Raw genomic sequence first — 72,089 nt, 5'->3', positions numbered from 1 at the left:
GAGAGATTGGCTATTCTTCTTGAAAAAATGCCTGTTTTTCAGCTAAAGCCAAGGGCACCCACAACATGAAACTAGATAACCTCATCTTGCAACCACCCATACACAATATTTCTCACCTAATTATATCATTGATCTTTTGCAACATGATGCACTGCGGATAGACACCTATATGGGTAGCATGGCGAGGTATGGAGTTAACATTTTTGTGCTCCAAAATAAAGGCCTTACAATTTTTGGTGGAATTAAGAGAGATGTTTTCTTTGTAGGTGGATCTTAGCATGGATATGACTTTTGGGATAGCTTGTTGAAGCTTCATGTAAAGCAAGAGTAAGCAAGTGATAGTAGAGCTTTATTCTGGATGTGGAGATTGTGCTATGGTAGCACAAGAATTAGGAATGAACATTATTTGTATTCATACCAAGGAGGATGTAGTGGAGGGTGTCTTGATAAAGATTTCATTATAGAGCAGTAAACATATTTATTTATGAATACTCAAGTGACTGGGTTTAGCAAGTGTTTATGATTGTGTCATGATCTTATTTTTCATCATTCCCCTCTACAACGATGTTTATGTATAACATGTCATACAAACCAATAAATAATTGACATTTTCAATATTGTGTGGATGAATAAGGTAGTGAAGCGTTTGTAGACTCGAGGATCTGTATGCAAAACATGAGTTAAGTATGCTGTGTTGAGAAATGAGAAGGAAATATAAAGAGAGTGAGCAAAGAGAGAAGGACAAAAACAATGAGTGAGGGGACTGAAAGAGTGTGTGTGTGTGTGTGTGTGAGAGAGAGAGAGAGAGAGAGAGAGAGAGAGAGAGAGAGAGAGAGAGCAAGAGCAAAGAGACGGGTAGAGAGGGAGGAAAGAGAGAGCGAGCAAAGAAAAGGATTGAGAGAGAGAGAGAGAGAGAGCAAGAGCAAAGAGACGGGTAGAGAGGGAGGAAAGAGAGAGCGAGCAAAGAAAAGGATTGAGAGAGAGAGAGAGAGAGAGAGAGAGAGAGAGAGAGAGAGAGAGAGAGAGAGCAAAGAGAAGGGTAGAGACATAGAGAGAGAGACGGAGGTAAGAGTGAGAAAAGAGAAGGATAGAGAGAGAGAGAGAGAGAGAGAGAGAGAGAGAGAGAGAGAGGGGGGGGAGGATAGAGAGAGAGGGAGTAAAGAGAAGGATAGAGAGACTGAGCAAAGAGATGGATAGAGAGAGAGAGAGAGAAGGATATAGAGAGTGAGAGAGGAAAGGAGGATATGAGGTAAGAGAAGGATAGAGAGGGAGATGAGGATATAGAGAGCGAGAGAGGGTAGGAGAATAGGAGATAATATAAGGATAGAGAGAGAGAGAGAGAGACAAGGATAGAGACAGCTAGAAAAGATAAAGAGAGAGAGAGAGAGAGAGAGAGAGAGAGAGAGAGAGAGAGAGTAAAGAGAAGGATAGAGAGAGTGAGCAAAGAGATGGATAGAGAGAGAGGATGATATAGAGAGCGAGAGATGAAAGGGGGTTAAGAGGTAAGAGAAGGATAGAGAGGGAGAGGCGGATATAGAGAGCAAAAGAGGGAATGAGGTAGGAGGATAGGAGGTGCAAGAAGGGGAGGGAGAGAGAGAGAGAGAGAGAGAGAGAGAGGAGCGTGGGAGAGTGAAAGGGAGGGAGGGAAGGAGGGAGAGGGAAATGAAGGAGAGAGTGAGAGGGGAGGATAGAGAGAGTAAAGGGAAGGATAGAGAGTGAGAGAGGTGTGGGATAGAGAGAGTGAGTAAAGAGAAGGATAGAGAGAGTGAGAGGGGGAGAGAGAAAGAGAGGGAGATGAAGGATAGTGAGAGAGGGGGAGGGAAGAGGGTGTGAGACAAAGAGAGATGGAGGGTGGGAGAGTGAAAGGGAGGGAGAGAAAGGGATGGTGGTAATAGAAGAGAGAGAGTGTGTTAGGAAAGAGAGGCAAGGATAGAGAGAGTGAGAAAGGGAGAGTGAAAGGGAGGGAAGAGAGATAGAGGGGGAGGGAAAAGTGTGGGAGAAGAAGAGAGAGGGTGGTGTGGCCTGGGCTAGGTGGCCTGGGCTAGGCTAGGCTAGGGCAGAGACATGCCCCTCATGACATCAACCATGTATCTCGATCAAGGTAGTAACATATGATCCTGATTGTTTAGGTACCTTGATCGAGATATAAAAATGTGATCTGTATTGTCCACATGTCTCAAACAAGATATGGAAATGTGATCAGTGTCGTCTCTAGATATTTCCATCAATATGATCTCAGTCGTCCATGTATCTTAATCAAGATATGTACGTGTAATCTCAGCTGCATTTATTTATCTCGATTAGGATATTACCAATAAATTAGAACCATTCACGTATTTTAATACTAAAGGCTACACGTAAATCTGACGTTTATTTTGCTAATCTTAAAACTTGTGACATGAGATCTCAATTGAGATTATAAAAGGTATAATTTTTTTTCCCTCATTGTCTTCCATCTTTTTTACTTTTTCACTTGAATCTAATATTGGTGGTGCTTTAGAGCTTTACTAGTACCAAATTAGTGTTTTTGAAGCCTAATCATTGAACCTTTCACATTGGTCTTTTACATATTTGCCTACTCTTTTCTGTTAGCCTCTTAGGGGCTAGTATGGAGTCACACGAGGGGCGCCACGAGTTTATTGTGAACCTCATTGTGGAGATAGAACATGAATTATCGGCTATTCGTAGGAGTCCTATAGACACACCATTTACTTTACATATATCATATTGGACTTAGAGGCGTGATGCTCTCATCCCTTTATAGTCTTCATGATGTTGTTTATGTAGATGACTGGATAGTACATCATCATATTTATCCAGTATCACGTGGCTTGACATATCGCTAGGTGTGTGAGCTTGGTCCCATTATAGATCATACTTGGGACCTTTTTCTTGATAGGCATGGGATACGGCCCATAGTAGGGAATCCCCTTACTATTTCAAGGTGTTTGCATCCTGGTATGGTGGCACATATCTATAGTCAATATGTTGCTACATATGGAAGGATGTCAAACAACCGCCATTTATACGTAGAGTTTATCTTAGGAGAGTTGGTGGACTTTACCAACATGAGTCTAGCGGTGGTACTGGTTGAGGTCGTTTTTATGATGACTAAGGGAGTGAGCCTTCACCAGCCCTATTGGAGTTGCTTCTCTAGGCCCACCATTCGTACCCCCTGTCTAGTGTTGAGGCACTAAATTCTTAAGTGAGAATCAACATTCGTAGTACCACTAAGAGCATCTAGCATGTGGTGCACCTATTTTCACCAAATGTAGACGTATTTATACACATTTATTGCTTCTAAAGGTTTTTCATAGTTGTCTATGTGTAATCATCTCCTATTTCAGAATGCAAGAAAACATTGTTCTCCCTTTGTTTTGGTCTAGAGAGAGAAAAACTTCTAAAGAGAGGTAATATAATTTTGAGATATTTTTGGAAACAAAGTTTCTCATAATATATAAGATGAATTCCCCTAAAACATCAGTTTAAAAAGAATTTTCCAATGTGCATTAGAAATTAATTGAATATGTGTATTAAAGACCTTAGCCTAAGGGTCCACATTTTCAAATTTTTTTGACTAAGGTCCAAATAAGATTCTAAAGGGCCAATAAGATTAATCCAAGTGTTGGGATGACAAAAATACAAAGAATAAAAGAAAATACCCCAAAAATGAGTAAATGCTTAAGATGAAGAGTTGACCAAGTACTAGGTTTATTAGTTAAAAATTAAGGTTTATTAGTAAAAAAATCAATTTTTGACACCTTAGTAAGGAGGGAGAGGGATCATGAAGGAGGTTCCTTTTTCATCATTACCTTGCATTTTTAATTCAAAAAAATGAGATATTTTTATCTCTCCTCTCTCCTCTTGCAAACTGGATCAAAAAGTGAGCTAAACTAGTCGTCCAAATCTTGTCCAAATTGGGTCAAACTGGAAGCCTCTAGAACCCAGTTGGACCTTGTTAGTGGCCTCCCTCACCTATAAATATATTAAAAGACTAAGGTCATGTAAAAGGGTAGGAGAAGGGTGTGTGTGTGTGAATGGACTTATGGTCCACTAGCTCACCTATTTAAAGGTGGAGCTAGAAGGCAATTTGTATTAAGCAAGGCCAAGTTGTACTCATAAACAACTTAATAAACAAGATATTTTCTTATATTCTTTGAGCGAATCTCCTCCACATATCTTGCTCCACCATGTTTTTCTCAACATGGTATCTTGAGCTAGGTTGTGTGGTGGAAGTTCTCCATTTTTTGAACTTTTTCTTCTCAATCTCCATAGCCTCTTTGCACCAGCCATCAGTGGAGGATGTGGGGAGGACTGTAGAATGTGTTTTAGCGTCTGCTTTCTTCTGGAGAAATCATCCTCAGCTCAAGGCACTTCAGCCCAGCTATTCACAGTGGCGATACGCGCGTGGTACAGCTCGACATTGCGTTTCTTGCAGACAGGCACGTTTTTCAACAGCGTTGAATGTCGTACACGAATTTGCCTTGTGTGGTGCCCTTCAAGCTACATTAGCTTAGGGCTTTTGAAGCCCTAAACCTCACAGGTCCACAGCTCAAATCTTAGCTGAAATGAAGGCGTAGAACGCTCGTGGGAAGGAAAAAACCAAGCGCCTACTGCTGGATTTTCCATGGAAGCTTGCTCAAGCTTTTGTTAAAAGTGTTCATAAACACTAATAAGTGTTTATTCACACTAATCATGCTATTAATCTAGAAAAGGAGAGCCTCTTAAGAGTGTTTTTAAACACTAAGTGTGTTCGTGAACACTAATGGTGAATCTAATCACCAACACAAGTATCATTAGATACTAATAATGTACTTAATGTGCTTTTAAGCACTAATAGTGTTGCTAAACACTAATGGTGATTTTAATCACCAAAGAAAGTGTTCCTTAACACTAATTAAGCTCTTTCAATCAGTATTCATGGTTGGGCACAAATCCAACCATTAGCTTAACCATCTTAATCTCCTTTTTTAAGCAACATCCTTGACTTGATTAAGGGTTGTTGCACTCTCATAAGCCTTTCTCTTTCTACTTAAGCCCAAATATCATAAATTTTTGGTTTTTTACCTCTTCATATATCAGCCCATTACTCTCTAGTAACCTCCTTCAATACCCAATGTCAAAGGAAAACACCCAAATCAAGAAGTTCTCGAGAGAGGGCTTCCACACTTAGCAAGTCCTTTGTCAAGTACAAGATGATGTCCAAAGGTTTTTGGCCATTCATCTCCGGCACTAAGGTTATTGATCGAACTAAGGCTGAAGATATTGAAGATGATGAGAGGGCACAAGCCATCATCATGATTCATCTTGATGAGGCTCTCATTCACCATGTGGACCAGCTTCTGACTGTAAAGGAGAAATGGGATGAGCTTAATAAGCTCTATGGAGCTCTTCATGATTCATCTTGATGAGGCTCTCATTCACCATGTGGACCAGCTTTCGACTGCAAAGGAGAAATGGGATGAGCTTGATAAGCTCTAAGGAGCTCGTGGTAAGAATTCCAAGATCTCACTCAAAATTGAATTTTTCAGCTTGGAACTCAAAGAGGGAGACGGCATTGGAGCCTTCATCTCTCACTTGAAGGGCCTTATGGCTCAACTTGCATCAATGAATGCGAGAATGGATGAAGATGATGCAGTGGTTGTTTTGCTAAAAGCAGTCAAGAAGGTGTACCCCATCTTAGTCACCACCCTGAAGAACATACCTAATCCCACCCTTGAAGGAGTCATTCTGTTATATGTACATTATGTGTGCTATGTTATATACACATTATGTGTGCATATACTAGAAGGCTAACCCACATTAGGCTTGTGAGCATGGGAGCATGGGAAGAAGCTCTAGTGGAGCATGGGTTAGGACTAACCTTAAGGATTAAGGTTAGGGTCAGGCATCCAAGGGTTACACATGGAGAATGGAAAGTTAAGAGTCACTTGAGGGCCCTCCTATATAATAGGGGCATGGGGCACACTCAAGGGGGCTTGGGGGCTTGGAGGCTTATGCTATGGTCTCTTGTGTAGAGGTCCATATCTACTCATCTACCATTTCACACTATAGCTACATGCTATTGGATTGGAGTTATACCTCTTGATGGTATGGGACATCAAGGTAGAGGTATGATGTATTTCATTTATAATTCATGTGTGCATCCCTTGGGCTGGTTGGGTGGTTGAGTTTATGCCTGATTTATGCATGTTTATGCATAACAATTATCTAGAGAGATCTTAGGGTTTTAACAGTGGTATGAGAGCAATCTCTATTTAATTGTTTATGATTTTTTTTAGTAAGTTACTTCAATTCAATGGATGAATCGACGTTGCAGGGGAATTTCGTGAGTTTAATGCTAAATTTTTCCTATTTTTTGTGGTTTAAAATAAGCATTAATGGAATTTTTTACAAAAATACCACATATTTTATGGTGGATATTTTTGGTAGAATGGATTCCCTAAATTTCTAAAATTTTTAGGAATTTTTTCCTAATTTTTTAGGAATTTGATTAAAAATATATTTTTTATACATTTTTGCGAGTTTTTTCCGCGGGTATGTGATCAAATTTCTATCTAGTTTTTGCTCAAATGCAGTAGGGGACATCATGTTGATGCATGAAATGCTCTCCTGTGTGCGTGGGGTCCTCTCCGCCTCTCAATATTTTTCCTTCTTTTTTTCGTGAAATTTCTCTTAAAAAGGAATTTTTTAAATTAAACATTAATCATAATTAATGTTAATTATGATTTGGGATTTAATTAAAAACCTTAATGTGAAAGATTAATGTTAACCTCTCTGTTAACAGAGAGGGAAGGAAAGAGAATGGAAGGAAGAAGAAGGAGAGGAAAGAGGGGAGAAGAAGGAGAGGAGGGAGTTTTCTTACTCCCTCTCTCAGTATTCTGCGCACAGGTGGGGGGAACGCCCCTTCCTTTAAAAAATCAAATACCATAATAAGCTAAAAGCTTATTAATTTTTTTTATTTTTTTAAAAATAATAAGTTTTTTTATTATTTAAAATAACTTTTGATAATATTTCCAAAAATGCTTGAAAAAAGCCTGAAAAATAGTGAGAAATTATGGGATTTGAGGAAAAAATCTCTGAAAATTTTCTGAAAATTTCTTCTTGAAACTTTTTGGCTTTTCATCTTCCAGAAAACCTTTGGCTTTCCTTTTCCCCAAACCTTTTGGCTTTCCGAATTCCGGAAAAACTTTCGAAATTTTTTGACCGTTCGTATTCTAAATGCGTTCGGGGTAATTTAAAATTTTTTAAAAATTCTTGAAAATTAGTGGAAAATTAGACAAAGGTTATTTTAAATTTTGGAAAAATGTGGGGTTGGTGTTTGGCATGTGGTGTGTCCATTCGGGCGCCCGCGACCATTCAAGTTCCTTTAAAAATATATTTTTGACCTAGAAAATTAAAAAATCCATTAAAATTGTAAATTTTCATTGGATTTGAGAATTGTCGAACGGAATTGGAAATTTCGTGAACGATGGGATTCTCAGTAAAAATTAGAAAATTTCTAGAAATTATTTTTAAAAATCCTAAAAATTGGTATTTTTTAAATATCAATCGTATTTTGGCAAAATTAATTGCTAAAATTTTTGGAAAAATGTAGGTTTGGAATGCCATGAGATAGGTTTGATGGAATTCAAAATTATTATATTTTGAGGCCCTAGAAAATTAAGAAAAATTAAGAAAAAATCATGATAATTTTTTTTCTCGAGAATTTAATATTTTTGAGGGTTATTTAATGTTGAAGTACGTTTTCTCGTGCTGACATTAGATAGATGCGGGTAATTCGCATATTATTGATACGATTATACCTTATATTAATGGATATTTATGCTTGGATTAATTCTAAACAATGTATTCATGATTTTTTTACCATTGTTTAGCCATTCTTTTTGGACATGTTCCTTAATTTCTTTTGTTGGCTATAATTTGCATTCAAAGTGTGTAAATTCTATCATGGGTTAGTTGATCTGTTTGTTTTGGTGGATTTTATTGAATGTTTTTCAAGTTTTATATAGACTCATCAGGTTTTGCCTAGATCACTTGTGTCTAGGGTTTCCTTATTGAGTGCTACACACATGTGTTTCACTTGCTTACTTTGGAGTTTTGCTTGAACGACACCACATTCATATACTCCGGATTGATGAGTTGGCTACCAATTTTAATGCTTCTTTTGGCATGATTAATGCCCATTAGATGGTATGCATTGATTTTTATGATCAACTATGGTTTTCATGGATTCGAGGAACTTCTATGCTTTTATCCATGGTTTCATAAGGATCTTTTGATCTTTTGGATAATTTCATGTGCCTTGAAGGTAGCATTTGCCTTCGTTTTTTGCACATAATTTTGGAGTGTATATGCTTTGTGCATATGTCTCTAGAAAATCATCATATTGGAAAACAGATCTTTCAATGATGGAATTTGCCTATAACAGTTTTAAATATACGGCTATTGGTTTTAGTCCGTGCATACTTATGTATGGGTATCAACTTAGGGAACCTATTGATGTTGGTCTTAATAAGGACATCGAGCTTGATGCATCGAGGGATTTCTTGCGTGATATGTAGGAAATGCTGACCGAAAGCTCGGGATTCCATCACGAGGAGTGCTCAAGATAGGGCACGATTTTATGCTGATAGGGGACACTCGTCTCGGTCTTTTGAACCGGAGTGTTGGTTTATTTTAATTTTCTTAAAGATTCTCAGATTTTGTCAATAGAAAAATGCTTGAATTTATCTCCTAGATATTGTGGTCCATTTTCGAGTTATACATCGGATTGGCACGGGTGCGTTTGAACTTAAAACTACCTTCACATGTTAGAGTTCATCCAGTCTTTTATATCAATAGATTGAAAGGGAAACTAGGAGGTGAGGATAACACAATTACTCCTCAAGAACTCGTTGAAGTCGATTATTTATCCTATGTTCCACATGAACCTGATAAGGCACTTGAATTCAAGGAAAGAAAACTTTGTAGTTGACTAATCCTTGAGGTTAAAATTAGGTGGAAAGATAGGGAAATAGAGGATTCGACTTGGGAGTCGGTTGAGATTGTTCAACACAGTTCTCCTTCTTTTCATTGCACGAGTGCAATGTTTTGAGAGAGGGGAAGTATGTTATATGTACATTATGTGTGCTATGTTATATACACATTATGTGTGCATATACTAGGAGGCTAACCCACATTAGGCTTGTGAGCATGGGAGCATGGGAGCATGGGAACAAGCTCTAGTGGAGCATGGGTTAGGACTAACCTAAAGGATTAAGATTAGGGTCAGGCATCCAAGGGTCACACATGGAGAATGGAAATTCAAGAGTCACTTGAGGGCCCTCCTATATAATAGGGGCATGGGGGGGGGCTTGGAGGCTTATGCTATGGTCCTTGTGTAGAGGTCAATCTACTCATCTACCATTTCTCACTATAGCTACATGCTATTGGATTGGAGTTATATCTCTGATGGTATGGGACATCAAGGTAGAGGTATGATGTATTTCATTTATAATTCATGTGTGCATCCCTTGGGCTCGGGGGTGGTTAGTTGGTTGAGTTTATGCATGTTTATGCATAACAATTATCTAGAGAGATCTTAGGATTTTAACACATTCAATCTTGTCTTTGATGAAGAAAAGAGGCCAAGGGAGGAGCTAAATCTTCAAATGCAACCACTTCATCGAATATCAAACAAGCTTTGTCACATCAAGTGGTCAAAGTAAGATGTGCCCATTGCAAAAAGGTGGGTCATTTGGCAAATAGTTGTTGGATCAAATATCCCAACAAAATGAAATGTAACAAGTATAAACAAACGGGACATATCACTTCTAAATGTCATATAACAAAGAATCAGAGGCTAACTTTGTATCAATCTCTAACTCCTCTGAGCACCTGTTTTAAAATGTAACAGCACCTATATTCCTAAACCTTGTACGCCTAATGTTAGAAAGGCAACCTATGTCCAATACCACCTATTCCAATTCTTTCATGGTTGGTATTGAGGGAGGGTATTAAAAGACTAAGGTCATGTAAAAGGGTAGGAGAAGGGTGATTATGGCTAAACGTCCATGCAAAGATGACAATGTAAACAAAACAATTCTACACACTATTTTAGTCTATCTTGGAGAATTCACAAAATCATTCAAAATGTCTTCTACTATTCACTCTCTCTCTCTATATCTATCTCTCTCTCTATTTTCCTTCTCTTATCTCTGTCTTGACTAGGTGATTATGATTAGATTTCCATGTATAGATCACAATGAATATAAAACAATCATATACATTGTTTTGCATTATCTTTAAGAATTTATAAAACCATTTAAAATGTCATCTTTAAAATTTTTTAAAATTATTTAAAATGCCATAAAGGGATTATAAACATTGTTTTGCACTGTTTTTAAGAATTTATGAAATCATTTAGGAAACTATCTTTAAACATTGCTGAAATTATTCAAAATGCCATGTAATATAATCTCTCTTTCCATCTATTTCTCTCCTCCTTCCACTGTCTTGACTTAGGTGATTTTGGCTAGACAGTGAATATAAAACAATTTTAATCTCTCTCTCTCTCTCTCTCTCTCTCTCTCTCTCTCTCTCTCTCATGCGCGCGCACTCTATCTCTCCCTCGATTCACGTGATTATGGCTAGAAGGATATGTATATATGACAATGAATATTTAGCTTGACTGTTCAGTGCCTTTCCTCTCTATCTGTGTCTTGATACTCTCTCTCTCTCTCTCATATATTTCTCTTGATCTACTTGATTGGTGGTAGCAGTTTAGTGAATGTGCAACAATGGATGCTTCTTTTGTTTGATCAATGATAATTAATGTGACACACTTGTTACGGTTGTTTTACTTGTTTTAGTGTAAAGCGTAAATGGATAACATGTTGACGTATTGCTTGATGTTGTTTTCAATACTATTGTTTGATATTCTATTTTTATTCTGTATCTAAAGATATTTGCTAGATTTGCGACGATGGCCACCATGCTCTCCACCAAAGAGCGAAAGATCATCCTCCGAGCCATTCGCACAGAGACAGTTATCATAGTGTCACAATGTTCAGAAGAAGCTGTCAGAAAGACTAATGAGTCAGATATCCTCATGAGAGACCTCATCGTGGAAGTACTTTAATAGGACTTTTCTTTGTCGACTGGAGAATGGTACACGCCAATGCTTTTCAACCACCGAATGCTCTAATTTCTCAGGACACTTCAAACTCCGCTAGACAGTCCACCATTTCATCCATACTTTTCCAAGATTAGGCGCTCTTTGATCAAGATTTCGTATTGCATACATAACAGGCATCATTAAGTGGTACGCATCCATTACACTGTTCCACCAGGTTTTCTTTGTGAGCGTCGTCTTTAAGACTTTGATTTTCTCTTTCACTCTTTCAGTCTGAGTGCTCTCCCAATCATGAAATGCCAAACATGTAAATGTTTCACAAACTGCATCTTTGTTTCGAAGAAGAGACTTGAAAGTATAGAAGTGAGTGCAAAACTTGGTCTCCCCAGGAAACTTGAGTTCAAACATGATGCAAGGGTGGGCTGTGCATCATTGTAAGATTCCTCCCCAGCCTCTCAAAATGTCCAGCATATTTCCCTGTAAATCAATTTCCTCTTCAGAAATATAAGAGATCTTGTCTCTGCCTGTTTTGGCATAGAGAGAGAAAATATTCTAGAGAGAGAATATTCAGATTTTGAATATTTTTGGATAGAAAAATATCTCATCTTATTAAAATGAATTCCCCTGAAATAGAAATTCAGAAAGAATTTTCCAATGTGCAATTGGAATTAATTGGAAATGGGTATAAAGGACCTTAGACTAAGGGTCTAGATTTTCAAAAATTTTAGATTATGGTCCAATTAAGGTTCCTTTGGGCCAATAAGATCAATCCATGTGTAGGGAGGAGATAAATCCAATTTGTAAAAGAAGATACCCAAAAATGAGTAAATGCTCACATAAGATGAAGAGTTGACTATGTACAAGGTTTATTAGTAAGAAACTATGAGTAATATCAAAAATATGAGATATTTTGGGTATCCAAAAATGAGTAAATGCTCACATAGGATGAAGAGTTGAAAATGTACAAGGTTTATTAGTAAAAAACTATGAGCAATATTAAAAATATGAGATATTTTGGGTATAATAATTCCATTTTGACACATATGTAAGGAAGGGGAGTCCATTAAAGGAGGTGCATATTTCACATGCTTGAATGAGTTTTAAACTCAAAAATAATGTGATATTTTTATCTCTCCTCTCTCTTGAATCAAACCAAATCAAAATAGAACCAAACCGAATCAAAAAGTAACCAAACTAGGTCCAAATCTAGTCCAAATTCAACCAAACTGAATCTGGAAAATTCTAGAATTCAGTTAGCTTTGGTTAGAGCTTCCCTCTCCTATAAATAGAACATGAGTCCTTTGAAAAAAATAGAAGAATTTTACTATACTAGAGTTATGCTGAAATAATGCTAATTTCTACTATTCTCTAAAATTCTCTCCAAATTGAAGAAATTGGAGCTTCTCTCTTTCTTCAGTCCCCATTGGTGGCTCCATCAACATACTAAACCAATTGATTGGTTGGGGCCCTCTACCGTGAACAAAGAATCAAGCAATTTGTAAGGTAAATGGTGAATTTTGGTCTTTTCTATAATTTCTCAATGCTTCTCTCTTTTCAATCCCTCTCAAGCTTGAGAAGCTTAATTGGAATGGTTTTTGAATGCTATTGAAGTTAATTGATGAATGGTAGTGAAGAGTTACATAATTTGATGAATGCTACTGAAGTTAATTGATTAATGATAGTTAAGAATTACATAAATTTTGATTTATACTTAATTCTAATGGTTTTATGTAATTTCTCTCTCTCACTCAAGAAATGGTCATACTCATGACCCATTCTCAATCCAAATGAAGCTTTTCATAAAGCTTTTCCTTAATCCAAGATTAATCTATGCTTAAGGCTAAATTAATGGCTTTTTTCTATGCTTTTAGTTTATGTATTTCATGAATATTGATGATTCAATCCATTATTGGGTTAATGATCCAATTAGGGATCATTCTAATCATTTTCTTAATGATAAGCTTTATCCTTCAAAATAAATTGAGATTTATCAGTCATAGTAGCGAAGCTATGGCAAAATTTTTATAAAAATTACACATAAAATAATTTTATTCAAAGCATAAAAAGAGAACTTCCTACCATATTCTAGGAATTATCATCCTAGATTAATTGAAATAATTTTATTGTAATCATGGAGAAATTGATTTTTATGTTATGCATAATTGATGATTATTTTATTGTAAAAGTGTTACTTTTATCATATTTGGATTTCATGCATAGAGGTATGCATAAAAGTTGATTATTTTAATATAAAAATGTTTCTTTTATCATATTTGGATTTCATGCATAGAGGTATGCATAAAAATTGATTATTTTATTATAAAAGTGTGACTTTTATCATATTTGGATTTCATGCATAGAGGTATGCATAAAAGTTGATTATTTTATTATAAAAGTGTGACTTTGATCATATTTGGATTTCATGCATAGAGGTATGCATAAAAGTTGATTATTTTAGTATAAAAATGTGACTTTTATCATATTTGGATTTCATGCATAGAGGTATGCATAAAAGTTGATTATTTTATTATAAAAGTGTGACTTTTATCATATTTGGATTTCATGCATAGAGGTATGCATAAAAGTTGATTATTTTATTATAAAAGTGTGACTTTTATCATATTTGGATTTCATGCATAGAGGTATGCATAAAAGTTGATTGTTTTATTATAAAAGTGTGACTTTTATCATATTTGGATTTCATGCATAGAGGTATGCATAAAAGTTGATTGTTTTATTATAAAAGTGTGACTTTTATCATATTTGGATTTCATGCACAAAGGTATGCATAAAAGTTGATTATTTTATTATAAAAGTGTGACTTTTATTATATTTAAATTTCATGCACAAAGGTATGCATAAAAGTTGATTATTTTATTATAAAAGTGTGACTTTTATTATATTTGAATTTCATGCATAAAGGTATACATAAAAGTTGATTATTTTATTATAAAAGTGTAACTTTTATTATATTTGGATTTCATGCATAGAGGTATGCATGAAATATATTCTTTTTATACTAAAAGTGTGATTTTCATCATAAATGGATTTTATGCATAACTTAGATGCATAAGAGAAATTCTTTTATTCTAAAAATGTAATTCCTACCAAATTGAATTTATGCATAAGAAGATGCATAAAAGATTGATTTTTATTTCAAAAGTGTTAGTCTCCTTAAATGGAATTTATGCATAAATAAATGTGTAGAGAAATCTTATATCAAATATAAGAATTCTCTTAAAAAAGATATGAAATGTAATAAGATGTGATAAGAGGTGTATGAGATGTGATAAGATGTGATAAGATGTGTATGGGAAGTGATAGGATGTGATAAGAGGTGTATGAGATGTGAAAAGATGTGATAAGATGTGTATGAGATGTGATAGAATGTGTTAAGATGAGTTAGGATGTGTTAAGATGTATATGGGATGTGTTAGGACGAGAATGGATGTAATATGGTTGTATGAATGTGATGTGGATGTATACATGTAGATGTATATGTATGAATGTGAATGTGGATGTATACATGTAGATGTATATGTATGAATGTGAATGTGGATGTGGATGTGGATGTATGGATGTAGATACGGATGTGTATGTATGTATGTGGATGTGTATGTATGAATGAGGAAGTGAAAAATGGATGTATGTGGATGTGGATGTATGAATGAGGATGTGAAAATGGATGTATGTATGTAGATGTGGATGTATGGATGTGAATGTGAATGAAGAGGTGGATGTGGATGTATGGATGTAGATACGGATGTGAACGTATGTATGTGAATGTGGATGTATGAATGAGGATGTGAAAATGGATGTATGCATATGAATGTGGATGTATGAATGTGAATGTGGATGTGTGGATGTGGAAATGGAAGTATGGATGTATGAATGTGGATGTGGATGTATGCATGTAGATGCGTATGTATGAATGTGAAATTGGATGTATGATGTGGACGTACGAACATGGATATGTATGTAGAATAATGAATATGAAGGTGTATGTGAGATAATGTGTAGTCTATATGAGTGAATGGATGAGATCGAGTACACATTGAATGGAATGTGGAATAAGTAATGTGGTCCGAGAGTGGATAATATGGAAAGACGAGAGTTCGTTATAGAAACTGTATTTTGTGACTGTTTGTAAATGACTGTTTTATGTCAAGAATGCTGGGGAAGCATTTTGACCGTCTTGAGGATTAAGGTCATGAAGACCGAACTGATAAAGTTGCAACTGCTGACGGAGAGTCAATGGAGGACATCTTGCGTAGCAAGGTCGATCGAGGTCTTGACCAACCTCGGTTCGATTTAAATGGTGAGCTTTCGGTACGGTGGATGAGGGACCAAGGAAGCGGCCTATGAGTGAAGTGCTAGGTCACCTGCGAAGGATCCTAGAGGGTGCTGACCATACGGTGCTCGGGCTCTGGGTCGTCGAAGATACCCACACGTGCGTCGTGGAAGATATTGGAACAAGGAGTAAGAGTTGTTTTCTGAAACCGGGCATGGATCTGGTTGATTGACCTTGCTGGTCCTCAACGGATGAGTCCATGGCTCTTTTATATGGATCTGTGGGTTGATCTTGCTGATCTTCCACGGAGATTCCATTCTACTATATGAATATATTGCCGGTTACTATGAGCTAGGAACTATGGAAAAGGCCCCTGAGTGAACAGGTGGTTTGCCAATGATGCCACAAGTACACCGATGAATGAATGACGGAAAATAAGGATTCAACCAGAGACTTTGAGGATTGTCATGAGTGACATAATGGTTTCATTAAAGGATTGTTTAATTGATGCTGAGAAAAAGGCAATTTCATATTGGGTGTGTAAGTGGTGTGACTAGTTTTATGTTTGTATGAACTTTCGGCTAGGGAGCCTAGGAACTCTTTTCCCTGGTACCCAGGACAAAACCTAACCAAATTCCTAATTGGATCCCATCACTACAGTGGTTGGGAGGTTGGCTAACCCAGGGGACTGGATGGGGTTAGGCTGGACTGATGGATCTGTAAATCGATAGATGAAGTAAATCCTGGATAGTAATTGTTCTATGGATAGGAATCAACGGCTGTGCCTCTTGATGGGGAAAAAAGCGTTGATCCCAATGATCCAAGTGCAAGTTTCTTCCTTGATCTGACCAAGTACCGTTAGAGGTGCAGTCGGATCAGTTTGATCAGTAATGATCTTGACTATGTTAGAGTAAAGAGTTATCCTAGTGGAATCGCCCGAGCTTTCCGGATAAGGGAAGTTTTTTTGGGTTTGGTTTTGGAAAAACCGATGGATTAGTCTCTTGTCCGAATATCCGTGTGGGCGAGGCCCCGAGTGTGAGACCCTGACCCACGCAAGATGTGTTACTTCCGCTGCTAGCACCCCGAATCCGTTGCGCGGTGGGAACAGGGACCTTACAATCATCAAGCAGACCGTTACGTAAGCTTTCCTGCAATGAAGTTTGACGCATGGGTATGTTAAAGTGACGCTTGCAAGAAGATGCACTGGGTAGATTACTTTCTATTTGCACATTAAAGTTTGGAGTACAAGCCGGCGATGCTTCCGGAGTTTGATGATTAGAACAACAATGTTCTTCCTGCCTCGATACATTGGCAGTAGATGAGAACAGTTTCCTTGTGTCTTTCTTCTGCATTTTGTCTCTTAAACGTTTGGCCACTGCAGGTGCAGAGGGGTGGGTACATCCTCGGCCTTTTTTCTTCACTCCACCTAAAAAGTGTTGTCTTAATCAAGGCGCCCCACCTGATTTTAATGTGTGGCATAGCTTACACTTCCAATCTATGAATCGGCACCGATGTTAATTGCATATTGCCACTCTATCCCAGGTGCCTTTTTTTTTCTGCTATTCTGAATTTGGGCTCTATTAGAAGTATCTCTAGGTCCAATGTTTTCTTCCATCTCAAATAACCTATTCAAGCAAGCATACAATAATGAATACACAAATGAAGTAACAACAAAGCCACTCACATATTACAAAACATATATCACCACAGAAACATAGAAGCCTTAAAAAACCAAGTGACTGAAAAGCTAAAATGTAGCCAAGCAAAAATTTGAAACTAGTTTGAATCTATTTTGACAAAAATAAAAGATCGTCATATATGTTGATCGTCATATATGTTTATTGTTTTTATTTTAAAAGAGAAAGACATCCATGACGATTCATGCTAACTGCAAAGGATGACTAAAAGTTTTTTGCCTATAGGAATTTTATTTTTCAACTTATAGGACTGTAGATATTAATTTTTGCTAGACTTATAGCGTCACGACAAGACAAGACGAATGCATAAATGTGTATTCTAAGATTAAGATACATGTAATTGACAGCATGCATACAATGCCCCGATGAAGGATGTCTTTCGTACTCAATTAAGGATACTTTAAACAAATCAAAGATCTATGATTGCCCAATACTCTAGTATAGGACAAAAGACCTTCTCTAAGACTCTAACATTGACAAAGCAAATCAAAGATCTATGTTTGCCCAACACTCTAGTATAGGACAATAGACCCTTGTCTAATAAAGACTATATCAAATATCAAGAACCAATACAAACCCCTAAGGAGGACTCTTGGCTCCATCAAACCATTTATAGAGCAGAATAAGGTAGACTACCTGCGTTGCTCGAATGCAAAGTTGAAGTGACTCCAACTTTGTCGCTAAATCTCCGCCGCGAGTATTAGCTACGAACCACACTCTGCCCACATTCAAAGAATTGAGGACTAGTGGCTCAGTAGGCTTAGGAGTGCCAACAAGGAAAGATAATAGCCCCTAAGATAAGGATGTTCTTCCCTAGAGGACGCTCCTAGCCAACCGAGAGCTCTATAAACACTTCAAGGAAAGATATGACGCCCCCAAAACAAGGACAATCTTCCCAAAAAGCTGGCAGAAGGGTGTCGGGCACCTTTTATTTATAAGAAATATGCCCGGCGGGATTCTTTGTTTCCCGACGAGGCCCGTCTCGGGAAACAATCCCGGCGGGTTTACAGGAATAGTTAGTTTTGTCCGGTAAGAGATCAAGTCTTGTGAATATATGTTATGATCACATGTTTTAGAATGTTAATAACACGTTTTGTTACGAATTTATGAACACGTTTATAAAATCCCTGAATACAGCTTATCATCCCAAGACAGATGGTCAGACTGAAAGAGTAAACCAAGTAAACCAAGACATATTGTTGCAGGGAACCCAAAAAGTGGCTAAGCTACTTACATCTAGTGGAGTTTGCTTACAATTCCTCTTATCACCGAAGTATCGAGATGAGCCCATTCAAAGCTCTGTATGGACAAGATTGCCTCACACCATTAACTTGGTCCAACTGATTTATCAGGGTTGAGATGTCCAGACAGATGCTTGATGATATGGAGTAGCAAATGTAGGCACTCCGTAAAAATATCAAGGCTACCCAGGATAGACAAAAGTAGTATGCTGACAAGAAGAGATTGGAGAGAGTGTTTGAAGAAGCAGATATGGTCTTCATTCGTGTACGACCCAAGAGTAGTTCTTTATCTCTAGGGAAGCACAAAAAGCTTTCTCCGAGATACTGTGGGCCATACGCCATTACTAAGAAAGTAGGGGATCTAGATTATGAACTTCTTCTGCCTCCCCATCTCAAAGTACATAATGTATTGCATGCCCGTTTACTTAAAAAGTATGTACCTAGCCCGAGTCACGTGCTTGATGAGATGAACATTTTATTTCTCTGACTCAAGGCCTAATGGTACTCCAACCTGAAGAAATCTTTGACATTCGGGAGAAGGTTTTCATGAATAGAGTTCTCAGAGAATTTTGGGTCACGTGGAAGTTCTACACTTTGGAGGACGCCACTTGGGAGAAAGAAGAAGAACTGATAAAAAACTACCCCCACTTTTCGAGATGAGGACATCTTGTTTTTTTCAAGTGGGAGAGGATGTAAGGTTCCTGCTTAGCCTTTAAAGATGTATAAGCTCTCCTCTCAGTCCCATGTAATCATCCCCTATTTCAAAATGCAAGAAAACATTGTTTTCCCTTTGTTTTGGTATAAAGAGAAAAAATATTCTAGAGAGAGATAATACAATTTTGAGATATTTCTAGATACAAAGTTTCTCCTAATATCTAAGATGAATTTCCCTAAAATAGAAGTTCAAAAAGAATTTTCCAATGTGCATTAGAAATTATTTAAATATTTATATTAAAGACCTTAGCCTAAGGGTCCACATTTTCAAAAAAATTGACTAAGGTCCAAATAAGGTTCTAAAGGGCCAATAGGATTAATCCAAGTGTTGGGATGACAAAAGTACAAAGAATAAAAGAAAATACCCCAAAAATGAGTAAATGCTCACATAAGATGAAGAATTGACCAAGTACTAGGTTTATTAGTAAAAAATTAAGATTTATTAGTAAAAAAAATCAAATTTTGACTCCTCAGTAAAAAATCAAATTTTGACTCCTCAGTAAGGAGCGAGAGGGCTCATGAAGGAGGCGCATTTTTTTCATCATTACCTTGCGTTTTTAATTTAAACAAATGAGATATTTTTATCTCTCCTCCTGCAAACTGGATCAAAAAGTGAGCTACGCTGGTCCAAATCTTGTCCAAATTGGGTCAAAACTAAAGCTAGAAGCCTCTAGAACCCAATTGCACTTGGTTAGTGGCCTCTATCACCTATAAATAAACCCTCATCCCTTTGTATTTTCATCTTTGTGTATTTAGATGTGTATTTACATGCCAGTATTGTCTTCATTTTAGTGTAATTCTATTATCCCTCTATTTTGCCTCTACTTTGGGAAGTTTTGGAGCTTCACAAATCTCCATCGTCTCTTGGAGATTACCCTCCCCATCTTGGTGGCCAAGCTTGATTTGTGGGCTTCACTTCTTTTTGAAAGAATCAAGCCAAAAATCAAGGGTACGTCTTAATCCATAGTGTTTTTCTATCCTTCTCTTCTTCCCAACCACTCTAATGCTTGGGAAGCTTTTTAATCAATGGTTTTTTCTTGAAATCAAGCTTTTTAATGATTCATAATGTATAAATAGTTTAATGCTAATATTTATGCTTAATTATAATATTTTTTAAATTAGTAAATCTCTCCTTTTGAAAGATTAATCATCTTTATGGTTAGATCCTTGTTAAGAAGGATGGATCTTAATGATAATCTCATTATCTTAATCAAAACTCTAGGCTTGATAAGCTAAAGAAGAAGATAAATATTTTTTATGATTTTAATCTAGTTAAAAATGATGATTAATTCTTTTAAGCTTGTTTTTTATTCAAAAAAATCATATAAATTCATTTTAAGATTGAAAGAGAGTTATGCTAATATTTTTGTAAGTATTTTTAGATAGTAATGATGAATGGATATTTTAAGAATAATCATAAGGTTTAAATATAATTATGCTATGTATGCATAATACAATTTTAGTTTAAAAGAGGAGTTGCTATCACATTTCAATTATGAGTATTTATTTAAGATTAAAAAATAGAACATTCTCTGAAATTGCAGCGAAGCTATGGCAAAATTTTCTAGAAAAAAGATGAATCTTATTTTTATGCATAAATTTAATAAAGCAAAAAGAGGAATTCCCATCATATTCTAGTCATAGATATTTTTATGCTAAAAGAATGTTTTTTGTCATAATTATGCATAAATACTTTTATAGTATTTATGCATAATTGTTTGAATAATAGAGAAAAGAGAAATTTTTCTTATATTTATTTTTTCATGCAAAAAAAAAGATGCAAAAGAGGAATTCCCATGATATTGTAGATACAAATAATTTAAATATTAAAAGAGGAATTCCCATGATATTGTAGATACAAATAATTTAAATATTAAAAGAGAAATTCTTGGTATATTTCAAAACATGGGTATTTTTATTTATTTAAAAGAGGAATTTTTATCATACTTTAATTAGAAAATGCATAAATTAAATTCGATGTTAAAAGAGAAGGTTTCACCATAATTTCATGTAGAAAATTATGGTATATTAATGTTGAGGATCAAAATGGAGAAAAAAATATTTTATGATATTTCTATGCGAATAAATCAATAAAATAATGTATGCATATTCACAAATGGATTATTGGAAAAATAGTTATCTTTATAAAATTTCATTATTCTCAAATAGAACTATTTATAATTCTATTGTGGTGGCCAGGAAAGAATAAATTTTAATAATTTTGGATTTTACACTTACGATTAGAAATCTCGGTTAATTTATCTAATAAATAGAAGAAAACTCTTTAATAATCAAAGCTAGGATTTAATCCAAGTAATTTATGGTTAGACCACGACCACCTGAGAATGGTGGGCTAGCAAGATGCTTACCTATCTCTTGAATCAGAAATTAAGCAAAACCTTGTGAGCATTCCCATTTCTTCAGTTCGAAGAATGGATTACTGGGTGATTTAGAAAAGCTTTCCTTAGACCAAAATTATTAAGAAATAAGTCAAAAATTGATTGTAATTGATGGGTGGGTTACCAGGATACTAGAATTGTGATTTTCATGGATACTGAGAAAAAGGGTGTTGTGGAATCAAACTCAACAGGAAATTCTTACTTGCATAGAAACTCTGTTTTTCTAAAGGACTGTCTTACATCACAATTCTAGAGGAAGCATTTGGCTTATAGTTTAATCTAAGGAGGATTACGTTGTAACAGCTGGGGCGGGGAGTCATCAAAGGACGTCCCTCGCGGTCGGGCAAAGCTTGCCAAGGTCTTGACCAGCCTCAGTATGGTTAAAATGGTGCGCTTTCGTCGGTACGATGGGTGAGGGCCGACGAAGCAGTCCCTGAGTGAAGTGCTAGGACACCTAAGGAGGATCCTAGAGGGTTCTGAACAAGCGATGCACGGGCTCTCGACTCCCTAGGACACCCATGCTTATGTTGAGGAGGATATTAATGGAGAGAAGATATTTTGGCCACAAAAATGGGTGTGGAGGCCATGTTCAAACCACTCAAAAATGTTTTGCACCAATATAATGCACAATGCTACGTAACAAGGACAATTCTCATTGATGATAGTCCATAATACAAAGGATGTGCAAGTCCACCAGAGAATTGCATTTTTCCACCCAAATTTGACATTTATGCATATGATAATACATTGGAAGACTTATACAGATACTTGTGCCGTTTGGCTAGAGACATTCGTACAAAGATTTCTTTTGATAGATATGGACAATTGCCATTCCAACAAGGACATACCTTGTATGAATACTTTTAACGTGTGATTATAGAGTGGGAGGGGATATACAAGGATGAATCCAAGGAATATGTAGGCTCATCATGTGTGATGAAAATGATGTATTCAGTTCATGTGCCAAGGTGTTATTAAACATGTAACACATGATTTTGAAGTTACATTTTCAAGAACAATACACTCTCCTCCATCGACTCTAAGTACTGCACAATTAAAGATATTGAAAAAAATACCACCAGTGTGTCAAAACTAAATGAAATGGTTCCAATGCACTATGCGGAACAACTAGGTTATAAGAAAAGATTCATCACAGGAGCTGGAGCTAAGGGTTTCATATCACAACTCCAAGCATACTACAAGTGCAAACACTAATTGGGTTCTTTTATATTGTTTATCCTAGTGTAAATACTAATGATCATGAATTTTTGTTGTTTTCAGCGACGACGGTAAGGATATTTAAATTTTCTCCACTTTGCTTTTACGAGAGAAATGGCGACCATTTACAACCATCTCATTGGCAAATTCAAAATGGCGACCATTTACAACCATCTCATTGGCCAATTCAAAATGGTGAAGTATTTTACATTAATGAGGTTTCCTTCATGGTTAATAACTTGACAATTGTGGGTGCTGGTCAAGGGCTATTCATCCAATCAAGTGTTCCTCTTGGCCGAGCTTTGTTGCACTATTGTAGATCTAGATTTCTTCATGATGATGAATGGAATTTGTTGTGTTCCATCATGCACCCCAGATCAAGGAGGTACTCCATTCTTGAGGACCCAATAGTTAACATTGAAGAGGATTGAGTCTATATAGTGGGTGATGTTAGAGATAGAAATGTGGCAAGTTACATAACTAGTTGTAGGGGTTCCAGTGATGAGAAAGGAAATGTGAGATACATGTTTTGTCCATCTTTCCCACCTTGGCATATATAAACTCACATGTCAATCAATAACCTTGAATATGGATACGTTTATGTTGAATCTATATCTATCCTCAAGGCTGGAGATGAGCTCTTTGCCGACTATGAGTTTTGTTTGCAATGTGTTATCAATATTAAGTTTCCATAATTTTTCATTATGTATCATTCAATCTATTTTGTAAAATGAGCATTGGTCCTTTATAGTTATTGAAATTTATAAGTGTCATTGTTAAGGCATTATCTTCAATAATTGGTCTATCTACAACTTTGTTTTTATGGGTGTTGGTCTTTATAGCCATGGCAATTTGTAAGTATCATTGTTAAGGCCTTATCTTTAATAAATAGTCATTGTTAAGGCCTTATCTTTAATAAACAGTCATTTTTCTTAGATTTGAAAATATCATATTTTCTATCTCCATTATTATCTTTGGCTAACTTAACAGGCTAACTTAACAAATATTGGTAATTATATGAATGGACATAAGGATATCATGAAGTTGACACACTTAATGATGAGTAATGTTAATAGATGCAATGTTGAGTTCATGGAAGAGAAGAGAATTGTGAACGAAGGATATTAATTAGTAGCTATATGAATAGAAATAAAGATGTCATCAAGTTGACACACTCAATGATTGAGTAATGTTCGTGGATGTAATGTTGAGTTCATGGAAATGAAGATATTTTTGAGCTTTGAGTTTGGAGTAGGACATGCTATTCTTGCAAAGGGTTTGCCATTAATTAGTGACTTTGATGAATTAATAAAAAAGTCATTTTCTATATTTTTTTGATATATTGTTGAGACCACATGATGACTGTGATCACAAAATTTGTGGTATATAATGTTGATTTTAAATAAAGCATTCCTATGAGATTGTCCTTAAATATAATATACTTTGGGTATTGTAAGCCTCACTATCACAAATATGCACTTTGGAGAAAAGAAGTTAATACATTTTATTGACCTATTATTGGCTAATTTGTCCTAAATATATGAAAATGGAAATTAGAATTTTTCCAAATTTCCTAATATGGACTTATCTCCACTTGACTGTAGTCTTTGGCAAAACGTTTGGGGTACCTCTCAAGTAACACTCCATACTTCTCTCTTTCCTCACTGGTTAGATCACCTACAAGAATCTTCATTAGCTTAGCTTTTGGAATGTTGGGCTTCTCACCTTAAGCATAAGCTTTTCTCGTTGTGTGATTAGCCACATATGTCTGCTTTAAGTTCCAAAATACTTTGATCCATTGCTAAATCTTTGTCGGTTTCATTTGAGGAGACTGTAGAATAAGCATCATAGCTATCAAAAGAGGTTGAATCAGCTCCCTTTTCCAACTCTAGCTTTTCTCCAACTTCCAAGTGAAGGAAGCATAATATTTATTGGCAATACACACTCTTCACCAAAAACCAAGTGATAAGGAGTAAATCTTATGGCACTCTATATGCCCACAAAGCTTTGTCTAAACCCAAGTCCTAATCATTCGGGTGGTCTTCCACCAATTTGAATAACAATTTTTGTAAGACACCATTAAAACTTTCCACAAGCCCGCCGTTGCATTGGGGGTGATAAGGAGTGGCAAATCTATGTTTATATCTAACCTCTTGGTAAGATCTTTGAGCACATCAGCCTTGAATTCTCTTCTTTGGTCAGTAAGAAGCTCTAAAGGAACACCAAAATGACAACAAACCATTTCATAAATGAACTTACAAACCAATTGTGTTGTGGCGTTGCTGGTTTTGCTTTGGCTTCTTGCCACCTAGTAAGGTAATCTATTGTAGTGATAATATAATGTTTGTTGCTTTGAGTTCCTCGAAGAGGTCCAATAACATCTATTCCTGATTTTTCAAAGGCTCCATAGCTCATAATATGATGCATAGGCTTGGGAAATAACATTTTTTTTAAAAAGGCTTGGCACTCATGAAAACTTTTGCACCAGTGATGGATATTCCTGTTCATGGTAGGCCACATAAGTTTTGATGTTAAAACTTTCCTTTTTGGATGTTGGCTCCATAGTGACCTCCACATCCTTCTTCATGGTAAGATTTTAAGCAATCCTAAATCTCATCTTGACATAAAACTATCCTCATAACACCATCAGTCCCTAATTTGTGATCAAAGAGGTTACCAATTAGCACACACCTCATGGATTTTGTGACAATTGCCTTCCTCTTTGAAGAATCTAACCCTTTTCTTGCAAAACTTGGAAGAAAACCTTTCTCTTCCTCATAACAAGACTCTCTGCCTTGATATAATGGATTCTAGACTATCAGAGCATGTATATCTTTGGTGAAGACCTATTCTGCTAACTCATGTTCCCTAGATACATGCCAAATCCAAAAAGCTTGAAAACAATTAAGAAGTTTTCTTATCTTAAAAAACTAGCTTTTCTTTTCTTCCCTAGATACATGCCAAATCTAAAAAGCTTGAAAACAATTAAGAAGTTTTCTTATCTTAAAAAACTAGGTTTTCATTTCATCCTTTTTATCGACCCTCCAAGTGCCGTGTACCTGTCTTATGATCAACATAGAATCACCTTTTATAATTAGTCTCTTGCCACCAGGTAATATTTCATCTTGAAAAGGAAAGGGATAATGATGCCTTTTTGTAGCAGCATTAAGAGGTTTGTAATTCACACAAACTCTCCACTTGTTACCCTTCTTAGGCACAATGACTATAGGGGAAACCCATTGTGTATCATCGACAGGGTATATGAAACCAACTTGCAAAATTATGTGATTTTTGCCTCCAAGATCTGTTTTTGAATAGTCCCTAATCTTCTCAATTTATGGGCTACTGGCTTTTCTCCCTCTTTCAACTTAATCTCATGAACCATACTAGAAGTAACTCTCATTTTACTATAATATTTGGCAAAATGTTTGGGTTACCTATCAAGTAACACTCCATACTTCTCTCTTTCCTTCACTAGTTAAATCAACTACAAGCATCTCCATTTGACTATAGTCTTGGCAAAAAGTTTGGGGTATCTGTCAAGTAACACTCCATACTTCTCTCTTTCCTCACTGGTTAGATCACAACTTTCGGAATGTTGGGCTTCTCACCTTAAGCATAAGCTTTTCCTGTTGTGTGATTAGCCATTGTCATCCCACATATGTTTGCTTTAAGTTCCCAAAGACTTTTATCCATTGTTGAATCTTCGTCGGTTTCATCTAAGGATCCTGTAGAATAAGCATCATAGCTATCAAAAGAGGTTGAATTAGCTCCCTTTTCCAACTCCGTCTTTCCTTCAACTTGTAGAATCTTGCTAGTATTTAAATCATATCTTATCATCTTCTCTTTAGACCTGTCAACAAAAAAATCAACATAACCTTGGTACGAATTTGGCCTAGATCTCATAGCAATTAGCCAAGGTCTTCCCAAATGATGAGGTTTTCCCCAACCCCTGCTAGCATGACATGCATATCAATGATGACGACTTTTTGTCAAAGAACATTTAACTCCATGCCCTGAATCACACTAAGACATTTAACCTTTGAACTATTGATGATTTTTACATTAAAGATAGACTTGCCTGTTACTTCTAAACCAAGATCATGTATAGCGTCTTCAGTTGACATATACCTAAGATCCTTACTCACTTTCTTGCCATGAATACAAACATGAACAATAGGAAAAATGTAAGAAACCCTACTTAACTGAACCCTTTTAGCCTCTCTGTTGGCATGACATGCATATCAATGACCACTTTTTGTCCAAGAACATTTAATAACTCCATGCGCTCAATCACACCAAGACATTTAACCTTTGAACTATTTACACTGAAGATAAACTTGCTTGTTACTTCCAAACCAAGATCATGTACAACTTCTTCAGTCATGACACATACCTAAGCTCCACCATTTATGTAGACTTTACTCAGTTTCCTACCGTGAATCCAGACATCAACAATAGGCAAAATGTAATAAACCCTACTTAACTAAACCACATTAGCCTATAGCATTTTAAACTTAGTTCATCTAACACTTGCAAGTTTGTGCCAATGTTATCTTATGTTGTATTTCAATTGTAAAAGCTGACCATAGGTGATATCTTCCTTTTCGTGATTCACATCCTCCAAGAGACTATAAGGAGATTCCCCCTCACTCAACTGAAAATCATCCATGCCAATCTTTCTTCTTCTAGCTCTAGCCTTTCCTTGCTTGCTAGATTCTGGTTGCTCCATGGTTGACTTTCCCTTCTTTCTTTTTTTCTTATCTCTTGTTTCTTTATCTACACTTTTGGACTCGGACTTCTATGTCCTTCTTCTCTTATTGGCCAGCATATCAGCCTCGTCCTCCTCTTTCTTAATGGTTTCAAGTACATGCACATTACCCAAAGGACCTTGAGGTTGTGATTGTCCTTGCATTGGTATCCGGTTTCCATTACCTAATCTCTATTGCTAACACCTCTATTACCTTCTAGCCTTTGAATGATAGGATACACACCTCCTAGCTCTCTCCTTGATTGAGGACATTGAGGATCTATATGACTGTAATTGTAGCATTGGAAGTGTTCCATTTGATTCGTATGTTGCCTTTCTCCTCGTGGTCTTCTAACTTGGTTCCAAATAACCTTCATGGAAAGATTAAGATTTCCAATTTGCTCAGTTAATATTTGAATCTCTTGATATGTAGGCCATATGTGGATTAATGTGAAACAAAGTGGAAAGACGAGAGTTCGTTATAGAAACTGTATTTATGACCTATTTTTAAATGGCTATTTTATATCAAGAATGCTGGGGGAGCATTTTGACCGTCTTGTGAACGAGGTCATGGAGACCTAAGTAATAAAGTTGCAACAGTTGTGACGGAGAGTCAATGGAGGAAGTCTCGCGTAGCAAGGTTGCGGTCGAGGTCTTGACCAACCTTGGTTTGATTTAAATGGTGAGCTTCCGGTACGATGGATGAGGGACCAAGGAAGCGGCCTATGAGTGAAGCACTAGGTGACCTACAAAGGATCCTAGAGGGTGCTGACCATACGGTGCTCGGGCTCTGGGTTGCCAAGATACCCATGCGTGCGTTGAGGAAGATATTGGAACAAGGAGTAAGAGTTGTTTTCTAAATTCGAGCATGGATCTGGTTGATTGACATGGCTGGTCCTCAACAATGGATGAGTCCATGGCTCTTTTATATGGATCTGTAAGTTGATCTTGCTGACTTTCAACGGAGAGTCCATCTGAATTTTTATAGGAACTATTGAAAAGGCCCCTAAGTGGACAGGTGGTGAGCGTTCTGGTTTGCCAATGATGCCATAGGTACATTAATGAAGGAATGAATGGAAATTGGAATTCAACCGGATATTTTGGAGGATTATGATTAGTGATTCTATGATTTCATTAAAAGATTGTTTTAAAGATAGCTGAATCTGTGAAACATGCAATTTTATATTGGTGGGTGTGTAAGTGGTGTGACTAGCTTGAAGTTTGCATGAAGATCTGGTTAGGGGGCCTGGGAACTCTTTTCCCTGGTACTACTCGGGACAAAACCTAACCGAATTCCTAAATGGATCCCATGGTGAATGTGAAAGCTTAAGAGAAAAATTGGTAATATTTTGGTTAGCGGAAGAGCTAGTGAGGAAATGGAGGGGGGGGCTTATTTATATTTTTGGGACAAGGGTATGACCATGGCAAACCCAAGGAACGGTCGCGGGGTTTTCAGGGAACGGCCATGGTATTTGAAGGGAACAGCTGTGCCAATTGGACAGTGGAAGAAAATGACAGTGGCAACTCCAGCAAACGGTCGTGGGCTTCAAAAACAAAAAGGAACATGCATTCACTCATGCAATAAAAAAAGAACGGTCATGGGCTTATGAAAACGACTTCAAAGAATGGGTGGGAGCTTTGAGTCCAATTTGGAACGATCAGGGTAGTTGAGTAGAAGAAGGAATAGGCGGGGGCTTATGAAAGCGACTTCGGGCTTTGAGTTTGATTTGGAATGGCCGGAGTAGTTGAGTAGAAGAAGAAACGGTTGGGGGTTTGAATTAGATTTGGAACGGCTGTGGCACTTCAGAATTTGCAAAGGAATGGCGACGGTGACAAATGTGGAACACCCGTGGAATTTAACTTACAAAATTATTAAATTTATTTATTTTTGTTTATTTTTGGTGTGGGAACCTTGAAATAGGTTTTTTACCCAAAGGCTATGCTGCCCGCTTTGGCGGGTTTTGTACTGACCGCGTACCCAATTTGCCAAAATAAAGAGTTCACTTCTTGAGGGATTCTGAAGTAGTTGGTAAGGAAGTACCTAAGACTAAAAGAACCTGAGTTGATGATGGCATTGTTGTACTCTGTTTTGTTGCAACCTCACAATGATAGGTGGGAGTATTGTTGACGTCGAAGGTATATCGGTAATTAACTCTGTCATTGGCAACATGGAGGTTGTAGTGTCACTGTGAAGCTTATGCTTCCCTTTTTCCTCCTGGGCAGTCTTTACAGCAGATGTCACCTTGGGTTTTGATTGAAGGGTAGGGGACTACTGAGTGACATGGGGTGGAAGTTGAGGTTAAGGAGATTTGGGGATCCAAATATGATGATTTCCCTCGTAGACGTTTTGGGCTCGTAGAAGAGATCTCGGGATCCATCGGAGAGTTGGTTTTGGGTACAATTGAGGGTTGGAACTTCATGGGGAGTTCTTGGGCCTGTGTTTATACTCTACCATGTAGACTTGTTGTGTTGGCGAATGTGTTGCCAACGTAGGGGACAAGGAGCTTTGGTTGCCTATGAATGAAAGGGATTATTGGATTTGTTGGGGTCCATAATTTAGATTCGCCCTCATAATAACCTTGTGCTATGAGAATCTTCTTAGGTACCCAAAGGCAAGATGGTGAACCCTATGGAGGTCTTTTAATAGTGTTTAGCAGTGTTAGTTTGGCTAGTTTGGTTTGGTAGAGCAGCAGTTGGTGCGGTGACCATGTGAGAGTGGGTTGTGGCAGATCGTGGTGGTGGGGAGGGTGTGGGAGGCATTGATGTGGTTGGAATGAGAAGTGGCCTCTTTTTTGGGGGATGGATTGATAGGGGTGAGGTGATGGAATGATGGTGGGTGGTGAAAGGGGAAGTGCTTTGCATGGGGAAGCTGAGGGTATGGGCTCTTCGTCCGTTCACGAGGACAGTAACTTGGCCAAAAGCCAGCTATAGGATCGTCGTCCACGCATCCAAGTCGATGCACTAGTTATGTCCCATACCCCTTCCAAGGAGTATCTCTTCATGCATGGTTCCTGTAGGTATCATGTAGAACTTCCCTTCCAAGGGATTATTTCCAATGTGGAAGAAAAGTGTGACTGTGCCTACACAACATGTTGGGATGCCATAGTTGTAACGATGGGAGAGGTCTCTTTGAGTGAGGATTCCCCAAGGGAACGCCAAGTTTCATAGGACATTAAATTGTAACTAACCCCGATATCAACAAGATCTAGTTTTTGGACAAAGCTTGTTGGGGTGGTCATTCCTAACCACAATAGAGCTGGTTTCACCTCCCAATCTTTTTCTTCAAGGTCCACCACTTGGGCCATATTAACCATGATAAGTCTCTGCCTAATTTTATCTTGCCTTGATTTGGTCACTTGTTGTGCAACTCATTTCATATCTTCAAGGTCTTTCTTTCGCTCTTTTTTTTATCATGGATGACTTTTAAGGTGGCCTCCATGAGAGGGTCGTAGTAGTCTTTTAGTTTGCTACCATTGAAATAACACACCTTCCAGTGTTTCGATGCGCATTGTGCCTTGTGGTGTTATCTCGATGACTAGGAATGGTCCTAGGCCTTTGAGCTTGAGCTTCTTTTTATGTTTCTTGGTATTGAATAGGAGGACCATGTCACCCTCATTCATTTCTTTATCCTTAAGCTAGATGTCAAACCATTGTTTATGCCTTAACTTCTCAACAATCATGCTATATACTGCTAAAAGGAGTGTTTCATCCATCTTTTCAAGCTCAAATAGGCAATAGCATAAGACATTTCCAACAATGAGCTTTTCTTGCATTGTTACACGTAATCGAGGGACTAAGAACTCCATAGGCATGTGACTGCTTTAGTGCCATAGGTTAAACTTAAGGGGTAGCATTGGTTGTGCTGTCTATAAGTCCAAAGTAGAGTTGGCAACTTTTGTTCCCAATCATTGCGGCTAGCCTCCACGATTTTGTTCAGAATGGCACACAGGATTTTGATCGTGCTTTCTGCTTGGCCATTTTCTTATGGGTAATCAAGGGAGGACTTCTTGAGTGACAAGGAACTCATGCAACAGTAATTGAACTACCTCGTTAATAAAGTGTGTCCCATTTTTGCTGACGAGCTCGAGAGGGCAACCGAAGTGGTTGATTCATAGAGGAATTTAGCAGTTGATCTAGCATCGTCCTTGTGAGTTGCACGAGCTTCTACCCACTTGGTGCAATGATCCATAGGCAACTATTATGTATCGGGCCTGAGTATATTTGGTTGTGATGGACTGATAAGTCCAATGAATCTATGCCCCGTTTCTCGAAGGGTTATAAAGACACAATAGGGTTCAGAGGCATATGGTCTTTGAAATGAGGAATTGTTGTACACTGGCACTCATCACACCGTTTGACTTGCCTTGTAATGTGAGCCATTAGAGTAGGCCACCATAACAACCCAGCCGTGAGGACCTTAGGAGCATGGATATCTACTGCAAAGTGCCCCTTAACACAAGCAAAGTGAGCCTGTTCAAGGAGGAAGACATACTCATCTTCCTAGACACACCATCGTAGGATTCTTTCTTTCCCTTGTTTATAATGTTGACCTGCAATGAGTTGGTAGGGGACCACGTGTTTGATTAAGCGATAAGCACAATCTCTGTTGAGGAGGGGATCAACAAGTAAGCCATTGGCTAAAAAGCATGCCACCTCTCACCCCATTCAGGAATCAATTATAGTTGGAACAGGGCAGCATCGACTCCCACCGGCGGTTGTTCACCGTTGGGGATCCTTGACATGTGGGTCTGCAGACATGCTGAGAGCCCTTCCTCACCGCAATGGTGAAGTCAAACTTGAGCACTATAAGTAGCCATTGGGTGATTCTTCCTCTCATGCAAGGCTTATTTACCAAGTACATGAGGGCTTGATGGTCTACAAAGAAATCAAACTTAGTCGCTTGATGGTGTAGACCATCGCTACTCCCTCCCTTTCAGTCATAGTGTAGTTTCTCTCAGCTTCATTGAGTTGGCAAGGCCGGAGAAACTAATGGGGAAATCCATCTTGTATTCTTTTGGTTGGGTCAGCATGCATCCTATAGCAAAGGTTGAGGCATCAATGTGGATGTGGAAGATGATGTCCCAATTAGGGGACCTAAGAATTAGAGTGCATTAGAGATGCTTTGTCACTCCCTCACATGGATCAACCGTATGTCAGGTGGCTTAGCAATGCACCAAAGCTGACTAGACATTTATTTAGGGACAACCCCAACAAGAATGGTGTAGAATGGGCCAACATTACTCAAGAAGATCTTATCATGCTGGCCAGAGCATTACAGTTTCTCCTCACCACAGGTGGAAAAAACGCTTTAGCAGATGCAGCTTGATCACCTTGATCACCTTCGCTTGGGTGCACCAAGGTTAGAGGGTTAACTAGGTAGATTATCTCTTTAGGGAGCTACATGAAGTCTGCTCTAACCCCTAAGGGAAGCTGGCTGCCGCTACATTGATGACCCGAGTGCTTTATTACGCAGCTGGATGGAAGGATGTGAAATCCCTGCCCCCTCTCTATGCATCAAACTCTGGGTGTGTTGGCAGCGGAAGTAGCAACCTCATGCGCAAGGCAGAGCTTCCCACTCGGGGCCTCACCCACGAATGTCCGGAGACAAGAGACTAATCCGACGGCTCATCCCCAAAACAACCCGAAAAAAAACTTCAAGAGACTAATCCGGTGGCTCATCCAAAACAACCCGAAAAAAAACTTCTCTCGCCCAAAAAGAATAGGAGATTCCTCCAGGAAAAATCTTCTAACGTAGTCAAGGGCCTTAACTAACCTTTGTATCTTGATGACCGAACCTACAGGTCACATGGCCAAATCAAGGGAGGAGCTTGCATTTGGTTCATAGAGACCAATGCTTTTTTTCCCATCAAAGAGGCACAACCATTGATTCTTTTCCATAGAACAAGGATTATCCTGTGACTTACTTCAACTATCGTAACTTGAATAGAATTGAATTTTATTATAGGAATCCATCAGTCCAGCTTAACCCCATCCAATCCCATGGGTTAGCCAACTGTCCAACCACTGTATTGATAGGATCCATTATAAAAATTTGGTTATGTTTGGTCTCGGGTACCAGGGAAAAGAGTTCCCAAGCCCCCTAGCTGGCTCTCATGCAAAATTTAAATAGACACACCACTTACACACCCAATACAAAATTGCATTTTCTCTAATTCAACTATTTCCAAAACAACATTGCAATAAAACCATAGTGTTTCCATCATAATTCTCAAAATTCCATTTCCAAACCCCATTTCCAGCTTTTCTACTTCCTAACCCATGAAATCCAAATTTCAATCATTCCTTCCTCAGCGTACCTATGGCATCATCGGCAACCAAACCAGTCACCACACCTGCTCACTCAGGGGCCTTTTCAATAGTTCCTAGCCCCCATAGTACCTACGAGTATAATCACATAAAATCCATATGGACTAATCGTTGAAGATCAGATAGATCTGAAAGATCCCTGCCCCCTCCACGCAATGAATTCTGGGGTGCTAGCAACAGAAGTAGCACTTCTTGCGTAGGGCAGAGCCTCTCACTCGAGGCCTTGCCCACGGATATCCAGACAAGAGACTAATCCCTCGGTTGTTCCAAAACCGAACCCGAAAAAATTTCCCTCGCCCAGAAAGAACGGGTGATTCCTCTAGGATATTTTTATTCTAATGTAGTCGAGGTCATCACTAACCAAATTGGTCCGACCGAGCCCGTAAGTCACATGGTCAGATCAAGGAAAAGACTTGCACTTGGATCATAGAGACCAACGCTTTTTTCCTCATCAAGAGGCACATCCGTTGATTCTTTTCCACAGAACAAGGACTGTCCGGGATTTACTTCATCTATCATACTATAATAGAATTGAGTCTCATTTTAGGGATCCATCACTTGAAGAAAATGAGGAGCCCGTAAAGAGGTCGAGAAATATCAGCATACATAAAAATGAATTGCTGATAGTAGCCGATGTGTTCGTAAAAGCGTTGGACTCCTTTGAAGTTTGTGGGTGGAGGCAACTCTAGGAGCTGCACTTTGCTGTCATTAGTAGAGATACCTTTCCTTGAGACAATGTGTCCCAAGATCACTCCATGATGACGAACCCAAAATTGGTATTTGAAGGGGTTTAATGAGATATGTTGTACCTTGCACTTTTCTACCGCAAACATGCAAGTTGCTTCTTCTAGGAGGAATTGACACAAAGGTTATCCATGAAGACCTCAAGGAATTTTGGAAGATATTCCTTGTAAGCCATACACATAAGACGTTGAAAGTTTATGAGGGCATTGGTCAACCTGAAGGGCATGACTCGGTATGTGTATGAGCCCCATTCAGTGGCAAAGGTTGTTTTGTGCTGCTGGTCCTTGGGGTCAATCAACACCTGATTGTATCTAGAGTGTAAGATTCCTCCCCAGCCTCTCTAGATGTCTAGCATCTTCCCCTGTAATCAAATCCCTCTTTTGAAATATAAAAGATCTTATTTCTACCTGGCCTAGAGAGAGAAAATATTCTAGAGAGAGGTTATTCAGATTTTGAATATTTTTGGATGGAAAAATATTTCTTCTTATTAAAATAAGTTCCTACGAAATAGAAGTTTAAAAAGATTTTCAGAAGGTGCATTAGAAATCAAGTATAATCTGTTCAAGAGGCCTTATCCTAGGGGTCCAGATTTTCTGAAAATTTTAAATTAAGGTTTTGAGGGGCCAATCAGATTCATCCAAATGTGTGGAGAAGATAAATAGACGAAATAAATAAAATCCCCCCAAAAGCGAGTAAATACTCACACAAGATGAAGAGTGGACTAAGGACCAAAGGTAATACTAAAAAAATGGATTTTTGACACCTCACAATGGGAATTCCCCCTCATGAAGGAGGCGCCTATTTAACATGTGGTGGAGTTTTAAATTATCAAAAATTGAGATATTTCATCTCTCCTCTCTCCTAATTTAAGTCTAGTTTCAAAAAGTAAGCTAAATTGACCTAAAAATGGTAAAACATTGGCCAAACTGATCTGGAAAAACAGTTTGCTTGGTTAGGAGCTCACTTTTTCCTATAAATAGAAGCCTCCTCCTTTGTTGAAGCTTAATAGTGTTTTATGCACTATTATTCTACTGCTCCCAAGAGCCAAGAACTATGAATTTCTTAATAATTTAATAGTTTTTGACCATTCCCTCTTCTAAAGATTTGGTGGCCACTCTTGTTGCAAACAAGAGTAGAACCCTGAAACCATCTTGTTGCAAATAAGAGTAGAACCCTCAAACCGTCAAGCCAAAGGAAAGCTCCCAGAATTCATGTAAGTTAGAAATCTTATATTTTTCTTTATTCTTTTAATGGTTTTCTAATTTTTGTTTTGTTTGAAATGATAATCTGATGCTATGCCTTGCTGGAAAGGGCTTTTCCCCTCTCTCATTCTTAAAATTAGCCCTTCTTTATCCTAGTTAAGTAATCTAATTGTTGGAATTAAACTTTTCATATTGTTTCTTTTTTAAAAGTGAAAATTGATTAGTTTAGAGTGCTTAAAACCATTTGAGGATAATTTTAAAGTAAATTAAAGTAGGAAAACTTGAAAAACGGTTAGCCATACAAAGGAGGTTAGGCAAAATTTTCTAAACTTTTGTGAAATAAGTTTCATCTTTTATTATTCTAAAAGAATAATCTCTATTGTTTGTGTATTCTAAAAGTGTCATTTTCATTCTATGCATAGAAAAATGCATAATGAATAGTGTGAAGGAGGACCCTGAGCCAAAAGCATTCCCCAGTAGCGGCACCAAAGATGTTAAGGATAACATGCTACCTTACACACAAGATATAAAGAAGATAAGAAAGATGCATGCAAGAGTCAAGTCCAGAGAGTTACACTTGGCCAACCCTATGAGGGTTAACTCCTCAATGTGAAGCCGCTAGGGGCTCACACCACCTCTTCCTATGTCACCCAAGAAGAGATCCAAATGCTAGGTAGAGAGTGAGAAGGACGAATCTATGGAGAGCTCAACCTCTACTTCATGCACCTAGCATGAAAAAGTGACATGGTAGATAGCAAAGAGACGGTAGAGAAGAGAAGAATTTCTTAATAATTCTTAATAATTCACTAGTTTTTGACCATTCCCTCTTCTAAAGATTTGGTGGCCACTCTTGTTGCAAACAAGAGTAGAACCCTCAAACCATCAAGCCAAAGGAAAGCTCCCAAAATTCATGTAAGTTAGAAATCTTATATTTTTCTTTATTCTTTTAATGGTTTTCTAATTTTTGTTTTGTTTGAAATGATAATCTGATGCTATGCCTTGCTGGAAAGGCTTTCCCCCTCTCTCATTGCGAGTTTTCGACGGGATCCTTGGAATGGATTGACTCCACAAAAATCAAGCTGACATTCATTGTCATAATGGAACCATTTCCTTCCGTGACCTTCACAGAAACAAGGTTCAAGGAACCGGAAATTCAGGATCCCCAGGTCTGCAACAATTAAGGCTTCTAAGTTACTAAAAGGACTTAGAAAGAAGCAGTGCATTTATCTTGTCAAAATGCATCCACTAGACTCAAAGTTAAAAGCTAAAGAGCCTGGATGGTTAAGTGATTATGATGATTTATTCCTAGCAGAGCTAACAGAGATGCCCCCAGTTTGGAAAGTAGATCATATGTGATAGAATTGACCCCCGGAGCTCAGCCAGTAGCCTTGCGCATGTACAAAATGCCAGTTCTTGAAGCCATCAAACACAAGGAGTAGCTTAGATAACTGTTGGAACAAGGGTTTGTAAGACCCAGTGATTCACCTTGGGGTGCGCTAGTTCTCTTTCAAAAAAAGAAACATGGAACACTAAGACTCTGTGTGGACTACAGAGGTCTCAATCAGCTCTGACAGTTAAGAATAAGTATCCTATCCGGAGAATTGATGAGCTTCTAGACAGGCTAAGTGGAGCCCAGATCTTCACAAAGATAGATCTCAAATCAAGATATAATTAGATTAGGATTAATGAGCAAGATATCCCAAAGACAGCCATCAATACTTAGTATGGGCATTATGAATTCACTGTCATGCCATTTGGATTAACAAATGCCCTAGCTACATTCAATCGATTAATGCAGGACATTCTTGGACGATTTTGTTCTTGTTTTCTTTGATGATATTCTGATTTACTCAAAGAATGCAGCTGACCATGAAGCTCATGTTAGGAAAGTTCTTGAGATTCTAAGGAAGCACTAACTCTTTGCAAAAAAGAGCAAATGCACTTTCTCTGCCAACCATGTTGAATAATTGGGCTTTCTTCTGGTATCAAAAGATGGAATTTCTCCAGATTCTGCAGCAGTAAAAGTCCAAGCAGCCATAGATTGGCCTGAACCAAAGATAATGAAAGAAGTCAGAGGATTCTTGGGATTGACTGGTTGGTATAGAGTTTTTATACCAAAGTATGCTCTCATAGCTTCCCCCCTGACTAATCTTCCCAAGAAGAATATCCCATTTCAATGGTCTGCCAAGTTCCAAAGTGCTTTTGATAAGTTGAAGACCCTGCCTTGGTAACCAATCCCATTCTAAAGCTGCCAGATTTCTCTCTACCCTTTGAGGTAGTAACTGATGCCATTGTTTTTGCCCTGGGAGGTGCACTCATGCATGAAGGTCATGCAGTGGCCTATGAATCCCGAAAACTCAAAACACATGAGAGGAATTATGCTGTCCACGACCTAGAACTACTTTCAGTAGTTTATGCCCTAAAGTTGTGGAGACATTACCTACTACTGGGTCAAAGATTCACTGAATTTGATTTTGAAATCAAGTACCACCCAGGCAAAGAAAATGTGGTAGCAGATGCCCTCAGCAGAAAAGCCTCCTTGCTTGCAATTACTGTAGTGTCAAATCCTTTGATTATTGAGGCAAGAGAGAAGATCATGCAGGATAGATTCTTTGGCGCCCTATTGCTACCCTACTTATGCAGGAAAGTAAAACTCCATAGGAGTTGAACCGAGTTCAAGGGTATAGCCTGGATGATGGAATTATGTATTATAATCACAGGCTATGCATTCCCAATGATGAGGGAACTAAGGGTCAAATTCTGAATGAAGCCCTTGATAGCCTTATTGTTTGCAGGACATCCAGGTTTCATCAAAACCTACATGTCTGCTGTGAAGAAAAGATTCTTTTGGCCTCGTCTAAAAAAGGATGTGCTTAATCATGTATGTCAATGTCTGACCTGTCCGAAAGTCAAGGCTAAAAGAGTAAAAATGCCTGGGAAGTTACATCCATTAGACATCCCCCAGATGAAGTGGGAATGCATCAGTATGGATTTTATTACTGGATTACCTTCAGTGCAATCAGGTTACAACTTCATCTTCATGGTAGTTGATAGACTAATCAAAGTTGCCCATCTGATTCCAATAAAAGAAACCTACAATGTAGTGGATGTGGCCAGAGTGTTCCTCAAGGAAATCTTCCAATTGCATGGCCTACCCAGGAGAATAGTAAGTGATCGAGATCCCAAATTCACGTCAAGATTCTGGACTGCATTTTTTGAAGCAGTAGGAGCTTTCTTGGATCTCAACACAGCTTACCCCACCCTGAGACTGATGGTCGAAAAGAAAGGGTAAACCAAGTAATCGAAGATATACTTCAGTCATGCTGTGTGGCAGGGAACCCAAGAAGTGGCTAAGCTATTTGCACCTAGTTGAGTTCTCCTACAATGCTTCTTATCACAGAAGTATTGGGATGAGCCCTTTCAAAGCTCTGTATGGACAAGATTGCTTAACTCCATTAACTTAATCCGATCCATTGATTAGGGTCGAGATGTCTAGACAGATGCTTGACGACATGGAGCAGCAGGCAATCGGATGCAGTCAATTTGCAAAGATATAAAAGCTGCCCAGGATAGACAGAAGCAGTATGCAGATAAGAAGAGGACAGACCAAAAATTCAAAGAAGCAGATATGGTCTTCATTAGAGTATGCCCCAAAAGAAGTTCTCTATCTCTTGGGAAATACAAGAAGTTAGCCCCCAGATATTGTGGGCCATATCTGATTACAAAGAAAGTAGGTGACTTAGCCTACGAGCTTCTTCTACCTCCTCATCTCAAAGTACATAATGTATTTCATGTCAGCCTTCTTAAAAAGTATATACCAAGCCCGAATCATGTGCTTGATGATGAAATCTTAACTTCTTCATCCCAAGGCAGATGGAACTCCAACCTGAAGAAATCCTTGATGTTCGAGAAAAGGTTCTCAGGAATAGAATTTTGAGAGAATTATTAGTCAAATGGAAGTTCTATCCTTTGATGCCACTTGGGAGAAAGAAGCCGAACTGTTACAAGATTACCCCCAGTTTGCGAGATGAGGACATCTCACGTTTTTCAAGTGGGAGAGAATGTAAGATTCCTCCCCAGCCTCTCAAGATGTCTAGCATCTTCCCCTGTAATCAGTCCCTCTTCAGAAATATAAAAGATCTTGTTTTCCTGTTTTGGCCTAGAGAGAGAAAATATTCTAGAGAGAGGTTATTCAGATTTTGAATATTTTTGGATAGAAATATATATCTTCTTATTAAAATAAGTTCCCCTAAAACAGAAGTTCAAAAAGATTTTCAGAAGGTGCATTAGAAATCAAGTATAATCAAGAGGCCTTATCCTAGGGGTCTAGATTTTTTGAAAATTTTAAATTAAGGTTTTGAGGGGCCAATCAGATTCATCCAAATGTGTGGAGAAGATAAATAGAAGAAATAAAGAAAATCCCCCCAAAAATGAGTAAATACTCATATAAGATGAAGAGTGGACTAAGGACCAAAGGTCATATCCACTTTTTACTAACTTCACTAGTTTTGGCTATTCTAGTGGCTTATCACCACTTTAATGTGATACTACACGAATGTTTCAACATCACTTTAGTGGGTTTCAACTTCAAGGACATGTTCTCAAGTGCCAAATGTAAGTACTTCAAAAAGTAAAAATTTGAAATTTAGGTTCCCCCCAAAATGAGTAAATGCATTTAAATTCCCTAATCTACCATGAGTGTACCTCTTTATAGTTGTATTTTTGTATCATCCTCTCCTCTATTCATCATATAACAATGTCAAGACAATAGTCTAACCTGAGGCATGCTCCTAATGCCATTTCATCATGCATTCTTCATAATGTTAAAGATGATCAAGGTGTGTGGAATGGCATAAACTTCAAATTAAACGATTGGGTGACTATGCAACCATCATGCAAAGGTCCTCATAGGATAAAAAGGCAAAGAAGAGGCTTAGTACAATACCATTGGAAGGGAGGTATCTTGGAATTCAAGATAACAAAAGATGGATAGAAGGAGAAGGTGCAACATACATGTGTACACGACAAGAGAGATGCACATGCATCCTTCTACTCCAACATCTACATTGCAAGCTCATTGTAAGATATTTTTTGTAATTTTACTTATTCTCTTTATGATTCTATGGCTTATTCACATGTGTTGTGTATGTGATAGATATTTATCCATCAACAACAAGCATTGAGTGGCAACCTATGGAGTCATTCACCCCGAGACTTTCAAAGCCATGCATACTGATCTTGGGAAAGTATTATTTTTTATCAATCATCTAATAGATATTTTTATACAATTATAATCATATTGTCCCTACAAGACTAGAAGAAAACATGAAGAGGAAAAAAGCAATGTGGCTATCTACACATATGTGTGAGTCTGACTTGGATAATGCAGTTCGAGTAGAATGGAAAGTGAATGAAGCCATCCATAGGGGTGATCTTATTAAATGTAATTCTTTGCATTAAATCTGTGGTGATGGCATACAACATCTCTTGGCAAAACTTTTACATTAGCTTCGAGTATAGACGATGAAAAAAGAGTAGAGCTACTTGGATGCAATTGGATTCAGAGGAAACATTAGTGCAGTATGACCTAACAAATCAACTTGAGTGATGATGATAGTAGAGTTTTCCCTAAAAATACAAAATGGACATTGAGAGGGATGTGCGTACACCCTTGGAATTTCTATTAGATTCCATACCATCATACTAGAAATTTAAGGTAGATGGTATTATGGTGGGAAGATGGTATTATGGTGGGAAGATGGTATACACCCTTGGAATTTCTATTAGATTCCATACCATCATACTAGAAATTTAAGGTAGATGGTATTATGGTGGGAAGATGGTATTATGGTGGGAAGATGATCTGAAAATACTTTTAGTTGCATGAAATGTTTATGGTGGGAAGATGGTCTGAAAATACTTTTAGATGGTATTATGGTGGGAAGATGGTCTGAAAATACTTTTAGTCACATGAAATGTTTGCCCCTTGTAATCCTGAAGTTTTCTTAATACAATATAATTTTGCACCCATCTATCTCATCTTGTCGATTCATTTTTTAAAATAATTATTCAACATTATTAAGACAAGATGAATAATGTAAAATGAGAAACAATATATTTATTATAATGGTAGTATTTATACATGTATGAATGTGGGTATGGATGTGGATGTATGGATGTAGATATGGAATGTGGATGTGGATGTGGATATGGATGTATGAATGTGGATGTGGAAATGGATGTATGGATGTGGATGTGGATGTGGATGTATGGATCTGGATATGGATGTGTATGTATGAATGCGGATGTGAAATTGGATGTATGGATGTGGATGTACGAATGTGGATGTGTATGTGGAATAATGAATGCGAATGTGTATGTGAAATGATGTGACGTCAATATGAGTGAATGGATGAGATGTGATGACATGTGAATTGGGTTGTGAATAAATGATATGTGATGTGATGAGATGGAAAATGATGTGATTAGATGAGAATGAGTACACATATGAATTGAATGTGGAATAAGTAATGTGGGGAGGACTAATGAGGGATAATGTGGAAAGATGAGAGTTCATTATAGAAACTGTATTTGTTGTGACCTATTTGTAAATGACTGTTTTATGTCAAGAATGCTGGGGAAGCATTTGGATCGTCTTGTGATTAAGGTCGTGGAGACCTAACTAATAAAGTTGCAACACCTAACGGAGAGTCAACGGAGCACGTCTCGTGTAGCATGGTGGGCCGAGGTCTTGACCAGCCTTGATTTAAATGGTGAGCTTCCGGTATGATGGATGAGGGACCAAGGAAGCGACCTATGAGTGAAGGGCTAGGTGACATGCGAAGGATCCTAGAGGGTGCTGACCATACGGTGCTCGGGCTCAGGGTCACCAAAGATACCCACATGTGCATCATGGAAGATATTGGAACAAGGAGTAAGAGTTGTTTTCTGAAATCGGGCATGGATCTGGTTGATTGACCTTGCTGGTCCTCAAAACGGGGATGAATCCATGGCTTTTCTTTTATATGGATCTGTTGGTTGATCTTGCTGATCTTCAATGCAGATTCTATCTTGATTTTTATAAGTGAATATATTGCTGGGTACTATGAGCTAGGAAAAGACCCTTCAGTGGATAGGTGGTGAGCGTTCTGGTTGCCAATAATGCCATAGATACTCCGATGAAGGAATGATTGGAAATTAAGATTCAACTGGATATTTTGGAGGATTGTGATCAGTGATACTATGGTTTTATTAAATGATTGTTTTAAAGATGACTGAATCTATGAAAAAGGCAATTTCATATTGGGTGTGTAAGTGGCATGAGACTGATGTTAAATTTGCATGAATATTCGGCTAGGGGGCCTGGGAACTCTTTTCCCTAGTACTTGGGACAAAACCTAACCAAATTCTAAATTGGATCCCATCACTACAATGGTTGGGCAGTTGGCTAACCCATGGATGGGGCTAGGCTGGGCTGATGGATCCGTAAAATGAGACTCAATTTCTATTGTAGTACGCTAGATGAAGTAAATCCTGGATAGTAATTGTTCTATGGAAAAAGGAATCAACGGCTGTGGGAAAAAAAGCGTTGATCTCTATGATCCAAGTGCAAGTTTCTTCCTTGATTTGACCAAGTGACTTTAGGTTCGGTCGGATCAGTTTGGTCATTAATGACCTTGACTATGTTAGAGTAAAATTTTATCCTGGAGGAATCGCCTGTGCTTTCTGGGCAAGGGAAGTTTTTTTGAGTTCGGTTTTGGAAGAACAATTAGTCACCTGTCCGGATATCTGTGGTGGGCGAGGCCCCGAGTGTGGGACCTTGCCCCACGCAAGATGTGCTACTTCTGCTGGCTAGCACCCCGAATCCGTTGCGCGATGGGGAACGGGGATCTTACAGCTGGTATCAGAGCCAATTGGCTAAAGTGGATCAACTGAGTAGTCAAAAATGTTAAAAATTTATGAAGTAACAGAAAAAAGGTTGTAATTGTGTGATGAAATTCATATAAATAGATATTCCGACTGAAATTCATAAATTGGTAATTGGGTCTTCAGATGGAAGTACCACAATTGTATGGAGTCCTTGACTTGCTTGAGGCCTAGGCATGATGGTATTTACCTTATAATTCTAAGGACCGTGACTACCCGTATATGCCGAGGGTATAATTGCAGCTCTTTACTAGCAGTATATAGGAGTAAATCTAAGACTTGAAATTACAAGCAAAAATGCTATCCAGATGATGAATTCAAATGTGGTTGATATGATTTTAAAATTTTGGTTGAGAATTGATGAGTTGATTTGGATTCTGATTGGAATAAGATAACTCCTAAATTTTGATTAAGAAGCGTTATGCTGAACCAAAACCTCAATGAGGATGAATAGGATGAGTCCTTGTGATGGTGTTCGTAACTGGAATGATGATAGTGATTTCAGCAAATCACTATGAGATTAGTGGATTGTGCTGTCAGATTGCTTCTGTTAACACTTGACCCGGTGGATCAAGTTAATTGGATGACAAATTGAGGACTTGCTTGACTTGAATTCCCGTGGAGGAATGCTTTAGAAAGAAATTTTTCAGTCTAATGGACCATTATTGTGTTAAAGATATGAATGGTATGTTTTGAATGAATTGTTATCTGATGATGAGTTCTATATAAGGGATCTTTATCCTAGGATTCTGTTGGGTTGACCAGAATATAAGGAACCCCAGAATCAATTGGATCTTAAGGGAAAGAGTTGTCCTCTAGTTTGCGAGATGAGGACATCTCGCGTTTTTTAAGTGGGGTAGGATGTAAGATTCCTCCCTCCAGTTTTTTGAGGTGTGCAGGTGTAAGAACCTCCCCTTTTGATCTTATAATTATTCCCCTCTCTGAAATAAAAGAAAGATTCTATTTTACCCTGTTTTGACCTAGAGAGAGAAAATGTCTAGATGGAGGTAGTCCAAAATTGAGATATTTTTGGATATAAAAATCCTCCTAGTGTCTAAAATGAATTCCCCTGAAACAGAAATTCAAAAAGAACTTTCCAATGTGCAATTGGAATTAATTGGAAATGGGTATAAAGGACCTTAGCCTAAGGGTATAAAGGACCTTAGCCTAAGGGTCTAGATTTTAAGAAATTTTTGGATTATGGTCCAATTAAGGTTCCTATGGGCCAATAAGATCAATCCATGTGTGGGGAGGAGATAAATCCAATTTATAAAAAAAAAATCCCAAAAATGAGTAAATGTTCACATAAGATGAAGAGTTGACTATGTACAAGGGTTATTAGTAGTATTACTAAAAAAATGAGATATTTTGGGTATAATGATTACATTTTGACACATGTGTAAGGAAGGGGAGTCCCTTCAAGGAGGTGCCTACTTCACATGCTTGAATAAGTTTTAAACTCAAAAATAATGTGATATTTTTATCTCTCCTCTCTCTCTTGGATCAAACCGAATAAAAAAGGAACCAAACTAGGTCTAAATCTGGTTCAAATTCAACCAAACTGAATCTTGAAAATTCTAGAAATCAGTTGGTCTTGGTTAGAGTCTCCCTCTCCTATAAATAGAACCTAAGTCCTTTGTAAAAAAATAGGAGAATTATACTATGCTAGAATTATGCTGAAATAATGATAATTTTTACTGTTCTCTAAAATTATCTCCAAATTGAAGAAATTGGAGCTTCCCTCTTTCTTTGATTTCCATTGGCGGCTCAATCAGCATACCAAACCAATTGATTGGTTGGGGTCCATCTATGCTTAATTTTAATGGTTTTCATGTAATTTCTCTCTCTCACTCAAAGAATGGCCATTCCCATGACCTATTCTCAATCCAAATGAAGCTTCTCATGAAGCTTTTCCCTAATCCAAGAATAAATTCTATGTTTGTTTAATTGGAGGCCAAATTAATGGCTTTTTTATGCTTTTAAGTTAGTTATTTCATGAAAAATTTATGATTCAATCCATAATGGGTTAATGATCCCATTAGGGATCATTCTAATCATATCCATAATGTTAAAGTTCATTCTTTTAGAATAAATTGAGATTTATCAAAATAATAGCAGTGGAGCTATGGCGAAATTTCTGTAAAAATTACACATAAAACATTTTCATTCAAAGTATGAAAAGAGGACTTCCTACCATATTCTAGGAATTATCATCCTAGATAAATTGATTGATTCTCATTGTAATCATAGAAATATTGATTTTTAGGTTTATGCATAATTAATGAATTTTTAGATAAATTTATTTATCTATGAGAAATAAGTAAATGTTAAAAGAGGAATTTTCATTATATTTGGAATTATATGATTGGATGGGAAACGAGAATTTCCTATCATATTGGAATTATGGGATAATTCATTTAATTTTAAAAATGATTTTTTAGATAAATTTATTTATCTATGAGAAATAAGTAAATGTTAAAAGAGGAATTCCCATTACATTTGGAGTTCCATGATTGGATGGGAAAAGAGAATTTCCTATCATATTGGAATTATGGGATAACTCATTTAATTTCAAAGATGAATTTTTAGATAAATTTATTTATCTATGAGAAACATTTAAATGTCAAAAGAGGAATCCTTAAGTACGACATTTGGAATTCCATCATTTAGATGGACAAAGAGAAATTTCTAGCATATTGAAATAATGGATATTTTAAATGAATTTATTTTATAAGAAATATTTGATGGGAAAAGAGGAATTCCCATGGTAATTGGGATCCTAGAAATTAAATGGGAATAAGAGAAATTTTTAGTGTAAATTCGATTTTTGATTATTTTACCATAAGAGGAAATATGGGTAGCATTGTTTTCTATAGATCCCATGAATTCTTTTATTCAAAAAAAGAATATTGAATTTAGTTAAATAGAGGAATTGAGAAGCAATATGGAAAAAATCCTCAGAAAAGAATCTTTAATTTAGGCCAATCAATTGGCAAGAATTTAGAAAAAAAGTCCTATTATCGATATCAATATGGAAAAAGCTATTAAAAGGTAATAGCATTAAAATGTGATGTGATAAAATATGTATGTGATATGATAGGATGTGATAAGATGTGTAGGGGATGTGATCAGATAAGAATGGATGTGATAAGATGAGTACGTGATGTGATCGGATATGATAAGATGTGTAGGGGATGTGATCAAATAAGGATGGATGTGATAAGATGAGTATGTGATGTGATAGGATGTGATAAGATGAGTATGAGATGTAAAAGGATGTGATAAGATGAGTATGAGATGTAAAAGGATGTGATAAGATGTGTGTGGGATGTGATAAGATGTGTATGGACTGTGATAGGATGAGAATGAATGTGTGAATGTGAATAAGAATACGAATGTTAATGTGGATGTGGATGTGGATGTGGATGTATGAATGTGGATGTGGAAATGGATGTGTGGATGTGGAAATGGATGTATGAATGTGGAATGTGGATATGGATGTATGCATGTGGAATGTGGATATTGATGTATGGATGTGGATGTGGATGTATGAATGTGCATGTGGATGTGGATGTATGAATGTAGATGTGGATGTGGATGTATGAATGTGAATGTGGATGTGGATGTATGAATGTGGAATGTGGATATGGATGTATGGATGTGGATGTGGATGTGGATGTATGGATGTGCATGTGGATGTGGATGTATGAATGTGGATGTGAAAATGGATGTGTGGATGTATGAATGTGGATGTGGATATGGATGTGGATGTATGAATGTAGATGTGGATGTGGATGTATGAATGTGAATGTGGATGTGGATGTATGAATGTGGAATGTGGATATGGATGTATGAATGTGGAATGTGGATATGGATGTATGGATGAGAATGTGAATATGGATGTATGAATGTGGAATGTGGATATAGATGTATGAATGTGCAATGTGGATATGGATGTATGGATGTGGATGTGGATGTGGATGTGAATGTATGGATGTGGATGTGGAAATGGTTGTATGGATGTGGATGTATGGATGTGGATATGGATGTGGATGTATGGATGTAGATATGGAATGTGGATGTGGATGTATGAATGTGGATGTGGATATGGATGTATGAATGTGGATGTGGAAATGGATGTATGGATGTGGAAATGGATGTTGATGTGGATGTATGAATGTGGATGTGGATGTATGGATGTGTATGTATGAATGTGGATGTGGAATTTTATGTATGGATGTGAACGAATGTGGATGTGTATGTGGAATAATGAATGCGAATGTGTATGTGAAATGATGTGACGTCGATATGAGTGAATGGATGAGATGTGATGACATGTGAATTGGGATGTGAATAAATGATATGTGATGTGAATGAATCTGATGTGATGAGATGGAAAATGACGTATTGGATGAGAATGAGTACACATATGAATTGAATGTGGAATAAGTAATGTGGACTAATGAGGGATAATGTGGAATAAGTAATGTGGACTGATGAGGGATAATGTGGAAAGACGAGAGTTCATTATAGAAACTGTATTTGTGACCTGTTTGTAAATGACTGTTTTATGTCAAGAATGCTGGGGAAGCATTTGTACCATCTTGTGATTAAGTTCCTGGACACCTAACTGATAAAGTTGCAACAGCTGACGGCGGAGGACGTCTCGCATAGCATGGTAGGCCGAGGTCTTGACCAGCCTCGGTTCGATTTAAATGGTGAGCTCCCGGTATGGTGGATGAGGTACCAAGGAAGCAGCCTATGAGTGAAGCACTAGGTGACATGCAAAGGATCCTAGAGGGTGCTGACCATACGGTGCTCGGGCTCTAGTTCGCCGAAGATACCCACACGTACGTCGTGGAAGATATTGGAACAAGGAGTAAGAGTTGTTTTCTGAAACCGGGCATGGATCTGGTTGATTGACCTTGCTAGTCCTCAACGGATGAATCCATGGCTTTTTTTTTATATGGATCTGTTGGTTGATCTTGCCGATCTTCAACGGAGATTCCATCTTGATTTTTATAAGTGAATATATTGTCGGGTACTATGAGCTAGGAACTATTGAAAAGTCCCCTGAGTGGTGGACAGGTGGTGAGCGTTCTGGTTGCCAATAATGACATAGATACTCCGATGAAGGAATGATTGGAAATTAAGATTCAATTGGATATCTTGGAGGATTTGTATCAATGATACTATGGTTTCATTAAATGATTGTTTTAAAGATGGCTGAATCTATGAAAAAGGCAATTTCATATTGGGTGTGTAAGTGGCATGACTAATGTTAAATTTGCATGAATATCCAGCTAGGAGGCATGGGAACTCTTTTCCCTAGTACCCGAGACAAAACCTGACCAAATTCTAAATTGGATCCCATCACTACAGTGGTTGGGCGGTTGGCTGACCCATGGGACTGGATGGGGTTAGGCTGGAGTGATGGATTCGTAAAGTGAGACTCAATTTCTATTGTAGTACGCTAGATGAAGTAAATCCCGGATAGTAATTGTTCTGTGGAAAAAGAAATCAACGGCTGTGCCTCTCGATGGGGAAAAAAGCGTTGATCTCTATGATACAAGTGCAAGTTTCTTCCTTGATCTGACCAAGTGTCTTTAGGTTCGGTCGGATTAGTCTGGTCAGTAATGACCTTGACTACGTTAGAGTAAAATTTTATCCTGGAGGAATCGCCTATGCTTTACGGGCAAGGAAAGTTTTTCCGAGTTCGGTTTTGGAAGAACCGAGGAATAAGTCACCTGTCTAGATATCCGTGGACGAGGCCCCGAGTGTGGGACCCTGCCCCATGCAAGATGTGCTACTTCCGCTGCTAGCACCCCGAATCTGTTGCGCGGTGGGGACGGGGATCTTACATGGAGGATGGAGTGTTCCTAATGTGCTTATTGTGCGTTTAGATGACTTGAAAAATAACAAATCGCATAAATTATTCAATCTAATACACATTGAATCTTAATCACAATCTCTGTTAAAATTAAAAACTTACAATTTTGCTTCTCCATGCATACCAAGCATGGAGTTCAAGAAAAATATCTTTTTTTTCTTGATATCAATTATAAAAAGACATAAAACAAAGTAAAACATATTTAAAATAAAATACTTTCTTTTCATTATATGGTACAATTACATATTGCACCTTTTCAATATGGCATCTCCTCAACTTTTCTTCCAACCTTGCAAAATTGGTGCCTGATCTCTTACATAAATTGAGAATATGGGGTCTAGCAAAAAGATAGCAAAATAGGCCTCTTGGGGTAGGGTGGACAAACAAAGCCTACAAAAAACAAACAAGAGGATAAATTAGGTAGTTATCTTGAAAAAACAAATCAATAGATAAAGTTTAAAAAAAGATAGCTTACATACTTGAGAGATACCAAGATCACAACATTATTTATTTCTCGATTTCTCTCTGACAACATATACATGTCTGAAGGTGCTATATCAAGATACTCTACACCATCAACAAAATCTTTCACATGAACAACAAGTTGTCTAGGTACATTCCTTAAATCTCGTAGATTCTTCTCTTAAAGGTCTGTCAACTCATCTCCTATTATTCTTTCTTCATAAACCCTCCTTTCTTCCTCAACTGCCATGTGTTCTTTTCCCTTCTCATTCTTTATTATGCAGTCCTAGTATCCCTATCATGGGTAACATCCTCAATCTTAATACCTACATTCTTAGGTTTTCTAGCTAGTGGGACATTCAAAATATTGAATGCTCTAGGATCACTCAATGGTATAGAATGCAATGACTTCTAAAATCTATATCTTATTAGCCTACAATTGTGCATGTATTTGTCGATATAAGAGTGACCCTATGCGCATGGGAAGAACAAATGTAACTATCAATAAAAAAGTCTATAATGAAGGGCACATATTGCATTGCTAGCCCATCTCATCCCAAACCTCCATTCATTAAAAATATGTCTCACAACTCTCATGAAGATAAGCTTGGGTATAACTCATGTTTTTGAGCTTTCCTTATCTCTCTTAAGAAATTTGAATGCTGATTGATTCTCTTTTTCAACTTTTGCCTTGACAATGCATTTTCACTTTGCTTTCTCTGCCAACCCTGGACTTGGTCCAACCCTCCTTGCTGTTTTCTTTGTTCTAGCCATCTAAGCTAAAGCTGTCAATCAAATTTGACTTCCAACAATCAAATTTGACTTCCTATAAGAACTTGCTTCATTTTGGATACAGATATGGTGGCGCTGAGCTGTGGAAGGAGTTTCTTGTTTCCAGGATTCTCAGCCGCACTCCTTCTCTTAGCGGCCCCTGTAGGACATATACTATATGTCATATGTACATGCAATTCATCATACAGATATGGTGGAACATGATATAATACAACAATTCATATGTACATGCAATTTATGGAGACCACTCTAGGAGAATAGAGAATTTTACACAAAATTCAATGGCCTAGAAACAGTTTTTGTGGGTTGGTGTGGGACACTAAAGCAACAATTGAAAGACAGCGCAATATAGGATAATGTGTCACCAGATCGTCCTAATTGCACCATCTTTCCTCAATCGTTCTTCCTGAGCAAGTGGATGCCATTTCATGCATACATATGCTACTATTGCTTCAAATTCTACCCTCTTCGATGAAAGCCTCCATTGGGAAACACTCTTGACTAGATGGCCCCTTGAGCATGTTACTTTGGACTGCTTTGCACCTTTCTGACAGAAAGACAGAACAAGTATGGCCATACATCAGGGTTAAGACAAGGGAAGAAGGGGAAGCATCACCATTAGCTCAGAGGAGGACTAGCATGAGCCTATATAGCATAACATGGAAAGACAACGCGTCCGGAGTCAAAAGATCCACAATATCACAATGTCTTTCCTAGTCTAGCAGATGGGGAATCTCACAAACATGGAGGAGCTCAAGGGGCTGAGGGAAGACAGGTTGCTGGGGCAATTGAGGGGGGCAGACAAACGGCAAGGGTAGCTCACTACCTAGTTCTTTTCTTTTTAGGATGGTGTATTTAAAAAATTAGAAAGTAGTGTATCACAACTAAGAAAGTCAAAACAAGTACTAATGCAAATTAAAAAAACAAGTACGTGGCTGCAGATGGTATAGCGAAAACATGAAGAAAATCCTAATATTTTTTTCTACATTCTTACAGTGGCAAAACCAGAAGCAGATAAACATTTTATCCTTTTTTTGGACAAAAGGGAAGCTAATTATACAAATTATCTAAATTAAACAGACGATAGTTGAGAATTTGATCAAAATTATCACACCTCTTGTTGAAAATACAAGTGAATAGGGTGTGTGCGGGAACAAGCCCTTGGCAAGAGGCTGTAAAAGAGAATGTGTAAATGTGAAAGAACCTGTGAAAAGGTGAGAAGAATCTATGGGAGAGAATAAAGGGTAGCATGAGAAGATTTAGGAAGTGTGGAGATATTCTGGGAGATACTCTAGGAAAAGTGAAGAGGTGGAGAGAATCAAGCAAAAGAGGTGGAGTGAATCAAGCAAAAGAGGTGGAGTGAATCAAGGAGAAATCAGTGGGATTAGATGCTTGGATGTAAACTCTATAAATTGAGGCATTCGCCTAATGAGAATTTGCTGGTTTTTGATTATCCATGCCTACATTAAGCTATTTGTTAATTACTCACTAATTACGTCTTAATTATTTGTTAATTACTCACTAATTACATCTTAATTATTTACTAATCACTTTGTTAATGATGTTGATTCTAGTATTTGATCCACCATAGCTCATCACATTGCTCTAATTTCAACATGGTATCAGAGCCATGCCTAGAATCCGTCAGGTTTATGAGCCCATTATCTAATTAATTAGGATTAGTAGATAATTAGAAATTAATCAAATTTTTAGTTATTTTTCAACTCACCTCTGTACCCCCAGCTGGTGGAGGAGCTCTAGCTCTTTGCACACTCAACCATTGCCCAAACCCTTCTAGCTCAAGTTAGCTAACCCATTGCCAATCGAAACAGAAGCGCAAACTGCCGGCGGAGCTGGGAGAAATCGCGTTTTTCTTTAGCGCATTTTTTCTGAGAAAATTTGACATTGCAGCTACTCCAAATCAAATTGGTCTAATTCCTCATAGCCATGGGGGTTTTCAAGCATGCTCTACAAGTTGGTGAAGACAGAATTCAATTTGATCAAGTCTACAGTGAGATCCAAGCTCTTCATCAAATCTGCAGGTGACTTTGGTATTAAGCATTCAATATTTGGTCAAATCTTGTGTTTTTTTGGCTTAATCCTCTACTAGACTCATTTCTATTGATGGCCTTGAAAGCATTTGAGCTCATTTGAATTCTAAGGCACCATATCTGGACTCCTCGCATACTCTGTTTTTTGCACACAAAATAGTGGATTAATTTGCTAATCAATGATTAATTAGTATGCTAATCACTATATTTTGGTGCAATTGAGGGTTCAAATTAACCATTAGGTATCTAATACAGATCCCTATAACTTCAGATTGCAATTCGGAGTTGGTTTGATACTCCAACCATTCCATGCAAATTGGTTACCCTTGATTTAATATAGTTTCTGGTGATTTTATGCTGATAAATTTGTTGTAATCATCTCTTAAACACCAGATTGAGTTGTAAAAGGGTAGACACTGCCCTTGAATCTTGAAATTGGATCAAGAGGTAAGACCCCCTTCACATCATCATGAGTACAGCACAAGAAATAGCCAAATTTAATGGGGAGCAGTTTTACACATGACAAAAACCATGTATTTTGCTCATGAGGAAAAATCTATGGGGGCTAGTTGAGGGAAGAGATGAATGTCCAGAGAGAGGGAAAAATGAGTGGAAGAGCAGGAATGAAAAAGCATTGGGACTTATTGCACTCAGTTTAAATGATGAAATCATTCATCACATCACAGGGATACATCACAGCAGGGATATATCACAGGGATACAATGGGCAAAAGATGCATGGGATGAAAATAAATTATTTGGCACACAAGCTAAAAAATCAAAGATAAATCTGTTAATGCAATTCTACAAATTGGATATGAAGTAAAGTGAACCTTTAACCACACACTTGAACAGATATAAAAGCATTAAGCAACAACTGACAGCTATTGGCAAAAAGGTAGAAGATGATAAGGCACTAGCTGTACTTCTGAAGAGTGTGGACAAAGGATAATATGAAAACATTGTAGCAACACTAAAGAATGTATTTGAATTGAAGCTACATGAGATAGAAGCAGCTCTACTAGAGCAAGAGAGCAGAGGCAAAGAGAAGAAATGGCTCGACTCAACAGCAGGAGAAGAAAAGGCATTCTTCACCCGAGGAGGATTCTCTCGAGGACGAGGACGAGGAAGAGGCAGAGTAGGAGGAAGGACCTTCACTTGGTTGCAACAACTGTGGAAAGCCAGGTCACATGGCAAGAGACTGCTACAGCAAACCCAGTGGAGAAGGAATGACATCGGCAAACTTCATGGAGGCTCCAAAGGAAGTGGAGTCGAATCATCTTTTCTGAGAGAGAGAGAGAGAGAGAGAGAGAGAGAGAGACCCCACAACCCAATGTAACCTGCCCCAACAAAGTAAAACCACCTCTCAGAGCCACCGATGATGTAGGCCACGTGGTAGATGTAAGTGTGAGCACTTTAGTAAAGGTCACGGGTACCTGTAGTAGCCTTGGACACATAGAGAGAGAGAGTGTCAAGGACTATGAGTTTAGGGACTTGAGGCACTGGTCGTAGGCTATCAAGGTCACGGGCACTTGTAGTAGCCTTGGACACATAGAGAGAGAGAGTGTCAAGGACTATGAGTTTGGGGACTTGGGCACTGGTCTCGCAGGCTATCAAGTAAGAGAGAAACTTGGTATAGGGTCCAGGTGTGCTAAGATAACTTGAGGGGAGGTGTGCTAGACACTAGTCGTAGACTATCAAGTAAGAGGGAAACTTGGTATAGGGTCTAGGTGTTCTAGGAGTATTCATTTGAGGGGAGGTGTTGAAAATACAACTGAATAAGGTGTGTGCAGGAACAAGCCCTTGGCAAGAGGCTGTGAAAGAGAATGTGTAAATGTGAAAGAACCTGTGAAAAGGTGAGAAGAATCTACTGGGAGAGAATAAAGGGTAGCATGAGAAGATTTAGGAAGTGTGGAGATATTCTAGGAGGTATTCTAGGAAAAGTGAAGAGGTGGAGAGAATCAAGAAAAAGAGGTGGAGTGAATCAAGGAGAAATCAGTGGGATTAGATGCTTGGATGTAAACTCTATAAATTGAGACATTGGCCTAATGAGAATTTGCTGGTTTTTGATTATCCATGCCTACATTAAACTATTTGTCAATTACTCAATTACGTCTTAATTATTTACAAATCACTTTGTTAATGATGTTGATTCTAGTATTTGATCCACCATAGCTCACCACATTGCTCTAATTTCAACACCTCTATGCTTGAGGAAGACGCGCATAGATCGGATACCGATGACTCCGGTGTTTAATTATCGTGCCATTATTCCAATGCACCTTTATGCTCAGCTGGACACCACTGACTTTGGGATAAAGATAAGATCAAGAGGAGGAGCTGGGGGTGAAGAGAAGGAGGAGGAGTTGGGGACCCCAAGAGGAGGAGTTGGGGATTAACAAGAGGAGCTGGCGACACCTGTTCACACGTACAGAAGAAAAAATAATAATATCCCGCCAAATAAATTTATAAATGACCTCAAGCTTGCCACATTGCATATGGAAAACGAAACATGCGATTATTAATGCACACCTGCGACTCACACGTGTGACTACGCCATTTGGCTTCACACGTGTGAGTACACATTAACACATGTGGCCTCCCACGTGTGGACAGGTGGCATGGCCACAGGGCATCCGTACTATTCCCACGCTCTTATAAATAGCATGTTATTATTAATTGGCCTTCGAACTGCCGAAGCACCCTATGCTCCTTTACAGTCTCTCTCGTACCCTTACCCTTTGTGCTTGTCCAGTTAGATATAATTGGCCTTTGCCTGGCCCCCTGAGCTTCCCCAGCACCCTGCCTGCCCCCCTCAACCCCTTAAGCTACTCCATGTTTGTGAGATTCTCCATCTACGAGACTAGGAAAGACAACTCGATATCGTGGATCTTTTGACTCGGGATCACTACCCTCGCGTTGTCTTTCCATGATATGCTATGGTCATGCTTGTCCTCCTATGGGCTCATGGCGATGATTCCTCTTCTTCCCTTTTCTTTCTAACAAGGTGCAAAGGCCAGCTCTCCTCATCTCCTCACAGGCAATTAGGGCACACATAGTTGAGTCTTCTCTCAACCCCATAGACCCTGAGCTACCCTAGCACCCTGTGCTGCTCCTCATCTCCCTGATATAGCTCTGTCATCTCACTGATATAGCTTAGTGGAAAAAAATGCCATTATATCAATCCAACCGAATCGGATTTCCCATATTGCAGTATTTTTCTAGACCCCAGAATTTGTTGTTGTATACCCTTTTTTGTCATAATTATTTTTTCTTGCGTAACATAGCTTCCTACAGCTTCCCCCAAGCCTCAAAACTTTTTCTTTGTTGTAAAACCCTTAGCTACTGACAACTTTTAACTGCAAAGAGATGGCTTTAGGTGATGAAGTTGATCCTGTGATAGAAGAAACACCAGCTGAGAGACTATTTGACCTTCTACAGCTTACATGTGTAGAAAGTTTATTTGATTGCTATAGGGAATCTTTCAATGTAGAGGGGAATGCCTTTTGTAATGAGGCATAACATCATTTACAAGATAGGGAAGACAAAAATCATAAAAAACCATGAATTGAATGAAAAAGAGAAGAATCTCCAACTTACTAATGAATCTGGGAGCTTTCCTTTGGCTTGATGGTTTGAGGGTTCAACTCTTGTTTGAGACAAGAGTGGCCACCAATCTTTTGGAAGAGGAAGGGTCAAAAACTAATGAATTATGAATTAAATTCACTGTTTTTGGCACTTGGGAGAGGCAAGGTAATAGTGCATAACACTATTGAGTTTCAACAAAGAGGAGGGCTTTTATTTATAGGAAAAAGTGAGCTTCTAACCAAGCCAACTGAATCTAGAATTTTCCAGATCAGTTTGGTTAATTTTTGACCATTTTGGGTCAGTTTTGGTGGTCACTTTTTGGATCTAACTGAAACAGGAGAGAGGAGAGATAAAAATATCCCATTATTTGGGAGTTTAAAACTCATTCAAGCATGTGAAATAGGCACCTCCTTCATGAGGGGAATTCCCCCATGCAGAGGTGTCAAAAATGCATCATTTCACCTAAATATCTCCACCTTGTCCTTAGTCAACTCTTCATCTTATGTCAGTATTTACTCATTTTTGGGAGATTTTTCTTTTATTTCTTCATTTATCTGCTCCCTACATTTGGATGAATCTTATTGGTCCATAGGAACCTTAATTTAAAATTTTGAAAAAATCTTCACCCCCAAGATAATGCCTCTTGAACAAATTATACTTAATTTCTAATGCACCTTCTGAAAATATTTTTGAGCTTCTGTTTCAGGGGAACTTATTTTAATAAGATGAGATATTTTTCTATCCAAAAATATTTAAAAACTGAGTTACCACTCTCTAGAAGATTTTCTCTCTCTAGGCCAAAACTGGTAAAAACAAGATCTTTTATATTTCTGAAGAGGGATTTGATTACAGGGGAAGATGTTGGACATCTTGAGAGGCTGGGGAGGAATCTTACATTCTCTCCCACTTGAAAAATGCGAGATGTCCTCATCTCGCAAACTGGGAGTAATCTCGTAAAACAGATTGGCTTCATTCTCCCAAGAGGCATCTTCAAAAGGATAGAACTTCCATTTTACCAATAATTCTCTAAGAATTTTGTTCCTGAGAATCTTTTCTCGAACATCAAGAATTTCTTCAGGTTGGAGTTCCATCTGCCCTTGGGTTGAAGAGGTTAGGATTTCATCATCAAGCACATGATTTGGGCTTGGCACATATTTCTTTAGAAGGCTTACATGAAGGCTTACATGAAATACATTATGAACTTTGAGATGAGGAGGCAGAAGAAGCTCGTAGGCTAAGTCACCTACTTTCTTTGTAATCAGATATGGCCCACAATATCTGGGAGATAATTTCTTGTACTTCCCAAGAGATAGAGAACTTCTTTTGGGCCGTACTCGAATGAAGACCATATCTGCTTCTTTGAATTCTCTGTGTGTCCTCTTCTTATCTGCATATTGCTTTTGTCTATCCTGGGCAACTTTTATATCTTTACGAATTTCCTGTATCCGCTGCTCCATGTCGTTAAGCATCTGTCTAGACATCTCGACCCTAATCAATGGGTCGGACCAAGTTAATGGAGTTAAGCAATCTTGTCCATACAGAGCTTTAAAAAGGGCTTATCCCGATACTTCGGTGATAAGAAGCATTGTAGGCGAACTCGACTAGGTGCAGATAGCTTAGCCACTTCTTGGGTTCCTTGCTGCCGCCACAGCATGACCGAAGTATATCTTCAATTACTTGGTTTACCCTTTTAGTTTGACCATCGGTCTCAGGGTGATAAGCTGTGCTGAGATCCAAGAAAGTTCCCAGTGCTTCAAAAAATGCAGTCCAAAACCTTGAAGTAAACTTGGGATCTCGATCACTTACTATTCTCCTGGGTAGGCCATGCAATCTGAAGATTTCTTTGAGGAACACTAGCCACATCCACCGCAGTGTAGGTTTCTTTTACTGGGATCAGATGGGCAACTTTGGTTAGTCTGTCAACTACCACGAAAATGGAGTTGTAACCTGATTGCACTGAAGGTAATCCAGTAATAAAGTCCATACTGATACATTCCCACTTCATTTGGGGGATGTCCAATGGATGTAACTTCCCAAGCATTTTTACTCTTTCAGCTTTGACTTTCTGGCATGTCAGACATTGATGTACATGATTCAATACATCCTTTTTCAGACCAGGCCAAAAGAAGCTTTTCTTTACAGACATGTAGATTTTTATGAAACCTGGATGTCCTGCTATAAGGCTATCATGGGCTTCATTCAGAATTTGTCCCTTGGTTTTCTCATCATTGGGAATGCATAGCCTGCGATTATAATACATGATGCCATCATCCAGGCTATACCCTTGAACTCTGTTTAACTCCTGTGGAGTTTTGCTTTCCTGCATAAGTAGGGTGGCAATAGGGCCAAACAATCTATCCTGCATGATCTTCTCACTTGCTTCAATAATCAAAGGATTTGATACTACAGTAATTGCAAGCAAGGAGGCTTTTCTATTGAGGGCATCTGCTACCACATTTTCTTTGCCTGGGCGGTACTTGATTTTAAAATCAAATTCTTGCAGGGTCTACATCCACCTTCTTTGGCGCATGTTGAGGTCCTTCTGAGTAAAGATCCACTTTAAGCTCTGATGATCTGTCATCAAAGTGAATCTTCTTCCCCGTAGGTAATGTCTCCACAACTTTAATGCATAGACTACTGAAAGTAATTCCAGGTCGTGGACAGCATAATTTCTCTCATGCGTTCTGAGCTTTCGGGATTCATAGGCCACTGCATGACCTTCCTGCATGAGTGCACCTCCCAGGGCAAAAACCACTTGCATCAGTTACTTACTACCTCAAAGGGTAGAGAGAAATCTGGCAGCTTCAGAATGGGACTGGTTACCAAGGTGATCTTCAGCTTCGGTCTTCAGCTTATCAAAAGCACTCTAGCACCTGGTAGACCATTGAAACGGGGTATTCTTCTTGAGAAGATTAGTTAAGGGGAAGCTATGAGAGCATACTTTGGTATAAAAATTCTATACCAACCAATCAATTCCAAGAATCCTCTGACTTCTTTCACTTTTTTTGGTTCCAGCCAATCTGAGAAATTCCATCTTTTGTGGAATCTGGAGAAATTCCCTCTTTGGATACCAGAAAGCCCAAGTATTCAATGTGGTTGGCAGAGAAATTGCATTTTCTCTTTTTGGCAAAGAGTTGATGCTTCCTTAGAATCTCAAGAACTTTTCGGACATGAGTCTCATGGTCAGCTGCATTCCTTGAGTAAATCAGAATGTCATCAAAGAAAACTAGAACAAAATCATCCAAGTATTCTCTGAGGATGTCCTGCATTAGGTGATTGAATGTAGCTGGGGCATTAGTTAATCCGAACGGCATGATAGTAAATTCATAATACCCATAGCGAGTATTGATGGCTGTTTTTGGTATATCTTGATCATTGATCCTGATCTCGTAATACCCAGATTTGAGATCTATCTTTGTGAAGATCTGGGCTCCATTTAGCTTATCCAAAAGCTCATCAATTCTTGGGATAGGATACTTATTCTTAACTGTCTCGCTGATTTAGACCTCTGTAGTCCACACAGAGTCTAAGCGTTCCATCTTTCTTTTTCTGAAAGAGAACTGGCGCACCCCAAGGTGAAACACTGGGTCTTACAAACCCTTGTTCTAACAGCTGTCTAAGCTGTTCCTTGAGTTTGATGGCTTCAGGAACTGGCATTTTGTACGTGCGCAGGGCTACTGGCTGAGCTCCGGGGGTCAATTCAATCACATGATCTACTTCCCGAATTGGAGGCATTTCAGTTAGCTCTGCTGGGAATAGATCATCAAATTCTCTTAACCATTCTGGTTCTTTAGCCTTAAGTTTTGAGTCTACTGGGTTCATTTTGACAACATAAATTTGCTGCTTCTTCCTAAGTCCTTTCAGTAACTTGGAAGCTTTTACTATAAATGAAGATCTGGGGATCCGAAAACTCCAGTTCCTTGAACTTTGTTCCCATCAAGGTCATGGAAGGAAATGGTTCCATTGTGACAGTGTATGTCAGCTTGATTTTTGTGGAGCCAATCCATTCCAAGGATCCCGTCAAAAACTCCTAGAGGTAAGACTTTGAACTGACCGTCGGTTACATTACCATCTAGATTGAACTGGATAAGATCTGTCTCATGGTGAGTGAAAAGAGTCTTCCCACTGGCCAATTCAACTTGCATAGGTTTCCCTGATTTCTGTTCTAAGACTAGCTTACGCAAGCATCCAGGGGAAATGAATGAATGAGAACTGCCTGAATCAATCAAAAGCTTAAAAGGCTTACCTTGAATTTCCTGGAGTATGGATGACGGAGAACTGCTCGTTAGGCCCTTGATTTTCAATTGCAGCATAGATCTGCCCTTTTTCCTCTTCTACTACATCTAAAATTGTGACTGCTCTGGCTGCTGCAGTCTGAGGTAGAACTCTTTCTCTTAGGTTGCCCCAGTTCTGGGAAGGAGTTCTAAGGTTACTCTGGACAGAGGCAGATAGCTGAGCTGGAGTTCTTCTAGGGTTTCCCTGGCTTGGGTGAACGGACCCTGATTAGACTGTTATGAGGGGGTTGGTCTCTGAACTCGGGGTCCTTGACTTCCTTGTCCCCTTGACATGGCAGGAGTCGGGCAGTCTTTTAACTGGTGACCAAAACCCTGGCATCCAAAACATCGGTTTTCAGTTCTGAGTTCATCCCTCTGATTTCTTGAAAGAGGTGGGGCTCCTGAGAAAGTATTCTGGGGGAAGGGTCTTCCTTCACTTCGGAATCTGCCTGCATCCTGATTCTGAATCGGGCCTTGCTGCCTCTTTGGGGGTGGAAAGTTTGAAGTACTTCCCTGGGCTTGGAATCTTTTAAAGTTGGAGGGTGCAGGCTTTGGCGGAACCTTTACTACAAAAGTTTTGGTAAAATCCTTTGCCATTCTTACTGCTTCAGCTATGGACACTTGCTTGGCATTTTTGACCAGTGTGTCCAAGGGTTCGTTCATTCCCCGAATGAACCTCGCCATGAGTTGCTCTTCATCTAGAGGTGGTGAATATTTGAGTAGAAGAGCAAAGGCTTGGTGATATTCCTCGATGGTTTTGCTCTCCTGCTTTAGCTCTAAAAATTCGTTCATTTTGGTTTCCAAAAATCCAGGAGGACAAAATCTCTTTCTTAGATAGGTTTTTAGATCATTCGAGGACTGAGTATTTCTGTCCAGACGGTTGGTGTCACAGTGGTTCCTCCATGCTACCCTGGCTGTTTCCACTATTTTCAGCCGGGCAAGAGCCATTTTGCTCCGCTCATTGTAGCCTGTGATGTCAAAATACTCTTCCATGGCTTCCACCCATTTCTCCACAACCTCGCCCAGGTTCTCCCCTTCTCCTTTGAAGGGTCCTGGCTGAGTCCTATGAAGAGCCTTGTGAACATCAGGATAAAGCTCGTCATCTTCAGAGAGAGGGTCTGGCTGATGGCCACGGTTTCCTCATCTCATGATTCTGCCAAAAATTTATATATTATTAAATTTTTATTTTGATATTATCCACGAGATCCTAAGACTTAAGAGGTTCGGAAAACAATTTCTTAAACAAGACAATGATCTTATTGGAGATCTATGACATATGTCGGATAATAGATTTTTCTTTATTAGATCTTCCGTAAAACAATCACTTATACAACAGGGAATTTTTCTCCGAAGTCAATATTAGATAAAGTGGGAAAAATCCCATTCCCATGAAAAAAGTGGGGGTATGGTAAACTCATCCACAAAACATATTCATGTGACATATCATTGGAAAGATCTTGAAAAGTAGAATCTAGATCTACTTTGTCCGACAAATTTGGAGTTTGTATGTTCAAGTTATGGCCAAAACAAATTTTTTAAATACATTCCCATTTTGAGGGATTTTTCCCATTTTATCTAATATTGACTTTCTGAAAAACATTTCTTTTTTTATATAAAAGTTGCAATATGTACATAGAGCAGCTCGGCTCCATAATCACCGCCTCAGTCGTAATCGCATAAAGAAGCGAAACTGAGAAGAAGACATACTATGGTTTACGATTCATTACACAAAGAGGTGCTGTAATTCTATTCCTAGGGATAAAGCGGCTAAGAAGTCTAAAAAATTGGCATGAAGTTCTGAAGTGTTTGGGTGAATGATCAAAGAGCTGAACATGTTGAACACAAGCCCAAGTCTTATCAGAATCATAGCCAAGGAAATATTTTGCCTGAGCCTCCGACACTCACTGGTACTGATATTAATGCACCGTCCTGCATTGAACCACATATACCGAAGTCGCTCAAGAGGATCAGGAAAGTAAAGACTCTCAAAATGGCGAGCGAGTCTCACTCTGCTCATTCGGGTCGTAGTAGCAGAGTTAATGAGGTGATCAAACGCAAAAGCTATGATATCCTGACTCTAAGAGAGTCCAAGAATTCCAGATAGGTTTGGGGTATCCATCTATAAATTTCCAATTCAATTTATCAGTTTTCAATTTTTGAAGTTCATTCACATAGTATTAACAAGTGAAAAACATTTCTTTCCCAGATTTCTATTAAAAAAATTTAGGCAATTTCTGCTCTAATACCAACTGTGAGATCCCTCTGCCCCCTCCGCGCGCCAGATTCTCGGTAGCTGATAACAGAAGCAGCCCCCTCATGTGCGGGGCAGGGTTTCTCACTCGGGGCCTCGCCCACGAATATCAAGGCACGAGACTAGGCTGGTGGTCACTCCGAAAACTGAAACCGGGAAAATTTCCCATGCCCGAAAAGCGGGGACGATTCCACCTTTTTGAATTTTTCTTAGTGAGTTTTCTAACGAGATCAATTCTAAACTATCCTTCACCTGAATAAACCAGATAGAAGGAAACTATCACTGATATAATTTGATCATCTGAGTAAATTTCAACGCTTTTTTCTTGATCAAGATCAGGCACAGTCGTTGATCCACTCAATTGAGAAAATTATCAGGGAATTTAACTAGCTAATCGAATCCTAGCGTAATCCTAAGATTTTTCACTTTGATTATTAAAACTCCACTGATTCCAGCCTAACCCCATCCGGCCCATGGGTTAGCCACCACCCTACCACTGGAATCGGTGGAACCAAACAAGTACTCACCCACCCATAATTGAAATGCCTTTCTTAACTTTAGCTTTAGAAAATAGATACGCACACACTCCTCTTTAAAACTTTAATAAAAACAATCCATTGACAAACAATTTACTGGTTACACATGTCATACTTCAAAATTTCCATTGAGTCTTTGTTTTTCACAAAATAGTATCACTCTGGACTCTCTGTTGAGACCAGCGAGTCAACAACGAGATCCAATGATAGATTACAATAACATTGGTCTGTCATACAATATCTTCTTCGACATACGAATGGGTGTCCTCGGCACCGCGAGCTCGTGCATCGCCTGGTCAGAACCCTCCTGGATCCTCCTTAGGTATCCTGGCACTTCACTCAGGGACCGCTTCATCGGCCCTCGTCCATCGTACCAGAAGCGCACCATTTTAACCATACCGAGGCTGGTCAAGACCTCAGTACGCTTTGCCGCGTGAGCTGTCCCTCGAACACTCCCCGCCAGCTGTTACAACCAAACTTCCCTTAGATAAACATATATGCCAAATGCTCCCTCCAGCATTCTCGCGTAAGACAGTCTTTTAAGAAAACAGGGTTTCTATGGAATTTTTGTTTGAAAACCATGAATAATCTTAAATCCGTATTCCAATACTTCTAGATCCAGGTCTGAATTCCAAACAGAATTCCTCGAATTCTGTTAACTTGATCCAAATCAAAATCAGAAGTCTTAACTTAGTTTCAAATTCGGTGGGGAATTTGAGTACATTTTTCGTGAACTGGACACATCGTCATTGGTTGAATTTGACGAAGGAATTAGGTCTTGGTCAATAGTGTGAATCTGAGTTTGGGTCTGGAAAGGTTCTTCTTAAACTATCTCTCTCGAAGGTACTATTTCAATTTCTCTTTTTCTAAATTTCGTTCGACGAATATTTGCTTACAGGTTTCTAAAACATGAATTTCTTATGTGAGGAATAAGATAGTCATTTATCTCGATCTCTGACTTCGATAGTTTTATTGAATTTTTTCATTACGGTAGCATTTCTTCTCACATATTATCTACTTATTCATTTTTCCAATTTTTGTGAAAATTAAATAGAGAATTAAGGAGAATCCTTATTTAATTATAAAGATTCTATATGCATCTAATTATGCATAAAATCCAATTTTGATGAAAGTCACACTTTTATCATCATAAAAATCATTTATGATGAAAAATCACTCTTTTAATAAAAAAAATATCTTTTATGCAACCATTTATGCATAAAAACCATTTATGATGAAAATCACACTTTTAATATAAAAAAATATCTTTTATGCATACTTTTATGCATGAAATTCAAATATGATAAAAGTAACACTTTTATAATAAAATAAATTTCTTTTATGCATACTTCTAAGCATGAAAATCAAATATGATAAAAGTAACACTTTTATAATAAAAAAATAATCTTTTATGCATACTTCTATGCATGAAATTCAAATATGATAAAAGTAACACTTTTATAATAAAAAAATAATCTTTTATGCATACTTCTATGCATGAAAATTAAATATGATAGAAGTAACACTTTTATAATAAAAAAATAATCTTTTATGCATACTTCTATGCATGAAAATTAAATATGATAAAAGTAACACTTTTATAATAAAAAAAATCTTTTATGCATATTTCTATGCATGAAATTCAAATATGATAAAAGTAACACTTTTATAATAAAAAAATCTTTTATGCCTAAAAATCCATTTTGATGAACGTAACACTTTCATAATAAAAGAAAATTATTCCTTTGTGCATAAAATTCTATTTTGATGAAAGTAACACTTTCATAATAAAAGAAAATTATTCCTTTATGCATAAAAATCTGTTTTGATGAAAGTAACACTTTCATAATAAAAGAAAATTATTCCTTTATGCATAAAAATCTGTTTTGATGAAAGTAACACTTTCATAATAAAAGAAAATTATTCCTTTATGCATAAAAATCTATTTTGATGAAAGTAACACTTTCATAATAAAAGAAAATTATTCCTTTATGCATAAAAATAATAATAATCAAAATGCATCCTCTATGCATGAAAATGACACTTTTAGAGTATAGAATTGATAGGAATTACTCTTTTAGCATAATAAAAGATAATTCTTATTTCCAAAAAATTTTGCCATAACCTCCTTTGTATGGCTGACCATTTTTAAATATTTCCTACTTGATTTTGTCATAAAAATTTACTCTAATTGATTTAAAGTAATCTATACTAATCAAAATTCACTTATAAAAGAGAAAACATTATAAAAAGTTTAATTCCATCAATTATCACTGAACTTCTATTTCAGGGGAACTGATTTTAATAAGATGAGATATTTTTCTATCCAAAAATATATCTACAGCAGTCGGATTGATGTCTGGTATCTCCAGTGCCTCTTCATGCTCACCTTCTATATAGTCCCAGTAGCCCTTTCCCATCAGGAAATTGGTTAGCTTGAACCTCCAAGCATGGAAGTTGTTCTTATCAAGCTTCTCAGCGGCGACAATTTGGTTTATGTCATCATTTGACATCTTGCCAGACACAAATTTACCAGAAATAGCACTCTGGTTTGTCCTGCACAAACTACTATATTTTCTACAGCAGTACTGTAGTACACTCAAATGTCACAACCAGTGATCTCAATGTGCATACATACACCCAATGGTGGCAACTGTTGACCTCCTTGCGGCACACACAGTGTCTACAGAGTCAATCTGTCTTCCTGTAGTTCTTAAAACAAAGTGCTGTAGAGAATCGATGACTTACCCAGAGTGCTCAAAATCGCCTGCTTTCTGAAAAATGGAGGTCCTGACGCGCCCGAAACGCGTTTTCAGCCCAAAAAATTTTGTTCGATAGGACCCTATAGTTAGCTTTACTCCCGCGAAGAAAGCTCCTCAATCAGAGATCGTTTGCCGGTGCCTCCCATAGAGCTCCCGACAAGGGTATAATTGCCAACACAAATAGGGAAGAGTAGTTGAAGCTCTTACCCTTGTACCGCTTCCTGTGCTTCCCTTGCTTGCAACTCAGCCCTTAGCATGAACCAGGCTCTGATACCATGAAAAGATGCAGGGGAGAAGAGAGCTTGAGCTCTTACAAGAACACACACACACTCACAAAACCCTAAGAGAGAACACACAAGGTGAGAGGCTGAAAATCCTCTTCTTCTTCACAACACAACACTCAACACACCATATACAAAGATAAGAGTTGTAAGGTTCCCCCCTTCCACAAATAGGGGAAACGCTTAAGATAGTCCACTAAGTCTTATCTTGGGAAAAATTTCCTATTCATCAACACCTTGACCCTGCAGAGATTCAAGGATACAATTCATAGGTAAGACCTAGTTCTATCCCGCAGGGGGAGCGTGGTCTTCTAAAATCAAATCACCCATAGGGTAATTGATCACATAAATTGGGCAACAACGCTTTTTTCCTCATCCATGCAAGGCACAGCCGTTGGCCTAGTCTTCTAGAATAGAATTGCTCGAGAACCTATTTATCTAACGTAGGGCTTTCACTTAATATGTTGGAAAGCTACCCGACTAATCGGGTCCACCCGTCCGTAGGATGGTGCCGTCGGGGCATTCCATCCTCCCACTTTCCACCCTACTCACGCGTCAATTTGTTTTCTAATTAATCCTACCACACTGTTTGACATAAACAAACATGTTCCTTAATTAAGGCCCTTTCACAAGGTTTATTAAAACAGCCTTTGCCTTTTTCCACAATACAATAATGCCAAAGATAAGATTTATAAAAACAAAGTTTAAACATGAATCAATTTCATACAAGCCAAACTGGCTCTCTTATTCTTTTCCTTTATACCGCCGATGATCTAGAATTCGGCCTTCCAGCCTCCACATGCTGGGCAAAACCCTGCGGGACCATACACCTCATCGTCGGCCGCTGGCGAGGACTCAAGCCGGCCCGTCGCCCTCTCAGGCTCCATCGCTCGATCCTCCCGCCCCTCAGAGGGATGTCTGCGCACTAGGGTGGGCTAATTTACCGCACTAGCCTGGGCCCTCAGAACTAGGCAGCATCATCACAATCACTTGCCTCAATCGGCAAACCTCATTCTCCCGATGGTATGAGGGATACCATGGGCCAACTCCGGGCCTTACTAACGTCTCCGCCGTCCGGCTATACAAGCACAAGAACGGGGCAGCGTCAAGGCAGGGAGAGTTGTACCTGTACCTTAATTTAACCAAGATAGAAATCCATTTATTCAACTAAACCATAGTACTAGAATCCATGTTACCTTCTCAAGAAAACAATCCTTTTCACAAAGATTTTAGCATTTCAACTTGAGATTGCGATAAGACATTCTTTATTCAGGCATATGCTATTGCTTAAAAGAGTACAAACTTTAAATGGTAAATCAATCAAATAGATTACTGTAGCAATCAATAGAGAAGCCGGGGCCATACCTCAACCCCTAAGAATGATATGTAAATGAAAAATAAAATATGTATATACCTTATAGAAATTTGTCGTTTATCGTTGCCTTTGCTCGTTATTAACAAGAGCTTTAGAATATAGAGTCTTCTAATACCTTCTCTTATGATTGAAATCATCCAATCATCTCCAAGCTTTATCTCCTCTTACTCATACTGTGACTCTTCTCTCTTTCTAAGATCTATGGCAAAATAGCCTTCTCCTACAGGTCTACAGCATAGTATTCTTTCTCTAAAAGAAAAGCTATGGAGTTTAGGTCTCTTCCTCCGAAAGACTATAGCAATCTAAGCTTCTTTTCTGAGATATTAGATAAGAATGAAGGGATATATACATCTCAAACTCTAGGATTACCTTGAGGCTACTTGTTGCCTTCTCACAGTTTTCTCTATGTAGAGACCCTGAGAGAAACAGCAAACTGTTTTGGCCATAACTCTCTGATAAAAACTCAGAATATGGTCATGTAACCAGTCAAAAGAACGGGAAGGCATCTGGTCTACAAGCCAACGCGGGCAGAATAGGCAAAAACGTCTGTATATAGCCACAAACGCACCATCTTTAGAAACGCGTTGTTTTTCCACATTTTTAGTATGCATGGACTCTAAAGGTGTAAAAGTACTCTAAATATGACCTCTTATCACCTAAAATCGAAATTCTATTTTTGGGGATACTTATCTCTTAATAGAACTATTCTTATGTTCTTATTTTTTTTAGGATTTTTGGAGCTAATATTTTTATTCTAACACTTTTCTAATGTTTCTAGCCTTATTGTCTCACTCTTTCTAATTACACTCTCTTTTCTTATTGAAATCTATATTCAAAGAGACACATACATACGTGGCTTGGGAGGGACGTTACAATCTCCCCCACTTAAAAGATTCGAGATGTCCTCATCTCGCGAGCTAGGGTAGTATCTAAGTAAATCCTCCTATCTCTTTCAAATTGGTGTCCCCACCACTAGGTAAAAATCCTCTTTTATCTAAACATTGTTCTTAAAGATTCGTTTATTTCATGTGCTTGGCTCATTTTGTTGTGCCTCCAAAAGATCTTTATTATTCTAATTTCATGTATCCATATACCTCTCATATGGTATGAACCTTCGAATTCCTTATTCTATACCCCCATATAATATAGTACTTAACAAATTTTCATGGAAAAATGTAAGGGAATCAATCCTTTACGCAATCTAACCTATGATAGCAATTTCATAATCTTAGTATCATCTTGTAGAATACCTCTATTCATCATGCACATTACTTCACATAAATCTTGCACCAATCCTCTTCTATTTACTCATAGAAATACTTGTTAAATTCGGTTATCTTTAACCCAGCTATCCCTATTTCTTGACCTAATTTTTGCTCTAGCTCATGATTCCTTGTAGCCAAGGGTGGACTTGACGTTCCTCTTGAATTAGGGGACCTCTTCTTGATTAACATGGAAGGACTCATGTCCTTCTCGACACTTTCTATATAAAAAAACTTTATCATAGTCTCTGGCTATAATTATGGCTTCTGAAATAGAGGATAGTTTTACATTCTTGATGAGGTTATTCAAAGGTAGATTAAGCTTCCAGATGAATTGATGGAGAAGAGTTACCTCATCCATCTCTGCAGCAAATCAGAGAAGTTTAACAAAATTTTGGTGGTATTCTTTTAGGGTCTTCCTTTCTTGGGTTAGCTCAGAAAATTCATTCATTTTATCCTCTCAAAATCCTGGAGAACAAAACCTTTCACGAAGGTGTACTTTCATGGCATCTCATAACTGATTCTAGCTCTAGTGGTTAGATTGACAACAATGCTTCTAACTTTCTAGCTCCAATGGTTAAATTGACAATAATGCTTCCAACTAATTTGGCATTTCTTACGATTTTTAGATGCGAGCAAGGGTGAGCTTGCTTCTTTCATTGTATCCATTAAAAGTTCAAAACTATCAAATACTTATCATAGCACCACATTTGAAGGTAGTCAAGATTAACACATCTGAGATCTTCATTTTTTTGAGAATTACACGTCTGGTATCTTGGGACTAACACATCTAAGAGCATGATCCTCTGGGAATTACACATCCAAGATGACCCATGTTTGTCTGAGATGGTTTAAAGATCTTGGATGATCGTCCTAGTGTACAGTATCGAATGGATGGCATTCACACGTCAACTATTCAAATCTTAATGGAGTTACAATCTTAATAATTTATAATATGCAAGTTAATGAGATATATCCTGAAAATTTCTCTAAACAAGATTTCGGTCTATCCTTCTAGTCATTCAGTCTCTCACTAGTTTCGGTCTATCCTTCTAGTCATTCAGTCTCTCACTAGTTTCTTTATTTGATCACCCTATGTTTACAAAAGGTTTTCTCCCCAATCTAATTTCTCAAATTTATTGTACAAATATCTTGCGTGTGCACCCCCAAGATACAAGCACAAATTAATAGGATGATTGTCTCAACATGTGAGGATATTCAAATCACTTCTATGGCCAGTAGAGATGATTGATTCGTCCTCATATGATAAACAATCACTTGTTTTAATCCCTTGATAGTTAACCTTTGAAAAATAAATCCTAGGAACTAAGATCGGCTCTGATACCACTTGTAAGGTTCCCCCCTTCCACAAATAGGGGAAACGCTTAAGATAGTCCACTAAGTCTTATCTTGGGAAAAATTTCCTATTCATCAACACCTTGACCCTGCAGAGATTCAAGGATACAATTCATAGGTAAGACCTAGTTCTATCCCGCAGGGGGAGCGTGGTCTTCTAAAATCAAATCACCCATAGGGTAATTGATCACATAAATTGGGCAACAACGCTTTTTTCCTCATCCATGCAAGGCACAGCCGTTGGCCTAGTCTTCTAGAATAGAATTGCTCGAGAACCTATTTATCTAACGTAGGGCTTTCACTTAATATGTTGGAAAGCTACCCGACTAATCGGGTCCACCCGTCCGTAGGATGGTGCCATCGGGGCATTCCATCCTCCCACTTTCCACCCTACTCACGCGTCAATTTGTTTTCTAATTAATCCTACCACACTGTTTGACATAAACAAACATGTTCCTTAATTAAGGCCCTTTCACAAGGTTTATTAAAACAGCCTTTGCCTTTTTCCACAATACAATAATGCCAAAGATAAGATTTATAAAAACAAAGTTTAAACATGAATCAATTTCATACAAGCCAAACTGGCTCTCTTATTCTTTTCCTTTATACCGCCGATGATCTAGAATTCGGCCTTCCAGCCTCCACATGCTGGGCAAAACCCTACGGGACCATACACCTCATCGTCGGCCGCTGGCGAGGACTCAAGCCGGCCCGTCGCCCTCTCAGGCTCCATCGCTCGATCCTCCCGCCCCTCAGAGGGATGTCTGCGCACTAGGGTGGGCTAATTTACCGCACTAGCCTGGGCCCTCAGAACTAGGCAGCATCATCACAATCACTTGCCTCAATCGGCAAACCTCATTCTCCCGATGGTATGAGGGATACCATGGGCCAACTCCGGGCCTTACTAACGTCTCCGCCGTCCGGCTATACAAGCACAAGAACGGGGCAGCGTCAAGGCAGGGAGAGTTGTACCTGTACCTTAATTTAACCAAGATAGAAATCCATTTATTCAACTAAACCATAGTACTAGAATCCATGTTACCTTCTCAAGAAAACAATCCTTTTCACAAAGATTTTAGCATTTCAACTTGAGATTGCGATAAGACATTCTTTATTCAGGCATATGCTATTGCTTAAAAGAGTACAAACTTTAAATGGTAAATCAATCAAATAGATTACTGTAGCAATCAATAGAGAAGCCGGGGCCATACCTCAACCCCTAAGAATGATATGTAAATGAAAAATAAAATATGTATATACCTTATAGAAATTTGTCGTTTATCGTTGCCTTTGCTCGTTATTAACAAGAGCTTTAGAATATAGAGTCTTCTAATACCTTCTCTTATGATTGAAATCATCCAATCATCTCCAAGCTTTATCTCCTCTTACTCATACTGTGACTCTTCTCTCTTTCTAAGATCTATGGCAAAATAGCCTTCTCCTACAGGTCTACAGCATAGTATTCTTTCTCTAAAAGAAAAGCTATGGAGTTTAGGTCTCTTCCTCCGAAAGACTATAGCAATCTAAGCTTCTTTTCTGAGATATTAGATAAGAATGAAGGGATATATACATCTCAAACTCTAGG

This window comes from Cibotium barometz, chromosome 45 (assembly GCF_041138505.1).
Source record: "Cibotium barometz isolate CiBa-2024 chromosome 45, ASM4113850v1, whole genome shotgun sequence".
In the NCBI taxonomy this organism is placed as follows: domain Eukaryota; kingdom Viridiplantae; phylum Streptophyta; class Polypodiopsida; order Cyatheales; family Cibotiaceae; genus Cibotium; species Cibotium barometz.
Note: the sequence above shows the minus strand (reverse complement) of the source record.